This window comes from Castor canadensis, chromosome 5 (assembly GCF_047511655.1).
Source record: "Castor canadensis chromosome 5, mCasCan1.hap1v2, whole genome shotgun sequence".
In the NCBI taxonomy this organism is placed as follows: Eukaryota; Metazoa; Chordata; class Mammalia; order Rodentia; family Castoridae; genus Castor; species Castor canadensis.
This window is the reverse complement of record NC_133390.1, coordinates 3,637,163-3,707,891: the sequence shown is the minus strand read 5'-3', so window position 1 is coordinate 3,707,891 and position 70,729 is coordinate 3,637,163. Positions and strand designations below refer to the sequence as shown.

At 51.4% G+C, this 70,729-nt stretch overlaps 1 protein-coding gene across 1 annotated transcript; it reads left to right on the top strand.

Annotated features, from left to right (window-relative positions):
• Positions 1-19,314: 19,314 nt before the first annotated feature.
• Umodl1 (uromodulin like 1) lies at positions 19,315-63,208 on the top strand. The gene is made up of 18 exons (XM_074072343.1): positions 19,315-19,476; positions 20,989-21,129; positions 31,846-32,100; positions 34,954-35,066; positions 36,335-36,554; positions 39,267-39,404; positions 40,397-40,987; positions 42,178-42,435; positions 43,851-43,963; positions 47,497-47,710; positions 49,790-49,927; positions 50,985-51,292; positions 55,678-55,823; positions 56,303-56,539; positions 56,782-56,941; positions 58,547-58,631; positions 61,173-61,374; positions 62,297-63,208. The coding sequence occupies exons 1-17, from the start codon at positions 19,422-19,424 to the stop codon at positions 61,352-61,354; spliced, it is 3,354 nt and encodes a 1,117-aa protein (XP_073928444.1). The 5' UTR covers positions 19,315-19,421; the 3' UTR covers positions 61,355-61,374; positions 62,297-63,208.
• Positions 63,209-70,729: the final 7,521 nt, after the last annotated feature.

Below are 70,729 nucleotides of genomic sequence, written 5' to 3'. Positions count from 1 at the left end.
TGTCCTGAGTCCCAGGATCCCACGAGCTCCCTCAGCTGGGACCCCAGAGAGGAGTTCTCTGCAAGAGTCCCCATATCCCCCAGGACAGCGCCCTTGGGTGTGTATTTCTGTATCCCCTGCATCTCCCTGTCCATTCCTGCCCCTAGGTACTTGTCCCCCACTTTAGACCACGCAACTGGACAGGGTACGCCCCCCTCCGCCTCCAGCCAAAGCTACCTAGGGAAAGGACTCCTGAAGGACGCTGTGAGCAATCGTGATCCCTACTCGGCCTCTTCCTGGACCAGCATTGAGACCCCATGCTGGCTGCGCTCATCTGCCCCCAGACCCAGTCACCACCATCCAGGACAGCACTCAGGGTGGACATGTTTGGCCCCCAGCTAGCTAGACATGCCGTTTTGCAGTAGAGTGGGCTGAACCTCCTCGAAGCCACTCAGGGTCACAGCCCTTGGGCCTGAGATGAGAACAGTCACAGGGGCCACAGACTCAAACCTTTCCCTTATGGATGGAGCAACTTCAAGTAGCATCGGCTCAGGTGGGGAGCAGCTGAGAGACCACGTCCAGGGGCAGCAGGCTCTTCCTCAACGAGTGTGAGTGTGTGAGGCCGTGTAGTGTCTAGTGTGACCACGCATGGGGGACGTGCACCGGGAGGGTTCGCGTGTGCACGAGAGTGGGAGTGTGCCTGTGTGTACACGTGTGTGTGACTCCTTCCACGTGACATGGCACGCCACTGGCTGCTCCTCGGCCTCCAGTCCTTGGACTCCGTATTGGGCAGATGCTGGGCTTTCTGCATGGCACCTGCCTGGGGTGAGACCTTGGGACTCTGATGGATGGACTTGCAACTGGACCTCTTTGGGGTGCTGCCCTGAGTACTGGAAACGTCTCTCCCTGCTGGGTTATAAGGTGTGGCCATTTCCTCCCCAAAGTATTTACATGAAAAGGCAAACTGGAAAATCCCTTATGGGCATCATGCATAAAACCCTGCAAAGTACAAGTCGGAGAAATGCCTGTCTGTGACACACACACACACACACACAATCTTTTGTTGTGCTTGCATGGGAGGGAGAACCCGAGCCAGAAAGACACTGTTACTTTTTTCTTTCATCATAGAAGTTTAACAAAAGAGAAAACGTGTTACAGTGAGCTTCTGAACAATTCCAATGTACCGTGAAGTCCCTGGCTGTAAGATGCCTTGTGCTGCTCTCTCCTGGGGACCGTGGCAGGTACTGTCGTCATGGCCTCGTCATGGCCATGCAGTGGAGCAGGAGGAGCTCAGAACCTGGAGAAGCTGGGGTTCAATCGCCCTCCCTGCACCTTGGCATCCTCCCCCAGGGAACGAACATGGTGCGTGGTGAAGGGCCTGCATCTCAGGTGGTCATGAGTTGTACAGGGGAGATTTGGAGTTTTAAATTGTAATATCAGCTCAGATTTCACCTTCATGTTTTATAGAAACATTCATGTATTCTGGAAGCAAGTTTTTAGCAATGTTAAATACAGTGTAATACCTTGTATTTTTAAATGTGCAGATTTGCTTGAATTAGAAGTAACATTTTTCTGTCTACACTTTCATTGCTAATTGAATTTATTTTCTTGAATCTTATAGTGTAGTCTGAAGTCTCTCTGTCCTTTCTGTCTCTCCAGTCCTTCAGCTGATGTGGCCTAACAAGGGGCTTCCCCACCATCATTTTTCGCATGATGTTTTAAAATCTATTCTTTTCTGATTAAGGCTTTTTAAAACCTATGCTACAGCACAGTTTGAGACCCTCCTCACAAAGTTGGGGTATCCTACAGCTGGTACAGCCTTCCAGAGAAATCTGTTGTGCTGTGTGGGACCCCTTAACTGTGTGGTTATTTCCAGCTCCTCTTTGTGTTCTTGTCACTGGCATCTGTCATTTAGTCATTTGCCATACAAACACAGCAGCTAATCACTCAGGAGATTAATCTACAGAGTGGGAGTTGGAGAGACCTCAAGGCAGTGCTAGGCAGAGGCCTCCGGAAAGAACTTTCATGTTTAGAACAGGGAATTCTCCGAAGCCAGCCAGCTGACGGACCTGAAGCCTAGCTGAAGGTTTTCTTAGTGAAGCTAACCAGACCTTCAGCTCTCTACGTCAGACAACCAAAGGCCACCAACAAAGCATGATGGGAGGAAAGGGGTCCAATCTGGAATTTAAAAACCCATTCCCATGTGACATGACAGCTACTGAAATAAGACTTGCCACCTATAATCCCACCTCCCTCCAAATGCTTCCCTTCTCCCTGTGGCCCTTCCTGGATGTGTCCCTTCCATGTGACCTTCCAGAGTTGATACCTCCATGCATCAAAGTTGTGTGTTTTGTTTTGACGTCACATGGCTAAGCTTTTGTTTCTTTCTTTTGGGTGGTACTGGGCTTTGAACTCAGGTCGCATGCTTGCTAGGCAGGTGCTCAACTACTTGTACCACTCCATTTTTCTTTTTTTTTTTTTTTTGGCTTTAGTTATTTTTCAGTTAGGGTCTCACATTTTTGCCTGAGGCTACCTGGACTGCGATCCTCCAGAGTTCCTGTGATGACAGGAGTACCTGCTTATTGGTTGAGATGGAGTCTTGATAAATGTTTGCCTGAGTCAGTCTGTACCGTGATCCTTCTGATCTCTGACTCCTAAACTGGGATTACGGGTGGTAGCTACCACACCCAGACTAGGTTTTTTTTTTAATGCTGCTAAAACATTACAGTGAGCACTGTACAGTCCATGTGCTCTTACTCCGGGTGCTCCACGATAACCTACTTTCCCACGCCTCTGTGGTTGGTCCCTTATATAATTTTCCATTTTAGTTGAGGCTTTTTTTTTTTTGATGGGACTGGGGTTTGAACTCAGGGCTTCACAATTACAAAGCAGTCCTATAATTTTCCATTTTAAGTCACAGTAGGTAGTAAGCATCTCCATGGATACTGGCTTCTGTCCACGCCAGGAGGAGGCCCAGGCCCAGGCTGGTGAACACATTCGTGACTTCTGAACCGTATTGTTGAGCTGTATGAAGGCCCTTTTCTGAACCAGATGGACCACTTTGATTTGATCCTGTTTTCTCCTGCCAGTTTGGAACAACAGGGAAAGAATATACTTTGTCTTTGATGGGGGGAGTCAGATTTGAAATGCATTTTCTGTGTGACAAGTTGATGGGACCCAGCGATGTGGCCTGGGACGTCGGCTGCTCACCTTTCCTAAAAGATGCCATCTGCTCAAAGCAAGAATAGGCTGTGACACGCGGGCGCCCCCAGGGAACTGGCCGTGGCAGTGGCAGGCGTTAATGAGCCGGCATAAGGGACTGCTCCCAGCGAGCGCTCCCTCAGAAGCCATTGCTGTTGCCAGCAGTGCTGGGGACAAGAGGGCCCTTTCTGCAGGCCGGGGCAGCTCAGGCCTCTTTGTGTCCCTGCTTAGGATTCAGACTGCTGTGGTGGAGGCCCCGGGCCCTGTGCCGCCACCACCACCACTGGGCGATGTCCAGGACCCTGGCACTAGCCGTGCTGGTTTGGGCCAGCATTGTGAGGCTTAGCCAGGCCAGCGGCTTCACAGGTGAGGGGTCTGGGGGCAATCTTGGAGGAGTGGGCTCTCTGGGAGTGGGTCTGATGAGGATGGCACCTGCTGGGCCCCAGGCACGCCTGCATGCATCTGCTCTGAGAGTGGCACCTTGTCCTGGCTGGCCACCTCTTTGTAACTGGGGTAGAGGCAGGTCACGGAGGTGGGCAGGAGAACCTGGCAAGCTTCCAGAAAGAGGGTTCCTCCAATGTGAGTGTGTCTCTGGATCCCCCCTGGGGGGGGATAGGGTTAAATACAGATTCCCGGGCATCAGGGCTGGGGTGGGCCAGGAGCTCTGCATTTCTGCTGGTGCCAAGTCCTTGGATCACACCGAGACCAGCGGACTCCCTAAGATCCGAAATAAAGATCTCTAGAGTGAGTCACAGTGCATGAAGGTCCTCGGTTAAGATCAGGACAGGGAGAGAGAGTAGTTAGGACTTGTCTTCATCCACAACCCCCAAGTATGGAGTTACCACCATGGAGTGGGGCATGGTGAGGGCACTGGCTGAAGCATTAGGAAGTGCATGGTTAGCAAAGTTGCTGTTAGAAACATCGAGAGGCTTGGGGTGCATCTCTGTGGCCTAGCATGTGTGAGCCCTGGGTTCCATTCCCAGCACTGCAGAAACAAAACAAAGCAAAGCAAAACCAACCAAACCAAAACAGACCCTTGGATTTCTGGAAGCCCAGATTTCAAGGAATTGAGATTGCAAACTTTAAAAATCATTGTCCTCTTAAAATCTTCTCATTCACTTGAGAATTTAAAGAGATCTGTTCTGTTTCTAAAAATCGCCTTTATTTTTATACTTGTTCATTTGGGATTGCTTTTTTTTTTTTGAGCATCATGTTTTAAATTAGATGTGTGAAACACACAGCTAGCTCAGTCCCAAGAGGAATGGGATATGGGGAGTTTTGTGGAGGTCTTAGGATCTGTGAAGTCCTTGCTGTGCACAGGAGAATGGTGGGGGCAGAAGAGCTGTGTCCCCAGGCTCCTGCTGTGTGAGCCACAGAGTCTGTGTGGCTCTTCCCTGTGGGCCGGGAGCTCCCTCAAGGGCAGAATTTTGCTTACTCCTTCTACAACCACAGGGCATAGTGACTATTTTACAAACAACAGGGCCAGGGCATGGGGAGGGCACAGAGTGTCCCTGGGAGCTGCTGTAACCTAGTCACCCTTGTGGGGACAGCTGGGCATCTGGGACTTGGGGGAGAAGTGTTGTTCATCTTCACCAAAGGTCGCCACAGTACACTCTGGAGAGGAGTGGAGGCCCCCGGGACATGGGTGAGGCATTTGTGAAGTGGACATGAACGTGGGTGGGTCTGAGCCCAGGACACTGGCTCACTCCAGGGCCATTAGCCTTCCTACCTCAGAGCAGAGTCCAGGACCCCAGCACCTGTGCAACCATGTGTGTGAAGGCAGTTGTTGACTGTCAGGGTCTGCTGGAACGTTCCACCCTGGCTCTGCCAAGAAGCCAGGCTTGGAGCTGGCACGGCAGCCTCTGTAGAAGGTAAAAACAAAACAAGACAAACATCTTCAGGCTTCCCTGGAGGTGCTGTGTTTGTGTGTGTGTGTGTGTATGTGTGTGTGTGTGTGTGAGAGAGAGAGAGAGAGAGAGAGAGAGAGCGCACAAAAGGAGGCTCTACCGGTAATCAGCTGGAGTCCTATAATGATCAGATGGAGCCAGGTAGCTCTCTAGAGACTGGGGCTGTGACCTTCATTAACATGGGTGACATCTCCTCTGAGCAAAGTTGAAAAAAAAAAATCTAGATCCATCTCACTAGCTTCTTGCAGGACACTTTGAGCTTTGTTTTGCTCAGCACAGTCACAAAATCAGTGCCTGTTGTCATTCTGCCTCCTGCAGCCCCTCATTGAAGTCACATCTAAGCTCTTGGCCCCGCCCACCCATGTCGTGTGGGTCTCCATCATCCTCTTAAGAGAACACCATAACCACCTTTACAAGAGCCCGTTCCCCGCTGCAAACACTCGGGCAGAGGCCTAGCTGACTCCACAGGGTGGGGGGAGGGTAACTGGGATACACCTGTCCAGAGGGAGGTGACTGCTCAGGTGACTGTGGCTAGGAAGGGGCTCACTCTGGGGCAAGTGTGGGACTCAGCGCTGGTACTCCACCCAGAACAAGGCTGCAGCCCTTCCCAGCAGCCCAAGGTGGGGGGCTAGCTCTGTGTCATGCCATCTGAACACTTGTGGGCTGCTGTGGGGTCCCAGAAGGGATCTGCAGAGGTGCCATCCAGGTGAAGACAGCTTCTGTTCTTAGGATTATGAGTGCCCCTGTCTCTGAGTTACTCCCCAGACACCCACTTAGCTACTCACGGGAGAGAAGGGAAAGAAGATCTGACATTAGGCCCTGCCTGTGGAGAGCACTGCCTGCAAAGCATAGTGCGCAGATGCTGAGTATCTGGAAGTGCTGTCACTAAAGCCACAGAGCATCAACGCTAGTTGAGCCTGGCTAGATGCTGAGAGGGCTGAGAGAGGACACCCTGGGGACCCTGTATGACAGTCTCGGGACTGGCATAGAAGAGAAATGCTGGCCTGGCACTTAAACAGCGGACGTTCATTTTCCCACAGTGCTGGAACCCAGAAATCCAAGACCAGGGATTAGTGGGGAGGGATTAGCAGGGAGGTTCCTTCTGAGACTGAGCGGGAAGGCTGCGTTCCAGGCCACCACTTCGGTGGCTTTTAGCAATTTGGGGCATTTCTCGGCTGGTAGAAGAACTCCCCCTATCTCTGCCTTCATCTTTGCACAGCCCTGTGTGGTTGTGTCTGTCTCTGAATTTCCCTTTTCCATAAGGACACCATCATGTGGGGGGCCATCCCAGCACCTCACGTTAACTTGATGATCTCTGCAGACCCCATCTCCAGTTAGGGTCACATTCTGAGCTACTGGGGTTTGGACTCCAACATGTTTTGGAGGAACACAATTCCACCCCTTTGTCACCTGTGTGACAAAGGTGACAGAAGCTCCTTGGTGGCAGGGAATGAGAAAGAGGGAAGGGTTGGCAAATGTCACCAGTGCTTGAGTCTGTGCCCAGGGTCTGATGAGGCGAGCTTGGTGCTCAACCTGCAGCAGAGAACTGCCCTCCTTCAACAGTGACCATCAAGTATACACTTCTCTTGTGTGGTTCAAATCGTTATCTTCTACGTCATTGCAAAAACGCTGCATTGTCCCTGTACTGGCTCACGGAAGTGTTGGCTGAGGGATCCATGCATATTCATTTGCCATGTGGTCAATCTGAGGTTCGTGGAGCCTGAGATGCACATAAGCCTGAAGAATCAAGAGTTGTGGAGTAGAAAAGGGAGTTGATCTCTGGATCTTTGACTCCAACTCTTTAGTATCTTAGTCCCAGGGTTCTGGGCCGTGGGAGCATGAGTCCAGCCTGGTTGGCAGCTCTAGGCTCTGGACGGGATGCTTCTTAGCATGCAGGCCGATGTTGGCTTATCGCTTTGATTTTGTATAAATATAGTGACGTTCTCAGTGTGCTGAGGTGCAAAGGCCCATGCTGGGGCAGGCAGGCTGGTCCCAAGTTCCATCCAGGGGTAGGGACATGGTTCCCCTGGTTCTTGCAGAGGGGAACACCTCTATATTGACCTGACCCTGGTGCTTTCTTCTTCTGTCCCCCTGGCTCTTCCTCACCCACCTCCCTTTTAGAAAAAGGCCTCTCCTTGCTGAGTTACCAGTTGTGCAGCTACCGAGTGACCCAAAGTGTCCAGAAGGTGGAGGCCGTGCAGACTTCCCATGTGACCTACGTGTCCTGTGGTGGCTGGATTCCCTGGAGGCGGTGTCCCAAGACTGTGTATAAGACCCAGTACCTGGCAGTGGAGGTCCCTGAGTCCAGGAACGTGACTGACTGCTGCGAGGGCTATGAGCAGCTTGGCCTCTACTGTGTTCTGCGTGAGTTCAGGGGAGCGGGGTGGACTCCAGAGGGAGGAGTCATTGGGATAGTTGCTGTGCAGGCCTGCTAGCTCTGAATGTACTAGATCTTTGTAGAAAATGGATCCTTTGCCCTGACCGAGCATCAGGGTCATCCAGGTGCTTGTTGATGACTCACCCGAGGTTTCTGATTCTGAGTGAAATACAAGGATTCACCTTTCTAACAGGTTCCCTGTTAGAAGTTCTCACTTTGAGAACTTCTGTGGTTCTCACACTTGATTGCACATTGAGGCCCCTTTAACCATGCACTGCCTGGGCCTCACTCTCCGAAACTGTGACAGAGCTGGTCTGAGCTTAGCTTGTCCTCGGTGTCGTTTGAAAGTCCTTGAGCAGGTCTAACACGCATCTCCCTGTGAGAACTAGTTTCCCAACCTCCCCGGCAGTGGCAGTCACTTCTGCTTTTTAAAGGTTGCGATATGTCTTTCAGTTCAAATCCTAATCAGAACCCCAATCTGTGAAGGAGATGGAAGGACTTGGACCCCCCCACCTCACTGCCCACAGTCCCCCATGTCCTGTGCCTCCTCTGTGCAGTTTGGAGCTGCTACTGTGGGGGTGACGTGGTTACCAAGGTGACCAGTGTGGCTGCCCAGGGTACAAGGTGGGACTTGGGGCTCGGGGCTTGGGACTCGGGGCTGAGGCCTCTAGCTAGGAGAAGGAGGTCATGCAGATGACCTCCTCCAAGGAGATGTGTGTGTGTGTGTGTGTGTGTGTGTGTGTGGGCTTGCTCATTCTGAGTCAATACCAGATCAAAACGAGTTTCAGTACAGTCAGAAAGTCCTGCCTCTCACCCTGTGTGGGGAGAAATGGGAGGGGTTCTAGCTAAGTTATCAGCTGGGCCGCCCTAAGGTATAAGGGCTGCTTCCCTAGAGAGAAGAGCGTGCACCTGGAATGCCCGGATCCTGCGGCCCAGGCCCAGGGCTCCAGCAGGCTAGGGTTTCAGTGCATACCACATAAAAGTCCACCTCCTCCCCAAACTAGAGGCTGCAGAGCCTTCGGTCAGCACAGGCCTGCAGAAGGCCACCTTGGCTTGACCTCCCGAGGCCTCCCCAGTGTACCCTCCCACAGGTGCCCAAGGAGATATTACTGAGGATGGTGTGACTGACCCTCTCCAGCGCCCTGCTCTGACTTGAGTCGCTTATCAGGTATATGTAGTCCTGGTAAAAAAGGAGAGTGAAGATATCCTCCCGCCCCCATCACCTGTAGACACAGGCAGGGCCAGTGGTCATTGTGTGTTCCCACTGTCTGTCTCCATACAGGGGCAGGGTCTAAGGAGCCTCTTCCTGTCCTGACACTTGCCCTCTTTCCAACTTCCCTGTCCCCAAGGCTCACAGTCATCAAAGGCTGTACTGGGGTGGGTTGCTGGGATCTCACTTCCTGGGATGTGGCTGAGGTCATAGCCAGGGGCAGTGAAGGTCTCCAGGCCCCCAGCACTGCGGTAGGGAGCATATGAACTCTGCTCAAAGAAGCCTGACACCAGCCTGCCCCACCCATCTCACCTTGCCAGCCATACCTTCTTGTAACCTGCTGGCTCTGGTCAGCACTAGCCAGGCAGCACAGCTGGAGGAAGTCGGGGAGGAGACCCTGGGGAGCCCTCCCCATATCTAGCTTTGCATAACCACACCTCCCAGTCCAGGCCACCTGTGAGAAGACAAGCTGCTCACTGTGCTGCAAATTTCCACCATCTGCCCCTCATCTTTCTTCCCTTCAACAAACTGGCCACCAGGGAACACCTGTCTTGGGACTTCAGCCCACTTTTAATTAGGGAGGCAAGAGATAAGGAGGATGGTTTTAGAGAGTCCCAGAGGCAGGAAGAGAGGCCTGCTTTGGGAGTAGTGGTGCATTGTGGATGGGGCTATCAGGGAGAGTGGCCTGTGGGGTAGGACAGTGCCCAGTCTCTTAGATCATAGAAGGGCCACTCTAATAGCAGAGTGGAATGAGGCAGACAAGATCCCAAAGGAAAGAGGAAGAAAATGGAGGAAGTAGACATCTACTGTGTTCTGGTAACGGGATCGTCTTTCCCTTGCTCACTAAGGATAGGAGTGTCCTCAGCTCTACTGATGGTGACATAGCCTGGGAGAGGTCAGAGAGCTGACCAAAGTGGCGCTGCTAGTGAAGGCAGGCTGGGGCTCCCAGAACCCCAGTTAGATCGTTCCTTGGTACACCAAACTGCACCTTGGTATAGGGGAGTTTGTGCTATTTGAGGATGGTGGCCACAGTGAGGGTGGTAGGAGGGATTTTTGGGGGCATTATTGGACAGTGGGCTTCCCTCTTAGGAAGCCCCCTGCTGGTGCCAGGGCTTGGAACCTGGCATAAGCCACAGGGGCTGCTGGGGATTCCACCCTCTTTTTGTGTGATCACAATTACCGACCTCTTCCCAGCATCTGTTCAGAGACATCCCCTGGATGGCTTGAAACTGCCAGGGGGCAGCATTTACATTGTGTTGTGGGCAGCACAGCATTTTCATGTTCTTTCTCTCTCTCTCTCTTTTTTTTTTTTTCCCCTGTGGGACTGAGGTTTGAACTCAGGACTTTGCACTTGCAAAGCAGACTGTCTACTGTTTGAGCCACACCTCCAGTCCATTTTGGAAATGGGGGTCTCTTGAACTATGTGCCCTGGCTGGCCTTGAATCATGATCTTCTCGATCTCTGCCTCCCAAGTAGCTGGGATTACAGACATGAGCCACCGGCACCTGGCCCCGTGCTCTTTCAGTGAAAAGCAATATTTCATGAGTACTCATTAGAGATGCCTCGTGTCAAGTTGTCTACTTGGAGCTGGAAGTGAGACAGTCTCAGCAAGTGACCAGCTCAGAACCACAGCCCTAATTTTTATAGAATGAGGCTGGGCCAGCGCTGAACCAGCACATGTCGGGAGGGACAGAGAGAAGATGATGGGGCCCTCCTCCGTGGCAGGGCCTCTGGGTTGTCCAAGTGTGGGTGCTGTGCATCTCCACTGCCTCCTGTCTGATCTCAGCGTCTTGTCTCCAGAAGCATCCAAATGCCAGACTTTTCTTTCTTCTCCCACTCAACAAACAGTCATCCAAAAAAAGGAGAATCATGAGCACGTGCCGTACGACTTCCTGTGCAAGTGCTTCTTCCCACTCTGAGAGTCTGACACTTGGAACGTAATGATAAATCATGCACCAGTTTATTCAAATTTTAAAAACATTATTTCAGAAATGAGCTCACAAGCCATACAGAAAATTTGGAAGCACAGAAGAGAACAGAGGGAAATTACTGTGAAAGCTGCCATTCCCATTAACATTTTGTCCTAGTCCTTATCCAGGGCAGATGTCATGCAAGAGGACAGTGGCCCCAGTCAGGACTTGATGTAGCATGCGTTCACCACTTAGCAATCTAGCAGAACATCTTTCATGTCAGAAAATATGCACCACTTGACGGCCTCCGGCATTACCTCATAGGGATGTATTGTGCTTATGAAGCAATCCCCTTAACAGTCAGTTGTTTCTAATTTTTGATTATTATAAATAATACTGCATGCAATGAACACCATGGGGTGCAAAAACCTGCTGCACACAAGTTAGATTGTGTAGTCAGGATACATTCTGAGAAGTGGAGCACAGCTCCTTGCTATCACTCACTGTGCCCGTGACATCCTGGTTCTGCCCTGCTCTCTCCAGGGACTCAGTGTCTTGGCAAACTCTTCTTCCTTGGGTAAGCCCAGTGGACCAGAAAACCTCCCAGCCTCCTGTCCCTGTGCCAATGACCAGAGGCCCTTTGTTGAGAAAGGCCCATGTTGAGCAGGCTTGGATGGAAAGAAGGAAGGACGAGGTGGTGGGAGGGGAAACACCAGCAATGGCTGCCTTGGCTCCAGAGCCTCAGCTGCTGGGCCCCACACAGAAATCTCTGCTGTGTTGAGGCGCTAGGCAGCTCTTTCATTGTTTGCCTTGAGTTAGGGAAGGGGAAGGAAAGTCTGGACTCCCTACCAGGTTGGAAGGATTTACAGATCCCTTAGGACCCTCAGCAACCCTGAGTGACAGGGGTCGGGGAGTGTGTCTCAGCACCATCCAAACTGAAAGTCAGTTTTATGGGTGGCCTGCACCCTTTTTATTTAAATAAACCTTTTTGGTTAGAATTGTTTGTGGAAAAGGTATGAAGGTAATAAGATGGTTCCTGTGCACCCCCTTCCACTGAGTTTTGCCCAACGTCAGCATATTCTTTATCTTTTTTTTACTTTTTGGCGTTACTGGGGTTTGAACTCAGGGCCTCACACTGGTTTTCTACTACTTGAACCACATTCACAGTCCCTTTTGCTTTAATTTCTTTTCTGATAGGTTTTCAAATTTTAGCACAGGGTTGGCCTTAGACTGAAATACTCCTACCTCCATCTTCCTCATAGCTGGGATTACAGACGTGTACCACCACACCTGTCTTAATATCAACATCTTCTGTCACTAGGGTACATTTGAACTAACCCTGGGCCCTGACCAATAATTAAAACTCCATGTTTTATTCAGATTTTGCCACTTTCCCTCCATTCTTCTGCCTCAGGAGCCCACCTTTACTTCAACCTCATGTCCACTTGCCTCGAGGTTATTGGTGCTCAGGGGGAGATGAGCACACAGACAAGGTGCCCTAGGGATCCCACCCTCCCTCCCTCCCAGTCATGTCTGTGTAGACGTCCATTCCTCATGTCCCAGCACTGCCCTTTTCCTGGGACCTGGAGACATCAGAATAGCCACCTGGATGCCTGGGAAATGGAGGGCAAGCCAAAGACAACTTGGAAAGGTGAAGGTCACTGAGCACAACCTTTAACAACGAATCCAACGCAAGACGTTGGCCAAGATTCCTGAGAGCAGAGCGCTGGTGCAGCCCTCAGATCTTAAAAAGTTCTTTCTCCCCTTCTCTGCCTTGGCTGTCATGGCCGCCCTTGGCGATGGGCTCTCAACAGAAGCAAGGCCACCGCCCTCTTTCCTGCCTGTGCAATGTTCTGTGGAGACCCAAGAGGACCGTCGTCTGGACTGCAGCCCTTCGGGGCTTCCTTTCCACTGGTCATTTCCACAGCCCTCCCAGGTCCTCAGCAAACCTTCCCCGCTTTGTAGGGTGTCTTCAAAGTGTGGAAATCAGCCTTGTCGGAGGTTCCTGGCATTTGAGGGCCTGGAACTGCGCTTCCAACCCTCCTGTGGGTCCCTGGTGGATGCACAGCCCTTCAAATGCACCTAGCCAAATGTGTCTGAGTAACACCCATGGGTGGCATGGTGTCTGCTGCCAGGTGCAGGGCTTGGAGACTGTTGAGCCCCCTGGCCTTGCCTGGTGCTGACCTTGGGTCTCGCCTTCCTTCCCCTGCCCTCGCCACTGCCCTCAGCTACCTTGTACTCACATCTCAGCCTCCTTCACCCTGGGGAGTGAGACTGATGTCTGTCCTGAGCTGGCTCCACCTTGGTAGTCTGTCCTGCTGCCCACAAGCTCCTCCTGGGCTCTGCCTCAGCCAGTGCACTGTGCTGTCTCCTGGTCAGAGTGTCTGCCTGGAGCATGTCCCCAGAGGCCCATCTTCCCCTCTTCTCTCTCTTGTGCTTTCTAACTCAGAGCATTGGGCCCTAACTCCTGAGCAAGTGGGGTGTGTGTGTGTGTGTGTGTGTGTGTGTGTAGCAGTTTCACAGCATTGTCCTCAGTGGGAAGGTGGCTTGAGAAACCCCAGAGCCCTCAGCTTTCCTGGGTCCAGGCAACTCTAATGCCCAAAGCAACCTGAGAGTCACAGGACAGAGAGGCACATAGCTGGTCAGAGTATCTGAGACTCTGGGGGCACCGAGAGTGTCCCTGTCACCACAAGACTGCCCCAAACAACGAGGCCCCTGCTTCACACACAGGAAGGGTCTGTCTGTGGTTACTGTCCCCTTGCCCCCACACAGTCCCATGCCAGGCCCACAGGCTCACTGTTCCTTTCGGGGTCAGCGTGCCCTTGCCACATGGTCCAAGGGTTGAGGTCCGCAGGGCTACTACAACCTTCCCTGACCTAGGCACCATGGCCTCTGTAGGCAGCCTTCCCTGACCCTGCCCAGTCCTGCCTTATTTCTGGAGGCTCTGATCCTGCTGAAATCCTACAAGTTCATGTGCACATTTGTCCTCCGCTGGAATCCAGTTCCTAAAGGAAGGACTTTGTCTTTGCCCTGTAGATGGGACCCAGGCACCAAGCACTCACTACTGCCTGGCTGTAGTTAAGTGCTCAATAAACAGCAAATGATGAGCGAGTGAGTGAGTGAGCGAGCAAGTGCGTGAATGGACGAGCTATCAGGGCAGGAGCACACAGGTCCTGGAAGAGGTGGAGGAGCCCCTGCACCTGGACTCCTGAGGGCAGGGAAGACAAGGAGGCATCTAGAACAAGGAGGCTGGCCAGGCAATGTTAGAGCCAAAGCAAGTAAGTCTCTGTTACCAGAACTAGTGAGTCTCCAGGGAGGTCTCCAAAAGGGAGGAGGCCTCTACCTGGCCTTTGGGTACCAGGTTTGTGATGTTGTCACAGAAAAGAATTTTAGGACACATTGAGGTAGAAACCAGGAAAGTTTATGAGTAAAGCAATAAGATGAGTGTTCTTGCATCATAAATACATAAATACCCTCGAGTTTATGGTGAAAAAGTAGGTTAGTTTTGGGATAAATTTTCCTCAGGACAGTGATCCCCTTTGTTCTGGACACCTGTTACATTTTAATCATTCTTGATGTTACACTGCTTAGCCATTATCAACAGGGCACAGAGATATCAAGTCTGGGTGGTTTACTAAGTTTGGGTCACTGTGGCATGGATGTCTGTTTCCCTTGAGTGTCCCTTAAACAAAAGATTGCTTTCACCAAGTGTTCCTTTTAAGCCAGGTGTCCTTCCTTAAGGTAAATACTTTTCCTTTGCAAACATGTTTGTGATCAAAGGAGACATTTTAACAAAGGCTAAGTCTTTAAGATACTCTGGCTCAGTTCTCAGGGCTGAGTAACCCTTTGGTCCAGCGGGCAAGGTCAGAGGGAGAGAGCTGACTTTTTACTTTATGTTGCAGCTCAGGGAGGGAGCGTGAGCTTAAAGCAATGAAATTAGTGCCTGTGGGCTTTTGATCAAGCGTTCACATAGACAACATGCACCTCTGAACTCCTGGGTTCTGTTTCCCGTGCCTCACTTTCTCTGATCTATTCTGCATCACTTCCAACAGGGCCAGTGGCTGCCCAGGCCTGGAGATGCCCTGAGTGGGCTGCCTGGTGCCTCTGGGAACTGGAGGTGACCCCAACACTGGATGTGGTGCCTGCCTTCTTCCTTGAATGTCAGCTAATTGTCTTTTGTTCCCCAGCCATGAATCGGTCCAGGGAGTTTGCATCAAGACCTGGGGCCTGCCTGACGACAGGGCCAGAGCCATCCACCTCACTGTGCACCTGGGATACTGACTGCCCTGGACTTCAGAAGTGCTGCCCATGGTCAGGGGGCCACCACTGTGTGGCCCCTGCACCCCAAGGTAAGGCCACCACAAGGATGGTCTCAGGGAGACCTGGGCTGAGGGGAAGATGCAGGAAGGGTAGGTGTCTAGAAGCAGCAGCTCCAATTGCCCTGGGGGCACAGAAGGGTGCAGGGTGGGGGGCTGCTTTTCCCCAGATCTGGTCCCTGCATCTTTGGGACAGCTAAGGGCTAGCTAGCGCAGTGCTCAGAGTGGGAAGACGCTGCTGGTGGACTGAGATCCAGGTCCTGTGGGCTTGTGGAAGCCCTGGGAACTGTGAGTGGGCTTGTCAGAGCTGTGTCCCCTTTGGGATGTACAAAGTCACCGCTCCCAATATATCTCAGAGTCTGACATCCTTTCCCCAGAGCCCCATGTGCAGGTGCTGGATGCTTGGCGTGCATGCCTGTTGGTCTAGAAAACTCTCTGATCAGGGACTGTCCCCAGGATCAGGAGCATGCCAGTATTCAGAGCAAGGGAAATGTATAAAACACATATACACCACATATGATGAGTCGTACTCATTTAGTGTGTAGTCATAAAGGAACAGCACACATAATATCAAGTATTGTTAAAACACTGTGCATTAGCTGTGCTTTTAAGCTGCAGCTGACTCTTCATATCCATGGTTCTGTATCTGTGGATTCAGCCAACTGCATATAAAAATATTTGAAAGATGTTACGTTGTTGCTGACATGCACTATGCAGTTAGACCCACTGGATGCATCTGTACCAAACCCTGCACACACATTTTTTCTTGTCATTATTCCCTGAACAATTGGGGATCATCACTCCTTACATAGCATTTGCGGGTACTTCTAGAGGTGATATGAAGCATGTGGGAGGATGTATGTAGGTTGCACACACACACTTCACCATTTTATATGAGTGTTGCCGGGGGGCGGTGGCTCATGCCTGTAATCCTAGCCACTCAGGAGGCAGAGGTCAGGAGGAATGCAGTTGAAAGCCACCCTGGGCAAATAGTTTATGAGACCATATCTTCACAAAAATAGGGCTGATGGAGTGGCTGAACGTGAATGCCCTGAGTTCAAACCCCAGTACTGCAAAACAGAAGAGAGAGAGAGAGAGAGACTTGAGTGTCTGCGGGTTTTGGTATCTCCTTAGGGTCCTGGAATTAACTAGATGCCCACAGATACTGAGGGACAGCTGTATAGACTGTCTATGTGAATATTGTGGTTGTAATATGTATTATTGTATTAGTATCATATAGAGTCATAAAATAATAGTGTAAATAGTATCAAGGACTATTATGTTGTAAAACCATGGATTAACTAGACCGTACACTGTCCATTATAGCATATGTAATACGTGATATAAACAATATTCTCTTATGTAGCATATTACATATTATACTATTAGTATAAATTAAATAATGACATAGTGTATAGGAATCTTATGTCTCAATGTAACATTCCACTATAAAGAGGATTACAGAATACACCCGTACCCTAAGCGCATCTGTCAGGCACAGCCTCTGCTCTGGCTTCCAGGCCTTTGACCCATCCCAGGCTGGGGCCAGTGGTCTAAGGCCATGGAGAGAGCAAGAGGGTAGCAGGACGCTCTTAGCCACCTGTTGCAGGTGCTTCATGAACACAGATGCATGCAGAAGGGTGACCTGACCTCCTGCCTTACTGACCTGCTGCCCTGTTGCCCCTGGTGGCCCCGCTTTGTCCAGTAGTAACTCTTCAGAATCTGGCCTCCAGGTGCCGGTGCAGCTGCAGAGAGCAGCCTGTTGAGCTGGTACAATGTGACCGTGCTGGTGAAAATGGACTTGGAGGACTTGCGGCAAGTGGACCCTGGGCTCCGGAACCACACACGTCTCCTCTACTCCTTGGTGGGTGATACGATGAGTGTCTTTATCCCAGGGCAGGCTGCTGGGGGCTGAGAGCAGGGCCAGGAGGAGGGACAACCTGCATGTGGTCCCCAAATGAATGACCCTGGGCCAAACCTGAATTAGGAATTTTCAAAAGTCAGCTTCAAAGAGCTATAACTCATATGCACTCAATCAAACGTGATTGCAGCTCATCAGTTGATGAGTTCTGGGGCCCATAACCAAACCACTCCTGGCATGGTGTGGGTCACAGAACACCCCATCTTAGCATGGTCCATTTACACAAAAGGATATCTCAGCAGAGACGGCTCAGTGCCCCCACTCCCATCCCAAATCCCTGAAGTCCTGGCTCCTGCTTGTTGAAAACTGCTCCATCCTGGACGGCACTGTGAGGGAACTGTTGACCAGGCCTCCATGTCTGTTACTCCTGGGAGCATCACGGGATGTTCAGTCACATCCCTGGCCTCTATACACAGGAGCAAGAGCAACCCCCTGCTGTGACAACCAGACCTGTCTCCAACACTGTCTGTTGTCCCTCAGGGGCAAAGCCACCTGTGGCTGAGATGCCACACTTTCCGACATGGTAAAGTGTCCTCCCACACCAGGTCACCTTGGTGTTGGAATGCCCAACACAGACAGAGCGTTGCATCCCACTGGGGTGACCTCCCCAGGGGTGGTCTGCCCTGACAGCCAGCTGTTGACAGGGGTCAGCTCTCAGAGGGGCTCCTGCTAGGTTTCATGCTCTGCTGCTGGATCTCCAAATGCTCAGTGGGCTTTCAGCAAGGGACCCCAAGTGAAATCTGCACCGTCAGACCCCACGACACCAGTGTGTCCCAAGTCTGCCTGGGTGCCAAACCTGGTCTTTGGACCAGCCCACTGGGGCCAGCCTGGAAGAGATGGTACATGCTCACCTTGGCGTGGCCACTAAGACTGCCCAAGAGGTGTTCTGCAACCTCATCTCTTCCCAGAAGCTTGTGTTCATCACTGGTGTGATCTGTTTCCTCTCAGCTTGTTGACCAGGATGACAGTGATCTGACTGTGACACCTGTCACTCCATTGATTGCTGGGGTTAATTTGGCTGATCTGGCTGGCTAGGCGGGTGTCCCCTTCCTTCCTCATCAGTGCACGTGCACCCCTCCCAAAGCTGTGTGCTCGGTCAAAGAGGACGACCACCGTGATAGAGGACAACAGTTCTTTGGTTTAGGGTGTACGAATAGCTGCATTCCCCTGCTAGAACCTCCAAACAAGCTTTCAAGGAGTTGACCAACTGGCCAGTCAGAACACAGCTCTGGATCCAGGTTTAAATCCCATTGTTACTGCTTATCTGTTGTGAGAATCTGGGCACGTTACTTAACCTTTCCGTGCCTTAGAGACCCCACCCTTTAAAAATAACCACGTTTCTGCCTGACACAGTGGCTGTAACACTAAAATAGTACCCGTGAAGAGTTTAAAATGGTTCCTGACACATGTAGGTTCTGAGATGTGAGCTGTTGTGAGAATTTTAAGTATTGTCATGGGTCATCTTCATCCTGTGTTTCTGTAAGCAGGTTATTACCTCCCCATGGAAGTAAGTTGGACCAGACCAGGGTCCGGGCTATGACAGGCTCTGGGTCCACTGAGGGGCTTGGGTGAGGTGGGAGGGTGGGCTCTCCTGCCCACCAAATTACCAGCCATCTCCGTGGAGGGAAGAGGGGACCCAGCTCTCGCCAGGGACAGCTTTGGTCCCATCAGGGCTTCAGGATCTGTTTCCAAATCTGAGTTAGTGATGCTGGTTGTGCCAGGCAGTGGTTGACTTGCCTGGTTTCCCAAGGATTGAGATGTTGAGATGCCTGGCTGAAATCATATGAAATCTGGATAGCCACCAACTGGGGCTTAGCAGACATGATTTGCCCACAGTTCTGGGGGCTGCGGAGTCCAAATGAAGGGGTCAGGAGAGTTAGATCCTTCTGGGGCCACCAGGGATCCTAGTCTCTCTCCTCAGCTGGTATGGCTGTCTTCTCCCCCAGCTGTTTCAGATCGTCTTCCCTTTATCTCACATATGTCTACATCTATATCTATCTATAATCTATCTATCTATCTATCTGTCTGTCTATTTATGAGATGGGGTCTTGCTATGTTGCCCAGGCTGGTCTTGATCCCCTGGGCTCTAGGGATCTTCCTACTTCAGTTTCCCAAGCAGCCAAGACTGCAGGCACGTGCCACCACACGCGGTTCAATTTTTCCCTTTAAGTCACCAGTCCTGCTGCATCGGGTTCACCCTAAGGACCTCAGCTTAACTAATGCCATCTGCAGCCATCCTGTCTCCAAATGACATCACACTCTGAGAGGCTGGAGGTCAGAACTTTGCATAGGAATTTGGGTGGGTGCATAACCCACCCACAGCAACTGGTTGTTGCAGAAGTTTTGTGATTCTGGTTTACGGGACTTCTATTGGGATGATCACAGATGAAAAAGATACTGCTGCAGACTACTGTCCGACTGAAGGGGGCGCCTTTCCACTGTTTGACGCACTGATTCTGGTTTCACAGGTCACCAGTGCCCTGCGGCCACTGGATCCTGCTGTCTACTACCTGAACTCAGCTGGTGGAGACACGTTCACCACGGTATCATGGCTGCTGCTGGGGCTGCGGTGGCTGTTGCCTGTGGCCAGCGTTTCTGCCATGCTGGACGACATGGTCAAGCGGGTGTACGAAGTGGTCAGCATTGAGGTGCAAGGTTGGTCCCCTCTGTGGGAAGCTGCTGAGGGGGCCTGATAGCCCAGATGCAAAGTGTTCTCTGAGGCCAGACCCAGTCCAGTGACGTTAGGGGTCACTGGATCAAGTGTGTCCATCCTGCAGGGGATGGGGTGGCTTGGCCCATCTTGAGCTCCTTCTGGCTCAAATCAAGTGTAAACTCAAGTTTCCAAGCACAGATTTTGAGAACTGGTTTTGCTCCAATAGCACTTTCCCTCTCTTATCCCCCTCCACACCTTTCCCTCCTCCTTCGAAAGGGTTGTCCTTCTGTCTACGGTGGCACTGCACTGCAAACCCCCAGAGAACACACGAGAAACTGGCTTCTGCAGTTCCCTGTGCTCCTAAATTTCCCTCTTCCTTCCCACCCTTGCCCCAACACAGCCTTGCCCCAAGGAGGCTCATTCTGCAGAATTGTGCACCGTTGAATTTGTGCTCGCTAAAGCACGTGGATGGGGCCTTGTTCCTGGAAGAAATCCCCTGGTTTTTGTTTTGTTTTGTTTTGTTTATTGATCTGTGACAGGGGTTGGCAGACTTTTTCTGAAAACACAACATAGTCAATTTTTGGCTTTGTGGGCCACATGGTCTTTGTCTTAGCTACTCAGCTCTGCCGCTGTAGCATGAAGCAGCCACGTGGCATGTGAGCGAATGACTGCAGCCAATGGCACCCTTCATCCCAAAGCTCAAGGCAGGAGGGCTTGCTGTCCCTGGGCAGGGCTGCTCTTGTTCATTAAGCTTCTTTTAGGATGCTGAAGCTCACACGTGGCAATGCTTAGGTTTGGAGCCCAGGGAAAGCTCCAGGGATTTCACTTACCTTCCTTCAAAATTCACAGATGGTTGTGAAAACCAAGCTGGGTCATGGCAGCACCAGCAATCAAGGTTCATCTTGTTTGTTCTGCAGGATTCTTCAGCTAGTGGTCACAGGCATACAACCTGGAGGCCACAAGTGGTTTTGTTACTCAAGGTGGTGAACCCATTACAGGATGTGGGTTTTGATTGGGTAGTTTGGGGAGGTTTAAAGAAGTTATTGGTTGTTGTCATAACATTGGGGCAGTTCTGTGATTGTCTTGATAAATCTTATCTGTAGAAAGGAGATTACCTCTGTAAAGAGCTAATAATTTTGGCTAAGAGAAGGGGGTTGGTTCTTTGTGGGTGACATAGGAGTTTATCCTGGTGTGTGCTCAGGAATAGTTAGACGTGGCCTAGCTTTTCCTCACTTTCTCTTGGGCACAGACTGGCCTTGTTGGAGGTCAGTGTTCTGTGGGATGGTTTCTGCTGGAGTGTCCAGCTGGCTGGGAATGTCAGGTGGCTTCTCCAGCTTCTTTGTTACCTCAGGGAACTGCCCTGTTTGCTTGGTTTATCCCTGGGCCTATCATTTTGTGACCACTCAGATTCAATCCAGTTCCAACTTGACTTAGGACCCCACATGAGCTCGGGCGGTAGACCTGAGTGCAGTGAGGAGTGGTCTGATGGACTCTCACTGGTCTCCTTTTCATAGATGTGGATGAATGTTTGCACGATGAACTCCACACCTGCTCTGGAGGGGCGCTGTGTCGAAACGTGGAGGGCTCCTACCAGTGTGTCTATCCCCAGGAGTCTCCAGCCTCACATCCCCAGGAGCTGAACCACACAGGCGAAGGTAACTCTGGGGTTCCCCTGATGGTGCAGGAATGACGGAGGGGACTTTCCAATGCTACATGGCTTGCCACTCACACACTCCTATCTTTCCACGAGGGCCCTTGGTACCTGGGCACAGAGTGGTCCTTGGTTTTTTCAGCTGTCCCTGGTCTCCTGGTCATCCTCTCTTGCTTTCATACTTTGAAGTAGCCAAAGTTTGTTCATTGCATCCACCGTACCAGATGCTGGCTGTAGGAATGTCATGAATAGGAGCTCCCTGGAGAGCGGCACACATGGTGTCTAATAGATGGCTGTTAGTTTTGAGGTGCTGAAGAGAGGAAGAGATGTAATTAACATTTACACTGTGATGAGCTGGGATTGTCCCAGGTTTGTATGGGCGACCTAAAGGCAAAGAACATGTTGGGTGCCAGCAGAGATCCTGAGTAAGGAAAGCCTGACTCTCTTGTGGTTCCTGGTGCTGGGTGTGTGTGATTGGTTCCTGCCATCCAGGAGCTTTTTAGTAAGAAATAACTATCTAGTGGTTCCCCCCTTATCCCTGGTTTCACTTTCAGAGGTTTCAGTTACCCATAATCAACTGTGGTCAGAAAATATTAAATGGAAAATTCCAGAAATAAATGATCCCTAAGTTTTAAGTTACCAGCTGTTCTTAGTAGTGTGATGAAATCTCACACCATCCCACTTAGGATGTGAATCACCTCCTCGTCCTCTGTGTCCATGCTGTATACACTACCTTCCTGTTGTCACTTACTGACCAGCTCAGTTATCAGATGGACTGTTGAGGTAATGCAGTGCTTGTGTGCTAAAGCTGTGTCACAAAGCGTCTGTCACTCATCTCACTGCACCGTATCCTATGGCATTGTGCCATCAGAAGAAGGGTGAGTACAGCACAGATACCACATCCTACAGCTTTTATCACAGAAGAAGATCGGTATAATTGTTCTATTTCAGTATTAGATTTTGCTCTTCATCTCTCACGATGTCTAATTTGTGCATTAACCTTTATCACAGTGTGTACGCATGGGAAAAGACATAGTATATAGCTTGGGGCTGCCTGTGCTTTCAAGTATCCACTGGGAGTGTGGGTGCATCTTCCCCACTACAGTTTGAGGTTTAGGAAAGTGTTGGGAAGACCATGAGTGTAGAGCCTCAGGCGGAGTGGTGAAGTGAGGCAGATTCATGCCCACATTAGACGCCGCACCTCAAGACTCACCAGTGAAACCCATACAGGAGACGAAGAGGGACTGAGGTGGAACCAGATGGGTTCACCGGAGGAGCAGGAAGAGGAGCTTGTCCTTGTTACTGGACAGTCACTGGGAACCCGAGATGAAGTGGGACTGAGAGGGAATGCCAGGGTGCATCTGACTGAGTTGGATGTTTGATGGTGGGTTGCATGTGTCAATCTGGGGCCATCATCATCCAGGTGGCATTAATGGTGGGCATAGTGGCGAGAGGGAAGGGACCATAAGCCTGTGGCTGGGGAACCCCAATAGTTAATTCCAAGATGAGAAGCTTGGTAGGGCATGAATGGGGCCTGGAATAGCAGCCGGAACTAAGAGAAGGGGCTCAGGAGGTCTGAGCCCTCAAGCCAAGTGGAAAACTTGGGGGAGCAAGTGCCAGCAAAGGGAGTACAGAGAAGTGAAATGGAGCTCTCGGGGTCAGCAGCACCCTTGGGGAGGCTGGTGGGGAGAAGTCCTTTGCGTGACTGGAGGAAATGTAGGAAAAGGGAGCAGAGATAACTCTAACAGGAAGCAGTGGCTGCACTGGAGGAGGTGGCACCTGGCAGTCTGTTAAAGTCAGGACAAGGGGACCCTGGGGCAAATTTGCATGCAGACAGGAGGGATCCAGCTAACCCTGCAGCTCCTAAGCCCTGGCTTGAGCTCCAGAAAAGAGATGGCTGTCTTCGACCTTCTCTCCCTTCCCAATGGGCTTCTCTAGTCGATGGGGAGTCACCCACTAGAATCCTTGCACTGAATCCTTGCATGAGTGACCTATGACGGCACCTGTGGCCAGCTTATATGGCTCAGGGCCATCTGAAGCAGGCAAGGCTGCAGGTACAGCTGGGAGCTAGGGACTGCCTGGCCACTGGGGTATGAGCAGGAATGAGCAAACAGAAACTTCTGCTCCTTCCATCCCTGTGGATGGGCTGTTAACCTTCCAGAAGGTGAAGAGGGCCAAGTCAGCACCCACTCACTCACTCAAACACTTAGCACTTTTGAGTGAGTACCTACTATGTGCCAGGGAATGTCTCCACTGGGACTCTTGAGTGACCCAGGGCCCTCCTGCTAAGGAATTCATGCTTCCAAGACAGACAATGATGAAGACATGAACAAAAGTGAAATGCAGAGGTGGCAATGAGGCGAGGAAGCAAAACAATGTAGTAGAGGATGGGCATGCTGTCAGGCCAGCAGCCAGGGTGACCTGTACTTGGGACCCAAGTGGAGTGAGGGAGTGAGCTGTGAGGCTGTTAGGGGTGGGAGTGGGGACAAGCAGTCAAGGGAGAAGCAAGAGTGTGCTGGGCTGAATGATCACCCTAAAGGTGTCCACGTCCTGCTGCAGAACCTGAGAAAGTGTCGCCTCACATGACATCAGGGACTCACAGATGGAACTGAACTGAAGGCCTTAGATGATCCGAGAGACTGATGTCATCACAAAGGTCCTTAGAGGAGGGAGGCAGAGGCTCAGGATAGAGAGATGGGAGGAGCAGATCAGAGGTCTGAGGGGAAAGATGGACCCTGAGAGGCAGGATGCAGGGCCCTAGCAGGAGCCAGTGGTGGCACAGTGGGTGTGGTGGGTAGGTACATGAGTTAGGTAGATAAGTGGCCTCCCCAGGGTCGGCCATGACAGAATACCCATGAGAGCAGGGGAAATGGTTCTTTCCTTCCTGGAGCCTCTAGACAGAATGTAGCCTGCTCAACTTTGACAGCCATGACATCCAGAACTGGCAGACGATGTGTGCATCGTCTTAAGAAGTTCTGGTGATCTGTTAGAGCAGTCACCAATGCAAGGATTCAGGCATTCTGAAGATGCAAGGCCTCAGAAGTGGGGTTTGTGTGACCAGGACCAGGAGGTCAACAGGGCTGGAGCCCCCAGGAAAGAGGTGGAGGGAGTGTGCAGGCCATGGGAGCCCCAAGAGCACAGGAACCTACAGGAGGCTGATACATGACAGCTGTTACCTCTCAGATGGTCTCGCTTCATCTCAAGGCCTGCCCCCCTCCCCTCTCCTCCATTCCCTCCCTCTCTTTCTTCCCCTCTTCCCTCCCTTCTCTCCCCTCCCCTCCTGCCTAACACTCCATTGTGAAATCCCTCCGTCATTTCATTCCACTCTCACTATTTCTGAGTGTGCCTCTAAGAGATGAGACACTAAAAATCAAAACACATAGCACTTTTCTCACCCCTTAAGTAACCAAAGCAAGGATTCCTTAATATCATCAGATATCCAGTCTGTTAAAATGTCAAATGCCTCATCATTGGCACAATACTTAAAGTTTGTTAGAACTGAAATTTAAATGTGGTCCAATTAGTTACGACAGCCCTTCAGTTGCCTACTTTGTGTTCTGGAGGCTTCTCCTCTCTTTCGGCCCTGTGGCCTGGGTGAACTCCTGTGAGGCTGGATTTGTGGCTGCATCTTCAGGGCGTCCTTTGGATGTCCTGTAATGTGTGATCAGCTCTGGAGCAGGGAGCCCCTCTTTTGTTGTTCCTGGACCCCTCAGTACCTGGTAAAGTCATAGAACCCTTCACACATGGTTCCAAATGCTGAAATACATAGACGACAGAGCCAACCACAATGTGTCAGAATCTCACAACCTGAAGTCAACACAACACTCTGCAGCCTCACTGTCCTCCCATCCCCTGCAAAGAGCTGCCAGCTGCCTTTTGCCCATTGATGAACTTGGCACTCTGTCTCTTCCCTGAGGATTTGGGAGCTGAATTCTGGGCACCCCTGGTCCCCCGCCCTTCAGTAAGGTGCCCTATATCCTCCTTCAGTTTCCCTGAGAAATCAGGCTTCAGTGGTCCATCCATAGTGGCCCAAGGTGGACAGTCTTAGCAGCAGCCTTTCTCTACTTGTATCACCTCCTCTCTCCCCAAACCTCTCAAACCCAGGCCAGCACTGGAATTCCCATCCGAGATTATACTCTGACGGTGGGTGAGGAGCAGACCAGGATTTAGGACAGAGACCCCCAACTCCACCATCTTCCTTCTCAGCAACAGAACGCCCATTGAGTTTTGTGTGCATGTGCTCAGTCAAAACCATCACCCTTCCCTACAGACTGGGATCCTGTCCCTAAGCCCCAGCCATGGGGAGATGATAGAGCATTTCACGGAGTCTGCTTTAGGGTGACGACCCTGTGATCACATGCTGGGCGTTGCCGAGGCCCCGCTGCCCGTCTCAACCATGTGATTTTGAGATTGGGAGGAAGCAGAGATACAGCGAAGGGGCCTGGTTCAGAGAAAGGAGCCAGGGCCATGTGCCATGGATGATCTCTACACAAGGGCCACACCAAGTGGGCTTAGCGCCTGCTCTTTGGGGTTTCCTATTACATGTAGCAGCAATCCCAATTGACATGAGGCAGGTGGGAAGCTGGGAGATGCAGTGGGGGCTGGGGGTGGCACAGTGGGCATGGTGAAGAGGTGCAGACAAGAGTCCTTACAGGTGTGGCCAGCAAGGGTGCAGGTAACCCCTGAGGGACTGCACTCTGGTGCAAACTGTAGGTGGGTTGGCAGACAAAGAGCTGCAGGACTGGACCAGACACAGAGCTCACGGTTTCCCTGACAACCAGCAAGCAATGGAGCGGCCTCTCCAGGTTGCCATCTGATACGGGGATAGGACTTTGATGGACTAGCACCTCCTCTCTGGTATTTTAGCCTAGAGGGTAGATACAGCTTTTTATATTTAGCCCCTGCGTTGGTCATTCCAGAGTTTAATTTATCACTTAACGACATTCTGACTATAGTGAAATGTAAGTCCCCCTGGTCTTTGTGCACCAGCAAGCTGCTTTTATTTTCTCTGATCCAGGGTCTTCCCCATTGCATGCTGGGTTTTATCTTATCTGAGTCTTGCTGCAGATGTAACGCTGAATCCATTTTGCTCACTAGCCACAATGTCACATGAGAAGAAACCTGGTCCTGATAATGCTGGTTCATGGGGGTTGAACCACAGGGCTTGTCTATAGCTGTGACGTCAGAGTCTCAGCTGTTCCCCTCATGGGGACAGGTAGGATGAGAATGCTCACATAATGACCTGGTTCTAGAGAATGTTCTTATCACCAGGCTGAATTCATAATTTAATCAGTATGTTCTTCTTCCTTTACTGGACTTGCAGCGAGGACCCTCCCTCTGCTCATAGTCATCGCATAGCTGAGAGCCGCGTGGCCCCGGGCTCACTCTGTGCACACTGTGGGCATTGCTTCATTTAATTCTTAGCTCAGCCCCAGAAGGCAGCTTCTCTTAACACCTACATTTCAGAAGAAGGCATCAAGGCACTGAGGGTCACTTTGTTACACAAGTTCCCAAAACTGGCACTATGCAGATGGCCCCAGTCCAGGCTGATAGCAGCTCCCTTGCCACCGTCCTGGGACTGCCTTCCCTAGGGTTGCTCTGGCTGGAGGACATCCATGAGACTGTTGTCTGTATTTTCCTATTCTGGAGTCACCACTATGCAGTCCTTCAGGGGCTGCTAGTTGTCCCAGGTGCTCTAGGGAGTGGTGTCATGTCCTCCTCCACAGCCAGGTCCTTTCTTCCCTCTATTCATGCAAAGGATGGAGGTTTGCCAATGAGTTCCAGAGCCCCACTTGGAAACTGAATCTGAGGTTCTTGTTTTGTGATTGCTCCTATTGTCCTGTGGGCGAGGGTGAAGACTGTGGGCCAATGCTGGCCAGTGGGCTGGTTCCCAGAGCCACCTATGGCAGATTCCAGGGTCAGTCCTCTTTCTCTGGAATGTTCTACATCCCACCAGAATGAAGCTTTTTGTGGGGGAGGGGCCTTGTCTCCTGTTCACTGCCAAATGAGTCCCTAGGATTGGGCAAATGGTAGACACTCAACAAATACAGCTGTGTGTCACATTCTGAGAAATGTGTCTTTAGTCAATTTCTCATTGTGGGGCCATCATAGCACGTACCATACAAACCTAGATGGCATAGCCTACTGCACAGCTAGGCTTGTGGCACGGCTGTCATCGAAGGAAAGGTCATTATGCAAAGCCCGACTGTGTTTGATGGATCGATGAATGGTAGGAAGCTTGAGTGATGGCCATTACAGGTGTTAAAAAGAAGAAAAGGTGACCAGCAGCCCATTTCTGGCAACGAACCCCCCTCTACCACACAGTTCATGACCTTGACGGTTTTGCTCCACACAAGAGCATACCATGAAGCTTTGCATGGACTCCTGCAGACCACAGACTGTGGACTCCTGGGTGAAATGGCTGCAGTAGTGAGAACACAGGTTGGAACCCAGTTGTTTTTGCTTTGGTCAGAAATCTCAGAAAAGCTAGGCTTTTCCATAGTCATAGTCAGCAATGGTGCTAACTAAACTTGCCAGGCTCCCCTGCCCAATGAGCCATGAGATGCCATGGACAGACAGCTGACACAGACAGGGAAGCCACACAGCCCTGGCTGCATTTCTAACAGGGCAGAACAGAATGCAGTGTTTCCAGATCAGAGACGCAGGTTGAATTCCAATGATACATTGCTGAGGAAAACGGCATGAGTTTTAAATTTCGAAGCTAATATAAATGAGCAATGTGCTGGATGGCTTAGAGGTACAAGTCCTAGGAAAACCCAGCACAAATTTCAGATGCTTTTCTTATGAAATTAGTCATCCAATTAATAACACACAGGACAGCTAGATTCCTGCACAAACCCCAAACCATAAGAAATATTGCATGGCTCATTCCAGGAACATGGTCAGCTTTTAGGAAGGCCTGGAGCCCTCTGCCAAGGTCTCCACTCTCATCTGGAGCCTACCAGCTTCTCCACTCAGGAGAAGTCTCCTGGACTCACGGCCTGATGGGGCTGGGGTGCCAGCTGCAGAGGTGGCCAGGGCTGGCACGACCAAGTTTCCATGAGCAATCTTCTCAGCTCCCATCAGAGTTTCATTTGACTACTCAAAATCTTGGCTTGAACCTGGCCTCAATTTTTCTACCTCCACAGGGCTTGGGTATCAAGCTGGCAGGCGTGAGGGGAAAGAGGGAGAGAGTGTGACAGAGAGATAACAGGAAAGGTGGTGTCCCCAGTGACCTTCTCTCACTCAGCAGGAGATGGTTCAGGGGCACCTGGAAGAAACAAGATCCCAGACCACAGACCCAGAGAGGCCAACGTGCTTCACTGTCAAGTCCTGAGCTGATGTTCTCAACTGTAGGAAGGGGACACCAAGGAGCAAGGCTCTGTGCCTGGATTTCACGTCATGTCACTGCTGCCCTTTTGTATAAAGGCAAGAACTGAGAGTTAATTCTAGTTGCTGCATTTTAAAAGAGACACAGAAAAGATAAAGAGTAACTAGAGGAGGGTGGGTGTCCTGGCTAGTGAGGGACCCCAAACCAAGTTCCAGCAGCTTATCCTGGAAGAGACTGGGTGAGGGTGGAAAGAGTAGATCTAGTTTTAAAATATCTCCGGGTGTCTTACAGAAGTGGGTTTGGCCTCCGGAAGCTAGAAGTCAGTCAAGTTCACAGCAATACAATAAAGAACTCTCCTGCAAGCTGTGCTGGCCAGCCATGGGAAGGATCCTCAAACACTGGTTAAAGAGAAGTTTGGGAGATGTCTGAGTGTCCTGTGGCGCTGTAACAAGTGCCACACGCTGCATGTTTAAGCAACAGAAATGTGTCCTCTCGAAGTTTTGGAGGTCAAAAGTCCAAAATAGGTGTCACGGTGCCAAATCAAGGTTCTGACAGGGCCATACTCCCCCGGGACTCTGTGGGGACTCCCTCCTTGCCTCTTTCATCTTCTTGGGGGGAAGGGGGGTGCCAGCATTCTTTGGCTTGTCTTTGTCTGCTCCGTGTTCACATGGCCTCCTCAGTGTGTCACGTCTCTCTCTGATCCTCTCTTATAAGGACACTTGTAATTGTGTTTGGGGCCACCCTGGACAATCCAGGACAGCCTTCCCATATCAAGATCCTGATAAGAGCCCCAGGGTTTTGAAACCTGGTATCTTTTAAGGTCATTATTCAGCCTCCTACCAATGGTAGGATAGCTTAGAAGTAAAGCAAGTGAACTTTGTCATTAGTCATTACTATACCTTTTTGGGCCTCAGTTTTGTCTTCAGGGATCCTAGAAGAACCCCGCTCCTGGGACTGTGGAAAAGTCTAACTGGGAAAACATGCCTGTCACACAGGGCACGCAGACAATCAGAGCTGTAACTGTGCTGTTGACAGCTTGGGTGGAGTGTGACATGCATGTCGTCGAGGGAACTTCATGGGGTTCATAGCAGGTACTGAACACAGAGCTCCAAGGCACCCTGTCCCTACCACTGGTCTGTCTGGCATTGCTGCAGGTGTTAGTTCATTACTTCCTGGGTGTCTGTGGCAACACTGGATGCACAGTAGATGCTCAATGATCATCTAGTCATAGGAAATTGCTGCTGGCTGAATGTCAAGCACAAGTTCCTCAAGGCAATATGTTGGAGAAGGAGCCACACAAACCCTCAGAGGCAGCAATGCTTTCTGGGTGGCATTCTGAACCTGGAAGGGATTCTCTTCCTGCAAATGCTCGGGCTGAGCTGCAGAGAATGTAAGGACAGCTTCTGCAGACGCCTCCTGGATCTTACAGCACTTGAAACAGTAGATCTCATCCCATGATCCAGGAACCCATCGGCGTCTCATTTTAGAGTGGACGTAAGACACAAAAGAGGACATACATTGCAAGCCTGACACCCTCTTAGACTTCTTCCTAACATCTGTCTTCTGTGACATTTTCAAAGGGAGGCCCTTTCTATTTCAATTCCACCTGTCAGAGCCACTCTTGGTGGAATGAACTTGTCAGTGGCCCATAATATGGGTTGGCCATCTGCTGTTGCATTTTCTGACTGGCAGCCACAGCCCGGGTGGGGATGCAAGTTGCTATTCAGGCTTCCCGATGGGCTCTTTGTCCCCACTTTCCTGTTTACAGTGTCACACTGTCACATCATCCTCCATTGATGTGCATACAGAAATGTTGGTGTGGTGTGTCCTGACTTCACAAATAGAACAGCCAGCACTTCTAGCAGATTTTTTAAAGAAGCAATTATAGCTCTTCCTTCCTTTGTGAGTGAGACATATGCTCTTGAGGCACAGCCCAAAAAGCTGGGTGGGTGTTAAAATGCAGGGCAGAGTGGGGGTGTCTTGATTTCAGGGTTTTAGTGAGTGACTCTGGGGTTGAAGCCCATAGTCCCAGGCCTGAGCCCCAGGCTGCCCCTCTGTTGGAGCATGCTCTGCTTTTCCTGCTGCAAAGAGAAACCTCATCAAGAGTGGACAACTGAGTCCGTGTCTAGTTCTATGACCAATCTGCAGAAAATAATGGGCAATCCAGAAAACAGCTGAGACTTAAAAAGATATACTTCCGTTCTCCACCGCAGTGGGGTTATGAGAAGCAGAACTACTGAATGGATGCCACTGATCCTATCCCACTAAGGCAGGAAGGGGTGAGGGCTTCCAGTGACTTATACTCTTTGTCCCAAGGTGGGTCTGGGAGGGCTCTCCATGGGGAAGCAACAGGGGACTGGATTTATCTTTGATTGGAAGGAGGAGACAACAGGGCTATGTTGCAAGAGTATGATTGGGCACTAAGCTTGATTCTGAGCCTCTTGGCAGCCAAGACAAAAAGGAAAGTGGTTTGTATAAGTATATATCTTATGAGTTCTTACATAAGGGCTTTGGGAAACCACACAGTTTGAAATTATTTTTTTCTTTACTATGATGTCTGCAAAAGATTTTTGAAAGTTCCTCATTGCTTTTTTTTTTAATAGAACTAGAATTCTGATGCAAGAATGTTGGCGCCTTGTCTGAGAGCCACTTACGTGTTATGTAATTCCTACTCCCAGATGCTTGCTGGAGAGCCAGATTTTCTTCACCCAAAATAGAGCTTTGATTTTAGCCAAGCCCCAGAATAGATGTTGGTAGGGAAATGGGGGTTTTGCAACCTAAAGCTTGCTTGGATTTTCATAGGAAAACCTGAAAAAGGGCCATGAAGGACTCTGAGTCCACTTCCCGATAGGACCACATTCAGCAGGGTGAATCAGAGGAAGCAGAGGTCCCTGTGTGCGGAGGATCAGTGCAGCTCGGCTGTGAGTGAGTGTTGAGGCAGAATTTGCAAACCAACCCAGAAACGCCACCAGAATGCACCAGAATGCAAATAGTATTTTGAGGACCCCTGTTCTGATCACGATCAAAGCCACAGGACTCAGGACTATTGGAGACATGGATGGGGGGTATGCTTGGGTTGGCCACAACTCTAGCCTGGCTGAGGACTAGGATCTCAACCACAGGCTTCCTTTTCCTTTTTCCTTATGTCATCTCAAACACTCCATCCCCTGATGTAATCCTGAACTACCTTCCAAAATTACTCAAATCTTTCCAGAAGGACAGGGTGGATCCCTCTTTTGTGAACAAACGGGTTTAATTCATAATTGGGAGAAAAGCGAGTATTGTCCTGCGTTGGTTCATCCGATCGAGAAGCAGGTGAGACTGAAGGAGATCCAGAGCCGGGGATTCTGCCCTCTCTGAGGTCGGTGCTTTTCCTTCTGTGCTTCCCAGATTGTCCTCCAATTTGTGATTTCCTGGCCCTCAACGTCAGCAGCACTAGTTTCCACGTGTCCTGGAGTTTCAATTCCACGCAGAACCGCACTTTCCAGGTGCAGGTGTACAGGGGCGAGGAGCTGCTCAGAAGCACCTGGACCAATGGCCTGACCCTGGCAGTGGCCGGGCTGGAGGCCGGAGTGCTGTATGGGGTGAGGACCAGCTACCAGGGCTGCGGGGCCAACATGTCTGCCACACTGGCAGTCAAGACTGGTAAGACATGAGGATGAAATCCACACTAGTTTGAGTGGGTCTTTCTATCCCAATGCTCCAGGCCCTGTGCAGTGCTTGGCTCTTCCCATACTCAGGGCAGCAGAGGTCACTGCCCCACTGCAAGCGTTCTCCATCCCTCTGAGCTGCCTATGCTTGGTAGGGTATTGGCCAGGGCCCTCATGGGCTCCCCGCTTCCCTGGGTCTCTTGTCTAGTGCTCACTGTGACATCTGAGGTGATGACTCCTGGGCTTGGTGGGGACCCATCTTCCCATAGTCTGAAGCACACAGGAAGCCCTCGGTTAGAAGGAGGCAAGAAGAACAGTAACACAGGGTACAGTGGCCACCAGTATGCCACAGACCTTTAGCCATACTTTCACCCCCGGGTCTGTCCACATAACATCCCCCCATCAGGCACCAGGGTCAAGGATCTCTTTAGAAGCTTTGTGGAGTGTGCCCTGCTTCCCACGTGACTCATGTCCAACTGATGCAGTGCCCATCCTGCCTGTGGAAGGACAGCAGCTGGTGTGGCCACCCCATCTCTGCAGTGGCCCACCCGTCTCTGCCCTATTGACTCCTTCTCTCCTTGTCTGGTCAGGGGCAGCATACAGAACTCAGCCAGGCGAGCTCTTCTCCAGCTGGCCTCTGTGGCTGTAGTGTGAAGGGGATGGGGAAGGGGGCTCCAAGACATTCAGGTCCTGGGATCCCCATGCTTATGGGCATCCCAGGTTGGGGGGTCAGGCTTGGTATCATGCTGGAATCTGCAGAGTACAGACAAGGCTGCTTTTGGGGTCCGTCTCATGCAGAGATCCACACCAACGACCATTACCATGGTGGCAATGAACGAGGGAGTGAGTCTTCAATGACTCAGCCCCACACCCTTGATGATCAGATTTAGGAAAGTCCCATGCTAAGTCACCACAGTACCCAGGATGGGCCCAGACACAAAAGGCAAGCCCTGGATGTCCTAAGGTTTCTGACTTCCAAGGGCTCTACCTCCCCTGTCTCTCCAGGGACAGAGGGGTGGGGACACTGTTTTCCTTTGGAAAATCATGCTGTTTGGGGACAGACCTGAGTTCTTCCAATACCCTGTGTCACTGTCTCCTGCCCCATTAAGGCACCACACTCCTTCCCACCTCGTGTGGGACCACCACTCGTAGCCACCTCCATAGTGCAGAAGCTCTGCTATCTGGACGTACAATAGGAACTTGCAGCTCCACCCCACCCACAACCCAACGCCCTCAGGAATATACCTGTATTCCTGTTCCAGGGGTAGAGAATTTGGATGATTCTAGAATGCTTCTGCATGGCCAGCCTATTCTACTGTCCAGCCTCCATTTTCTTTCCTTTATGGTATTGTAAAAATGTCCTCTGTGGGCAGAACCCTTCTTGGTTGCTCTGTTTGCTTTAAAGGGTTTTTCCAACTTGACCTCACAGGCATCACCTTAGCAGCTGATGCCCAGAGCCTCATGGTGGAGAACTGGCTCCCAGGGCACGATGGACACCGTATGGTTCTGTGATTGCATCTTGTGATACTGACCATGAGCAGGCAGGAGGGGCTGAGGCAGGGGGACACAAGGGGCCTGGCCTGGAAACAAACAATAGACAGTGGGATCCCATACCTGGGGTTTCAGATGCCTGTGGTCAGCAATGGTCTGAAAGTAGTGAATGGAAAAATTCTAGAACAATTCATAAATTTTAAGTCATTTTTATTGCGGTGTATCATTATAAGTATTCTATTTTATTATTAGTTATTATTTGTCTCTTCCTCTGCCCGATTTGTGACTTAAACTTTATTATATTATAGGAAAACCATAGCACCCATAGGGTTTGGTACTGCCAGCATTTTCAGGTGTTCACTGGGCATTTTGAAATGTCTCCCTCTGGGATAAAGAGCCTACTGTACCACTTGGTGACATTTCTTTCTTTCTTTTTCTTTATTTGTGAAACTGGAGTTTGACTCAGTATTTGCTCTTGCTAGGCATGTGCTCTACAACTTGAGCCTTGCTCCCAGTCCTTTTTTGTTTTATTTGTTTTCCAATAGGGTCTTGTGTTTTTGCTTGGGGCTGGTCTGGACCGTGGTCCTCCTATCTGCGCCTACCAAGTAGCTAGGATTATAGGCATGCACCACCCACGCTCGGTCCCCTCTTGGTGACATTTATGTGAATTGAGTGTGGCATACATAAGTGACAGACTGTACAGAGCCAGGCTGGAGTCAGGCTGGGGGCTGCTAACCATCAGAATGCAGAGAGCTGCAGCAGGGCCTATTTCCCTGCCCACAGCCATTCACCTGGCATGTTACTTTTGCTCTCAGAATGAAAGAGACATATTGAGTCTCTTCCCAGTGTCTAGAGAAGGGACGACCATCCTTGTAGGGGACCAAACCCCACCAATTTGCCAGGAACAGAGAGGCAGGATTTTCCATGTTGAAACCTGGGAGGTTCCAGCAAACCGGGACAAGTTAGTCACCTGACAGTGGGGGCCTGGGTGGGGACTCAGCATTAGGATCTGGCCAGACCCATGATTGTAAATAGGACAAGGGGACAGCAATCCCCCAGGACAGAATAGCTGGAGAGGCCTCTGCACCCTACATGTGCCAGTTGAAGAGCCATTTCTGCTGCTGTGGACTTGGTGCGGTGACTGCACCTGCAACTCCACTGTCCTGGCTGTCGTAGTCTGGCTGTGCGTGGATTCTGTCATGGATTTTCAATTTGTCCAGTTCAGTTTGAAATTTATGCCTCAAGCTATTTTTTTTTTAAACTTCATCAAAGAGCTGGCTTTGTGGAAAATGTTGATGGCGGAGCATGTGACTTTGAGCTCTGGGTTTCAGTTGGTTTGTGTCACTGTCTGTCTCAGATGCTCGGGTTTTTGGAGTCACAATAAGGATCATAAACCACAACCTGACAGAGCAGTTGCTCAACTGCAGCAGTGTGGAATTCCAGGACTTCTCCCAACAGCTGCTGCTCGAGGTAAAGAAGATGTGGACTGGGGACGTTTTGTCGGTCCTCTGAGTGCACACACGCATATGCACACTGAACCTAGCTCTTCCCTGTGGTCACAGCAGTCACAAGTTACTATACCCGGGGGAGACCACACCCAAACCACACAGTCATTACTCAGCCCCCTTCCATGGGGTAATTAATCTAGATATTGGGTCAATCCTCTTTAAAACACGGCCTTTGTTTAAATGGTCCTCACCACTCGGTCATGCAGCTGGATTTGCTGTCGAAGCTTCTGTCTGGGTACTCGGCCTTCCTGTGTTGGTGAAGCTTCTCTAGAAAAGCATTTGCCAGCAGTCTGGGCATTCATTCCTCCCATGGCTAGCAGAAGATATCAGCACCAGCCTGGGGAACCGAACCAGTGTCCAATGCTTTCCATGCACAGGTGCTGGGGTGGAGGAAAAGGGAGCTTCCCTGTTCTGTAAAAACTCTGAGAATTACCTTCTTATACTAACAGGTTTACCTGCCACCAGAGTCCTGGGTCAGAGGACCCCTTACTCGTAGCACACAGGCAGCCTGTTGGGCCAGTTCTCCTCCTTCCGCTCCCGTGCACAGGTGGATGGTGCACATGAAGCTGTGTCACGGTTGAGAACACCAAGCTTAGGGAGCCCAAATCTTTTACACTAGACTGCAGGCAAAGCTTGTTCCGGAAAGGTGTTATGTCTGTTCTGGTGGACGGCAGCCAGAGCTGCCCTTCGCTCTGGCCATCTCTATGGCTGTTCATTATACAGCGTCCTTAGAAGACCATCTGGAACAAAGAAGTGGTCAGGGCTTTGACTTGTAAGACGTGGGTGAAATGCAAGACCCTCGGAGGAGTGTTGTCCTAGCATCCACCTGCAGGGGACCAGCTCGCCAGAGCTCTGAGAGACCTCTCTCTTCTCCAAAGTTAATTCCCTGGGCTCATGGGAATGAGTGTTAGGAGGGCGGGGGTAAGGAAGGGACAGATCCAAATAGCCATGGAGATCTTTCCTTGGTGCTTCCTCTCTGTCAGTCAGTATGTCCATCATTTCAGCAGTCTGTCTGTCCCTCGCCCACACATACAAACTTCTCACTGACTTTCAGCATGTCCAGGTGGACTGTATTTTGATGATTGGTGGGGGCAGTGATTACAGTAGTCACTGGTTTCTCCACCAGATCAGGCCCGGCCTGGCTGTTCTGGAGAAAGCCCACTAGTGGCTCCATGAATGGAAGGGTGTCTTGGCCACTGGTCTGAGTGACTGTGGCCTCTTCCTGGCTAGGTGGCACACTCCTTCCCGCCGGCCATCTCTGACCTGTACAGACGTGGGAAGCTGAGGATGCAGATCACATCTCTCCAGGCGGGGAGCGTGGTGGTGAGACTCCGACTCACAGTACAAGACCCTGAGTTTCCAGTAGGCGTCTCCACACTGTCCCCCATGCTCCAGATTCTGTCTGCAAGCACTGTTTTCCAGATTGACCAGCAGAGGACGCTAGTGCAAGGTATGAGTCCTCCGTCCAGGCTGCACCACGCTATGTCCCTCAGCTCACAAGTGGTCTAGGTGGCTTTATGAGTCCATCTTTCCCTTATCTGAAAGATGAGTGAAGTACAGGCAACGCAAACCCTTACTCTGTGTTCATCAGTGGGACCCGGGGCCCAGAGCTGCCCCAACCTCCATTGTTCACCACTTGCTGTTCCAGGTGGAGCAGATTCCCACAGCAGGTGCTTTTGGCAGTTGCAGGCACAGAACGTTGAGAAAAACAGGGGTTGAGATGGGAGAAGGTGACAAAGGCTCCCTGAGTCCTGTGCTCAGGGTCCCAGAGTTACCGGGTGCCACTGTGCATCCATTGGATTATCTCACACATTACTTCATTTCCTTTGGTGTTGTCTTGAAGCAGGAGGTCATAGAAGTGGAGAAAGAGACAGATGTATAGAGAGAAGCATCACAAAGAGAGAGAGACACACACAAAGACATAGAGACAAAGACAGAGACAGGGAGACAGGGACAGAGAAAGACAGATACAGACAGAGACAAAGAGTCCTAGAAGGAGATGAGAGAGATAGAAAGAGACAGAGATAATCTCATGGAGACAGAGACATAGAGACAAAAACAGAGATAAAGAGAGACAATGACAGAGACAAAGACAGAGATAGAAACAACAAGGCAGAGATAGAGATACAGAGAAACAGAGATGACACAGTGACGGGGGTGGGGGAGAGAGAGAGAGAGAGACAGGGACAGGGCAGGGACAGCATGCCTCTCTGAGGACAGTTTTAGTGCCTTGCAGCGGGGTAAAGCCCCTCCTCACAGTGGGGCACACACAGGATCTCATGCCTCAGTTTTGGGCTCTATTTGTGGGGTGGGCATCCCCTTGCAGGGTCCAAGAGTGAGTGACCTCCCTCCCTTTGAGCTCAGGGGGTACCGGCTGCAGTTCCAGCCTTCCTTGATGCAGCTTTACTGCCCACACACCTGCCTCTTCCTCTGAGCTGGGGGGCAGCGGACCTTGGCTTTAGGGCAAGGTGAAGTAAAATTGTTCATATGTGTCTGTGAGCTTGCTTGTGAACTGTCTGCTGTAGGGAGTGATTCCAGGTGCATGACAACACACGCAGAATAGATGCCAGGTGTTTTGGGGCTTGAGCTGCCACTGTGACGGAGCCTACACTCTCTTTGTGGCCTGCTGCCAGCCCACCTGTTCTCTGACCCTGGCCTGCCCCAGGACAGCTGCCTGCAAGAGGAGGTTGGGCAGTGCCAGGAAGAAATGCAGCCCGGCACCAGTACTATCATGATGGCAAAGCCACCCCGGGGCCACATTGAAATGGTGTGTAAGTGGTGCAGCAGGTGACCAGCCTGCTGGCCTCCATAGACACTGTGTGAGGACCGAATGACGTAGACCTGGGAAGCCAGAGTGGGCTCCAGAGCTCTGGGCTGCCAAAAACTGAGTCGTCCCTGGCCTTGGATTATTCGAGCTCTGCTGGAGCGCTCGGCATATTGGTCTGCGTCAGTGCACACCTGGGTACCTCACCTGCAGCTAGACAAGCAAGCATAGGAGGACTTGGGGTCAGCCTGACCTTCCTTGGCCTTGACTCAGCCCACCTCCCACCACCCCCCTGGAGCCACTTGGTTCCTGGCCCAGGTGCCCCTCTAGCAGAGGCAGCCTTGCTCTAAGTCCTCCCCAGCCAGCAGGCCCCACCCTAGGTGACATCTCAGCCCCAGAGCCCAGGGCTTCCCTGTGGGGTGGGGCAGACAGTGACCACAGGGATGGGTCTGGGCTGGGGGATTATATAAGGCTGTGAGAAAACTGCCCACAACACAGGCAGTCTTATTCCTAGCTCCTTCTGGCTGGAAATACAGCTTGAGGTCTGTAGTCATGTGTCAAAATACATGTGACCATCATTCTTAAGTGGAGCAGATGGAGGGATGGTATGCAGTCACCAGGGAGACCAGAAGGGGCTGAGAGGAGGAGGCAGGGAAAAGGGAAGGGAAGGGCAATCCTGGAGGATTTTTCTGTTTTGAAGTTTGGTCCAATACTCATCCTAGCTGATGGCAGATGAGAAAGTGTAGGGCTTGCCTGGGCTCAGGTTGGGGAGCAGGGATGGCAGATGAGTGAGGACCGGGGGCCTTGCCTGACACTCTTCCCTGACCAAGTCAGAAGAGTCGGGCTTCTCAGGGACATGATACCACATGGGGTCTTTGGGGCATGGTAGGAGGTGCTCATGGGCTGTCCCTATCCCTGGCCATACACCTGACTGCTCTCAAATGGCACTAAGTTTGTGGTGTTCTTAGCTGTACCCTCCTGGCTCAGTTAGTTTTCTGTATTAGGGGATGTTGGCATGTCAGAGGGAAAAGAAAGCCTCTCACTGCTCTGGGTAAGAACAATAAATAAAAGAAACACATTCATACCTGTGGGCTGAACACCACCCAAAGCCACCAAGAGTCCCCAACCTTTGCCTAATAAGCAAATGGTGGAGGTCAGCACAGGCTGACCAACCTTGTCACCTCCGTTCATGGTCAGATTTTGAGGGAGGTGCTTGTGCAGGACCTCACACCCGGGTGCTGGACACTATGGCTGTTTGATATACTCCCTGTTTATCCCCAACAGGGCCATCTGTGCCTGGTGGTTCACTGCATGGATGGCAGGAAGACCAGCCCAGTGTTCTGGTTTCTGACCATTTGGGGCTATTTTCTCACCTGCTGTCTCCTCTCTCCCCTGCAGACTGGGATGAGTGTGCACACAGCTCAGAGCACGACTGCTCACCAGCTGCCCGCTGCATCAACCTGGAGGGCTCTTACACCTGCCGGTGCCACACCGCCAGGGATGCCAACCCTTCCCGGGCTGGCCGCACCTGTGAGGGTATCTGTCCCTACTCTGATTTGGGACTGGGGATGGGGAGATCCAACCTCACCAAGTATAGAGCCCACAAGAGCCAATGGAAATGTTAACATTTTCTTTTAAAATCAGAAGAAAGAAATTAGTATAATGATACGTATATATAAAACAATAAATTTCACCAGGATTCTACTGATAGTTTCCTTAACATAATTGCATAAAATATAATTTTAATATCTTTTTAAAGGGGGAGTGCAGGGGTCCATAGAAGCTAAAAGTCATGAAGGGGAATTCCTCTCAGATGGCTCAAGCCTAGAAGGCTGTGGAAGCCCCTCAGAGGGGCTCATCTGAGCCCCAGTCCTGCCATGCTTCTGCCCCCAAGTGTTTTTGGGGGGCAGATCTGATTGGTAGATTGGGGTCACCAAGTGCTGAGTTGAGATGCAGGAGGAAGCCAGCAGCAGACTTTGGAAGCTGTGGTTGACTGGTCATGTCTGCCCTGGACATAGGCATAGGCAGAGGAGGTACTCAGCCACCTCCTGGCCATCCCCAGCTGTGTAGCAGCAAGGAGCAGTTCCTTGGGCAGGAAAACTATTCCTAAAGCATTCAGTGTTTCACCCTGCTTCCTGGTACCCCAACGGCTCATCTCTTCTTCCTTTTCCACACAATGTCCGGCAAGCCTATGAGAGCAGTCAGCACCAGGTTCCACGCTGAGGACAAATGTGGGGACCTTGTCCCACCTCCCAAAGCCCCAGTGGAGGCTTTGAGTGGAGGCCCTGGCTCCAAGCCTTCCCTGTCTGCAGCACCACGTGGTTTCAAGGGGGGTGTCAATTTCCCCTCTCCTCTGGAGAGGTTCACCTTGCTTTCCGGAAGCCTTAGGGGGTCAGTCGCCTTGGAGATGCTGTGCATCCTTTTGCATGGCCGTGTTTTCCCCCATGGAGGGCACTTGCTCGTGGGAGGAGTCCTGTGGGCTGTGCTCCAATATTTCTGACCTCTGACAGTGTGTGTGTGTCTTGCAGGTGACATGGTGAGCCCCACAAAAAGTGGGCTGTCTGCAGCAACAAGGGTCACGGTCCCAGTTCTCAGCATGGAAACAACAACACTTGGCCCAGAGATTTCTACCTTGTCACCCAACCCTACCAGGTCCCCACCAGGCACCCCAGTAACAGGTCAGGCCCAGACTCCAGGGCCTCCATCCAGGAGAGGCAGTGTTGGCATGGATGGACATGAAAGAAACACTACAGGGCAAGGCATGGAGGGGGAGGTGCCCAGTGTGGCCCCAAGCCTGGGGACAGGCCATGGCAGCACCAGCGGGGTGACCAGCACCACCTCCCCAACAGCTCCTGGGACAACCCATGACTCCTCTCAAGGGGACACAGATGGCCCTCTGGACCCTCCTAGACAGTTACTGGGAAACTCCACCATGGAGCCACCCTCCCAGCCTATCCCTACCCAGGGCCCCACAGACCATATTGTGTGGCACACCAGCATCCTCACTCAGGAGACAACTCTGAACTCCACAAGGCTGAGGAATGAAGACCTGGGACCTTCCCCCTTCCCAGATCTGCCGTTGATCCCCACACCTGTGTCCCTGAAGCCCCCTGACTGTGGTGAGTCATCCTGGGGGCACGGATCCTAATGGTAACCTCGTAGCCTGCGTGAGCCCAGGTGGCCCAGGCATAGAATTGTTGTGCTGGAGGCCTCTCTCACCTCTCCTGTCTGTGGAGCAGCACAAGGGGCAGGTACAGAGCACCTAGGGGGCAGTGTGGCCCTCAGCCGCTGGTATCTGGTCTAGTTGGGAAGACAGATGGCCCTCTCTTCGTCACCAGCCCTCTCTTCCCTTCCTCTGAAGGACCCCTGTTTGCAGCAGCTGAGGGAGATGCCAGATTGGGGGGAGGAGCTTTTGGGGTTAAGTGTCCCATCGGGTACTGGAGCCAACTCCCTGAGTGTTGGGACCTTGACTGTCTTAGAGCTGCACCGGGGTCCCCAAGAGTGTTTCCTCACCAGAGCTCCGTGCCCCAGTTTTCTCATGCCCTCTAGCTCTGTTGATCTCCAGCTCCTCTGCACTCACAGTTCTGCACCTCAGATGTCTGTACCCCAGGTGCTTGCCCCTCCCCCCATGGCCATGCTGCCCACAGCTGTACTGCTCCCCAGCAGATCCAGTGTGCACAGAGGGTTTAGCCATCACTGAGCCCTGGGGATACCCCAAAAGGTGAGTGCCCACCCTACGCAGCAAACGGGGCCAGGCCTGCAGAAGCCATCCTGGCATCCCCCTTGTGGGCTTGCAGACAGATCTGTCCCTGGGTTTCACCTGGTCTGAGCTAACAGTTGTATGAGCTCTCTCAGTGCCTTTCCTGTCACACATTTCAGTCCAGGACCCAGCTCCGCTGCCACGGGGCCCCGGACTGTGTTATGAGAAGTTGGGCCTCCCTGTCTGAGTGGCTCTGAGCCAGCACTGCCTCCCAGGCTGTCGTAGGGTTAGCGGTCTCCCTGAGGAGCTGCTCAGAGTCTGCAGAGGAGGCTCATTTGGGGTGGGCTGAGTTTGAATCACCCTCTGAAACCAAACACAGCCAGGTGCTGTTCCCTTTCATCTCAGGAAGCTAGGCTAGGAGACCCTACAAGGCTCCCACCCACGGAGTCATTAGGGGATGTCACGGGACTTTCCTTTGCTGGTGTCACCTGTGGCATCCCCTGCCTTCACTGTGGTGTATTTGATTTGGGCAGAAGTGGGCTTCTCTTTTCCTCTTCCTCAAAACAGCTGGATTGATTTTAATTTCACCCTTTCTGTTTCACTTCCCAGTTCTTGGCCCCATCAGAAGGGTCACGGTCTCCAATGTGACCAGCACTGGTTTCCACCTGGAGTGGATGGTGAATCTCACCCTGAGCCCCACCTTCCATCTCACTCTGGTCTCTCCTGGGAGCCCCGCTGTGGTCGTGGAGACCCAGGACACAAGTGTGACGTTGTCGGGGCTGGAGCCCGGTGTTCTACACCTGGTCGAGATCATAGTCAAAGCATGTGGGAAAGAAGGTGTCAGTGCACACCTGAAAGTGAGGACTGGTGAGTGGCTTCAGGAACACGTGTCATCATTTGTTCTTAGAAATGAGAGGATGAAAAGGTTTCTGGGCAGCTAAGGTAGAACATAGCTAGACCAGCTGGGCAGCTGGCTTTCTACTTTCTTGGGTCACATCATACTCAGCAAACGTGACAGCAGGACACGAGGTGGCTCTGTTTGGGAACAGGAGTTGCGTTGACTGACCGTAAACAGAGAGAGATGTGGTGTACAGAGCGCACCATCCACCCTCCTTAAATTCAGTGGACATGGCTTTCAGAAAGATAGCAGACAGTCAGCCACCTGCAGGTGGCCCACCAGAGCCTAGGGAGAACACATTAAATATGCAGACCTGCATGTCTGATGTTTCAGGGAGTCCTCATGTCTTGGGGGGCTGCCAAAACACTGACACTGTTGTCCAAGGTTGGGGGCACGGTCTGTGGGGGATGCCTCAGACAACCTGTTGGGGTGCAGTAAGAACTTAGAACTCTCATTTTTGTATTTTAAAGAGCTAATTAGTGTTGGACTGAGCAATCTGAGCACAAGATGGTGTGTGATGAGGTTAATTGTCCCAATTCATGGCCAGCTGGAGAAGAAGGAAGTTAGCGTCAGCTGGCCCGTCAGGCAGGAGGGTGGCCTCTGAGTCTAAAACAAAGCCGGGCTGCTAAAGGTCTTTCCCACTGTGGAAGGGACGAGATGCTTGTGAGCGTGTGACCCTATGCCTGAGCACAGGTCTACATCGCTCACCTGTGCATCCTTCTTCTGATGGCTTTTAGCTTAGGTTGCACGTGCCACTAGTCATGACTCTGACCTACAGATGCAGTGACAGCAATGACCCTAAGGACATGGGCTTTGGCGGCCATCTGGGAATGTGTAGTGGGGTGTCTTTGTGGTTAAGCTCTCAGGGAATGGACTCAAAGCCTGCCTTAGACCCCCGAGAGACAGGACAGTGGCCAGTGTCGGAAGAGCCATCCTGGCATGTACTCTGAGCAGGGCCCTAGCAGTGGCCCTGGGTTCTAGTTTGCCAGGTACGGCTGGCTCACCGTGACCCTGGCCTAATTACTTTATGGTGCCTCTGTTCCCCATTAGAGCTGCTCCTGCTTGCTGGTCTGTCACCTAAACACCTGTGCACAGGGAATGGCCTGAAGGGAGGCAAGCTGTGTGGTGGGGGATAGAATTTTGGGGTACAGTATGTTCTACAGTCTCCAGAAGGTTCTTGCCCTGGGCTCAGGCCTTTCTGGTGTCCTCTGGAGCCTGGTGGGCTGCCTGTGGGTGGTGGTTGCTGTTTCTTCTTTCTAGAGCACAGGTCAGCTGTGGCGTGGTGCTCTATGTTTCCAACATGGTAGTATAACCATGAGGATGGAAATGGTGGTTTGTGACCTGACACATAGCTTTTTAAGCATGAATGTTCTCCACCCTGCAGTGGCCCAGAAACTCAGTGGCAAAGTCAGAGTGGCAAACGTCAGGTACACGGAGTCCTTCCGCAACGCCAGCAGCCAGGAGTACCGGGATTTCGTGGAGCTCTTTGTTGGGATGGTGAGCTGGGCGATCGGGAGTAGAGGATGGAGGGTGGGTGGAATTCTAGATGCTTCTGATGAAGAGTTAGACTTGTGGGTGCCATGGGCTCCTGGTTTTTGAAGGAGCTGTACTAAGCTCTGGCCAGGCTGGGGCATCCTGAGCCTGCCACGGCACAGGCGCAACTGGAGGTGAGAGATAGACCTGCACACCTCGTCTCGTACTTTTTGCTGTCCACTGTGGGAATCCGTGAAGCAGAAAGCCTTCCCCTGCTTAAAACAAACAAACAAGCGAAAAAAAAAAAAAACTTTAGCCGGGCACCAGCAGCTCACGCCTGTAATCCTAGCTACTCAGGAGGCAGAGATCAGGAGGATTGTGGTTTGAAGCCAGCCCTGGGCAAACAGTTTGAGAGACCCTACCTCAAAAAAAAACACCTTTACAAAAAAAGGCTGGTGGAGTGGCTCAAGGCATAGGCCCTGAGTTCAAGCCCCAGTACTGAAACAAACAAACAAACAAACAAACAAAACCAAAAAAAACTTCAAAAGATTGAGCCCTATTTCAGACACCATAAAAATGTTATATGGTATCTGGTAGAATTGTGCAACCATTGCCACCATATAATTCCAGAACATTCTCATCTCAAAAGGAAACCCTACACCCATTAAAAGTCATCCCTACCTTTGTCCCTTCCCCCAGCTCTGGACACCACTGATCTACTTTCTGGAGACTCACAGAGATGGAATTATACACTCATGATGTTCTCGGGTGTGCCTCTTTCACTTAGTGTAATGTTTTCGAGGCGACTCCATGTTGTATGTATCTGAGCTCCATTCCATTTTGTGGGTGTGTAATATTCCATTGCATAAATAGACCACATTTTGTCCATTTCTTTCTTTCTTTTTTTTTTTGGTGGTACTGGGGATTGAACTCAGGGCCTCATGCATGCAAGGCAAACACTAAACCACTGAGTTATATCCCCATTTATTTCTTGATGGACGTTTGGGCTACTTCCAAACGTAATGCTGTGTGATGCTGTTGCAGTCATTTGCCTCAAAAATGCTTCTTCCCTGCTATCTTTGGGATAGTATGCTGTTACAAATTAGGGTAGCAATCTCAATATTCTTGGTGAAATTAGATAACTTTTTTGTAGACAGTGTGAGTGTCATAATCTACTGATCTTGTTTGCACTGTGGAAATGACACCATTTAGCTTTTCCTCATCCTGGCAGTTTGAGTTTTGCTACCCAGGGGGAGAGGGCTTGCCAGCGCCACCTAGTGTCAGGTGTGATAAAACGATGGCGGTCAGCAAGGCTGGGTTCCATTCAACCCCATGGCATTACTCCCTGATGAAATGGATCCAGCTGTCCAGAGGAGCTGTCCACAGGAGCACCTCAGCTCTGGGTCCTGCCTTATTCATTCTGGGATCCCAGCTCCTGCCAGCGTGTGCACTCAGACAGCACACAGAACAGGAGGAAGCCTTTGTCAGCTACCCACCCAACGGGGGATTAATATCCAGAATATATAAAGCACTCAAAAAATTAGGCACCAAAATATAGTTCAATCTATAAACAGGCAAATGAAGTGAACAGGCAGTTCTCAACAGAAGTACAAACGGTCAATAATACTTGAGAAAATGCCCAAGGACTTTCTTTAGCAGTTAGGGAAATGCAAGTCAAAACTACACTGAGGTTTCATGGCACCCCAGTCAGAGCAACAATCATGAAGAAAACCATGCTGTGTGGGAATGTAAATTAGTGCATCCACTGTGGAAATAAGTATGGAGGTTCCTCAAAACACTAAGTCAGAGCTGCTGTATGATCCAGCTGTGTCACTCCTGGGGGCGTACCTGAGGGGATGTAAGTTGACACATTGCAGAGACACCTGCTCGCCTTGTTTACAGCAGGGCTGTTCCCAATAGCCCAGCTACGGAATCAGCCTAGGTGCCCATCGACAGATGGATGGATAAAGAAAATGTGATATATTTATACACACACACACACACACACAATGGAGTTTTACTTGGCTATAAAAAAGGATGAAATATATCATTTTCAGGAGAATGGAGAGAACAGGAGATAATGATGTTAAGTGAAATAAGCCAGACCCAAAAAGACAAATTATCGGGTGTTCTCTCTCATATGTGGAGTCTAGATCTAAAACAAAGACAAGAACATAGAAGGGGGACCGTTTGGCATGAGGAGGGGGACAGGAGGAGGGGGAAGGAGATGGGAATAGAGGGGTGACTGTGAAGAAAATATACATGTACGAAATTATTTTATACAATTAATATGAGCTAATAATGAAATTTTAAAAAGACTGAAAGCGAGTCTTTGGTGGTTTCAATGACACCGTGCATCACCACTCTCTTGGGTGAAGCGGTTGTGACAGCAACAAACACAGGGACCCCTCCACAGGGCTCCGGTGTCAGAGAGTGGCTCCCATCTCAGGTTTCTAGATTAATCTTTCCTCTTTAAACCATCTCCTTCTTCACCTGTGGTTGTTTTTTTTCATCATCTAGAACCTCAGGAGAGCAGTTAATTGTGCAACTTAATACATATGTAGGGTGCTCAAGCAACCTTTGGGAAGTGGTGGGTGAATGCAGCACCTGGCTGGCCATCATCTCCTAGCGAGGGCCCTGGAGACTTAGCCATGGTGACATTAATCCAAGACTGTGACAGACCTCTCTGTGGCAGCTGGGGAAGGGAGAGAAGTGCAGCTTGCTAGGACAATAATGACAGCAGCTTTCTGACCGAGCCAACCAAAGGCAGCTGGGGCTGGGCTGGGGTGTTCAGATTTGTTCACCCTGAGTGGCCTGGGTCTTGAGCCGCTGTACCGCACAGGTTCCCCTGTGGGGACGGTCCCCGGAGGTGTCTTCTCTATGGGAGGTTTGCTCTGTACAAAATATTAAAGCTCACAGTGAGATCAGGTGCCTTTTTGAGGGTTTTTGACCATGATGGATTAATGCAGGGTGTGACCCGTGACTCTGTCCAAACGGAAAGGTGGTAAAAGCAAGCTGTTAGGACAGGAGCTGCCTGTCCTCACAGGGATGTCGGAGAGGCTCTTGTGGAAGTGGCCTGGGCACAGGCAGGGAGGAGGAATAGAAGGAATTGCTACTGCTCCACAGTACCAGGAGCAAAGGATTGTTCTAGGAAAAAATGAAGGGGGAGTTGCTCTTCCTCCCCATGACCACTCACTCAGCCCCTGTCCGCCACAGCTCTGAGCACGCCATGGCCTGACATGGGAGGGGTAGTGGTCATGTCTTGCCCCTCCCTTCTGCCCACTCAACCCACAGTCACTTCTGCAGCTGTCTGCTGATTATAGGGACAATAGGGACAGGGCCCCTCTCTGTGTCACAGACACGTCTAGGCGTCTGTGGGGCACTTTTGGGCTTGGGGACTCAACAGACAGGAAATAAGCCAAGAATCAGCCTGTGGCTTTGACCTTCTTGCCATGAGTCAGCTCTCCTGCTGGGCCCATCGCGGGGGGACCTGCCCTTAGGACAAATGGCCGGTGTCCTCAGTGGACAGCTCTCCTTACATGGTCTGTTTCTCAAAGGTGCGGGGCTCCCTGCCAGCCACGCTGTGTCAGCACATGGACGCGGGCGGGATCAGAGTGAATGTCACCAGCATCACCAACGGCAGCGTCCTGGTGGAGTTTACCTTGCTGATAACTGCAGACCTGGATGTTAGGGAGGCGTCTGCCATGCTCCTCACCGCCCTGCAGAACGCGTCTCTGCTGGAGGTTGTCAGAGACGACACCTCCATCCAGGGTACGTGGAGGCTGGCCCAGTGGTGACCTCCCCAAGTTCCAGAACCAGAGGCAGCTGCTGCCCTTCTTTTGGAAGGTGTCCCAGTCGACCTTCTCTTAGGGGCTTTCCTTGAATTAGCCAAAAATGTGGATCAGGCAGGACGTCCTCCCCTTTCTTACTGCTACTATGGTGGTTCTTTTTTTTTTTTTTTCTTTTTTTTTATTGTTTTATTATTCATATGTGCATACAAGGCTTGGGTCATTTCTCCCCCCTGCCCCCACCCCCTCCCTTACCACCCACTCCACCCCCTCCCGCTCCCCCCAACCTCCTCGATACCCGGCAGAAACTATTTTGCTCTTATTTCTAATTTTGTTGAAGAGAGAGTATAACTATAGTGGTTCTTAAGGTCGGAGGGTTGAAAACACCTTCAGGTGAACCTACCTTTCAGCAGCTGCTCTGTCCTTTCCATTTCCCCCATTTCCATGGGCTGAGGACAGCCAGACTTTCTCAGGCACGGTTCCTAAGGTGATCCTAGCAAAAGTAATAGAAAAGACCAGCAAGGAAAAAAAGACAATTTAGATTCTGTTCTCTTATAATACTTAAATAATAACCGGCATATAATTTCACATATGGAAAAATTGAAGACTCTAGAGTTGAGGACTGATATTTTCTGATCTTTGAGATGAAGTATTTCCCAAAGATGATCAGATTTTCAGAGGAAAGGCTGAAATATTTGACTACATAAAAATATAAATCTTCAATGTCAAGCAAAATAAAAGCACTATTGTCAAGTGAGCAATAAGAAAAAAAATTTCAATAATTTGATGAAAATTAATAGCCTAAATACATAGAGAGATCATACAAATAATAAATGCTAAGAACCAGATCGGTTAGTGTACAAAGGACCCAAGTCGACAATCTACAGACATTTCTATTAAAAGAACTTACTTTTTGTCCATCAAATTGGAAAAAAAAAAATCTGGGCCTGGTGGGGCACACCTGTAGTCTCAGCACTCAGGAGGATGAGGGGTATGTAGAAGTTTAGGAACAGACTGTCCTACTTAGCAGGACCCTGCCTCAAAAACACCAAACAAACAAAGCCTTTCTGATGCTTATACTAACCCTGCTGCAAGTTCAGTGAGGCAGGAGCTCAAGGAGCTCGAGGTGGGGACAGAATTTGCTCTCCCTTCCTGGGAATCAATTTAACCACAGCTGTCCAGAGCTTTCTACTTGGGGTTTAGAATATCGCTTCTGGACTTCAGCCTGAGGACAGGACCTCAGCTGGGACCATAGTTTATACCAAGATATTCATCCTTTGTGCTGCTTTTAAAGAATTGGAAATAACGAATGGTCCTGGGGTAGGAAACGAGCTAAGCTGTGCCCGTGCCCTGGGCTGTGGTCAGTTGTGAGCCACAAGGCTTGTTGTTGGGATGAAGACGCTGGTGAGACAGGGAAGGAAAGAGGCTTGGTTGCAGAGGAGCCTGGAGGGTGGCGATGTGTGCAGGTCTAGCTAGTGATCGAACCCAGGGCCTTGCTCTCACATGCTAGGCAAGGTCTCTACCACTGAGCTGCATCCCAGCCTGGAGCCTGTGTTCTTAAGACACAGAAGGAAAGGCATCAACACGCAGCACCCCGTCTTGGTGTTCTTCCCTCCGCTGTTCGGGTTATCCCTCTGTTCTGCAGTGGCCTTCAAATAGCTGAGCAGCTGGGTACGAAGATGAAAGGTGGGGGTGCAAGGGCCAGCCACGCCACGTGGTTCGAGGCCTGGTCTCTGCCCTGCTCATCTCCTGGCCATAACAGGAAACTGAAGGGATGACTTTGCTTTGCCAGGCCCCCTCCCTGCCCTGGGCCAGACTTCTCCTTGCAGAACAGCCCTACAGACACCACTATTACAGCTCCCACACCCAGCCCCAGCCCCAGCCCCAGCCCCAGTGGGGTCTCCAGAACCCTCCAGAACCTACCTGTCTACATGGCTTGCTCTCGCTGTGCAGTTTTCAGCTGTGCCTCCCAAGGGGCACGGTCCCTGCAAGGCTGTGCGTGAGCAATGCCACCTGCAGGCCCTTGTGACATCTCCTGTTCTGTTCTCTACATCTCTGGCAGATTATGACGAGTGTGAGAGGATGGAGGATGACTGTGTGCCAGGGACATCCTGCCGAAACACCTTGGGGTCCTTTACTTGCAGCTGTGAGGGAGGAGCCCCCGACTTCCATGTGGAATATTCTGGAAGACCCTGTGAAGGTAACTGTCTCAGCCTCTTTCTGGAATACCGTCCCTTAATCTGTTCTTTCAGGGATGCTAAAGAGGTTTTGTCCAAATGAAATTAGAGTGTTTTTGTCCCGGACAAGCTTCCTCTGCGTGTGTGTGCATGCATGCATGCGTGTGTGTGGTGTACACATATGCGAGTGCAGGTGGTGTGTGCGCCTGTGGCACATGTGGTCCTTTCTATTCTTGTCCGGTGGAGCAAGGCAGTCACTCACACATGTACACATGACCTCACAGGCCCTGTGGAATGCGCTCTGCTTGAGCAGGAGCAGGAGGTGCAGAGGAGACTAAGTTGGTTCAGTGCAATGAGTGTGGTCACGGAGGGCTTCCTGGCAGAGGTGTCTTGGAGCTGGTTCTCAGGGCTGGCCAAGGTGGCACCTGACAGGGTTGGCAGGGCAGGCAGGGGGTGGTGGTCATGGTAACTGGGCTGGGTCCAGGTATGCAGTTTGGGCTGGCTGAGATTTGGGAATCTTCAGGAGAGGACATCAGAGGGGGAACAGGCTGCCTGGGGTGTGGTCGAGGCAGTGGAGAAGCTATGAGGCACCGGCAGCAGTTTGTGTACATCTGGAGATGGGGACAGGGAGGCTGCTGAGCACTGGGGGCCCAACTCTGAGGCATAGGAAGGTGAGTCCCAGGACAGCAGGGGACAGGAAAGAGGGTGCAGGGTCTACTGAACCGGGTCTGGGGTCTGCGTCAGTGTGGACGGTTGGGGGCTGTAAGGATGGTGGACTGATCCTCACTCTCTGGAGCACCTGCCTCTTCTGGATGCTGAAATGAAACATGCTTGGGCAGGCAAGGAGCCAGGGTGGGAGTTAGGGGCCAGCCACCTTAGGGCCCCTCCAGGTCTCTGAGGACACACCCCCCAGCCCTTGGGGACCCTTGGAGGCCCAGCAGCCTAGTGTGACTAGTATGACTTGAGCAAGCGGGTGTGGCCGTTACATGGGTCAGCATGGTGTCCCCAGCTGTTTGACCTGTCCCTCCAGGGCCAGCCCCAGAGACCCACCCTGTGACTTTGTCACCTCTTACCCTGCAGGTGGCTCTCCTGGAAATGCGACCCTGGCCCCTGGTCCAGAGCATCCCCTAGTCCCAGCAGGAGCTGGGTCTACCCCCATGGCAGGTGCCAGCTCCGAGCCCCCTCGGCTGAACCTGACTGTGGCTGTCAGTGTGCTCTGCGAGATTGAGAAGGTGGGCGTCGCCATCCAGAAGCACTTTCTGCAGCAGGAGGCCATCCCCGAGTCCTCCCTGTACCTGGGGCAGCCTTCCTGCAACGTGAGCGACAGCAACAGCACCCACGTGTTCCTGGCGGCCAGCTGGAGTGAGTGCGGGACTCTTGTGCAGAGCGTAAGTCCTGGCTCAGGATGTACTTGGGCACAGGGGCCGGGACATGGGGGAACCCCAGTCAGAGTCAGTTCACTCTGACTGGGGGAGAGGGAAGGGCAGGCAGGACCTGCACTCCCAGGCCTCCGACTCCAAGCAGGGGACCCCAGGAAAGGAGCTCAGGACGGGTCCAAGTTCTTGTGGGGACCAGCCTGCACTCCAGAATCAGGAGGGAGATGCAGGTCCAGCCCTGCAGGATTCTGGGGTACGCCCAAGTCAGGGTTTGAGGAATCCTCCCTGTGCAGGTGGGGTAGAGAGGCGGGGGTTGGAATGGGTGGGGAAGCCAAGGAGCCATGAGGGAATGTGAGTGTACCTGAGTGTACATATGTGCGCCTGTGTGACCATGTGTCTGAACGCATCCATGTGTGTGTGTATACGCAGGCGCACTAGCTTCCTGCTGCTCTGATGTAAGTGGAGATAATCCACTGAAAGGAGGAAAGATTAATTTTGTCTTGCTTTTCAGAGGTTTCAGTCCATACTGGAGAGCTCCATTGCTTTGGGCCTGTGGCAAAGCAGAATATTCTTTTTTATTCTTTTTTTTTTTTTTTTTTGGTGAAGAGATTCTTTATTGCTGGGTGGGAGAGGGAGAGAGCAGAGAGAGCAGAGAGAGAGAGAGAGAGAGAGAGAGAGAGAGGGGCCGGGGCTTAAATACCCCTCAGTGGGACTCAGCATGATCTGATTGGTTAGGATCTTATGGTTCATGCTGATTGGAGGTTGGGGCAGAAGGAGGATTTAAGCTAGACTTGAGGCTGGACTGTGATCCTGGGAAACGGAGGCTTAAGGGTGCAGTAAGAACTGAAACCTATTGGCACCATTATTGCCAACATTCCTCCCTTTTTGTTTGATAAGGAAGGGGGGCGTTGTGTTCGCTCTGGCTGCTTCAAGCTGGCAAGGGGTGGCGTAGGGGAAGGGAGGGTCAGTTGGCAAACAATGTTGGGGTGGTGATCCTCATGCTGGCGTACACCCAGGCTCCGAAAATGAAGATTTCCTCTTCCCTGAAGTTGATGAAGGTCCCTTGTAGCCACAGGTCATAAAGAGTCTCGAGCCAATCCTCCAACCTCTGCATGGTGGGTATCAGCCAGCTATCCTGGCGTTTTGGAGAGGTTGGTGTCCCTGGAGGTACAACTGGTTAAATTTTTGATTAGCAGTAACAGAAATGCAGTATGATACAAGGGAGGGAGTTTAAGAATAGGAGAGTGAGAACACAGGCATTAGGATGGGTATTGGCCAGGAGAACCACTGTGAAATGTTCTTCCCTAGACAATTTCAAGAGTCCTCCAATTCCCTTCTCCATTTTCTAATTGTTTCTTGAGAGGTGCCACCATTGGGGGACCCATTGAGCTTGACAGTATTGGGTGTCATGAGAATGACCAGATGAGGGCTGGTCCACCGAAGTCCCAATGGAGAGGGTAGAAGATCCTTTTGAAAGCAGAACATTCTGGCGAGAGCACATGGTGGAGCAAAGCTGTTCACCTCATGTCAGTCAGAAAGCAGAGACAGACAGGAAGTGACTACAGTCCCAATACCCCTTCAATGACCTAACTTCCTCTCCCATAGCCCCACTCCTGAAGGCTCCACCACCTCCCAGTAGCACTGCGGTCTGATGACCAGGCCTTTAACACATGGTCCTTTGCGCATGTCTCACATCCACAGTGTAGCAATGTGTGTGAGCATGTGAGCACTCACATGTGTGCACGTGCCTGAGTACATCTATGCATGAGTGCATATTGCAAATGTATGTCCGCTTGTGAATGTGTGTGTGTGCAAATGTGTGTATGTGGGTGCAGGGGTGTTTGTATGTGTTAATGCGTGTGTGTGAATGAGTGTACATGCATGCATGGCTGTCTTACGTGAGTGTGAGTGAAAATGCATGTACTGTGTGCATGAGTCAAGCAAGGTACTGTGTTTGAGTGTGCACGCTGGGCTTCGTGTGTGTCTGTTGTGAGCATGTGTGTGTGCGAGTGTGAGCATGGGCAGGCGTGTTAGTGCGTGTGTGTATGTGTGTGTTGGTGGGGGTGAGAAGCATTAGTCAGAACTATTCTTCTGGAGGCATTGTGGTCCTGTCAGACGTGTTCCTGATTTCAGGGTCTGTGAGGGACCTTGAGGCCCAGGGGACCACGGGAGTCAGGGAATGGCAGGACTTTCCTGGCCTAGAGGCCATCTCACTCAGTGTGGAGGGCTCTGCACCCTGTCCTCAGGTGACTCCAGGTCTGTTGGTCTTGAGATCCATTTGAGCACCTTTGGGCTCCAGGTCCTAGTGAAGAAGGTTGTCTCTGTCACAGAAGCGTACCGCTCTGTCCCCCTTCCCTCCCTCTGCTTCCCAGCAGCCCCAGCAAAGAGCCTGGTTTCAGGACCCTGCTGAAGATGAGGGAGGAGGAGGCGAACCAGGCATTCTGCATAAATGCAGCCAGGGCCAGGCACTGCCTGTGTGGTTGCCACCTGGAGGAATGGGCCACCTTGTGATAGGACTCTTGATGATGGCATATTGACTCAGGGGAGGCATGGATCAGGTGCAGGGCTGGGCCAGGGGGGTCTGTGGAGGGCTTCCCTGGGCACCCGTGTCAGCTTTGGGTTGGCAGAGAGCCTTTCAGGAATGTGCTTGTCCTAGAAAGAAGGCCAAAGGGATCCATGGGGTGAGGGGAGAGGACTGTGGGTGGGCAGGCTAGTAGCATTTGGGAGGTCAGTGGCTGGGGAGGGAGTGAAGGTGCGGTCCAGGTCAGGTGGGCTGCTGGCCCTGGATCCGGCAGTCTGCAGGGGGCAGAAGGTGGGGGTGAACACACCTCAGGGATGGGGCTCAGCAGGGGTCCATATCAGGCAAGCTAAAAAAAAGATGGCCATTCCTGGCATCTGGCATCTGGGCAGCAGCTCAGGCACCCTGGACTTTGTCCCTGAGGGCCTTATGAGCAACTAAGGCCTTTTTTTTTTTTTTTCTAGAAGGGGATAAATAAGGAAGGACAGCATTCCCTGAGCCCTTTGGGCTGGGTGTTCCACCCGCGTGATGACACTTAGTCCATTAATACCTGGGGAACAGGTATCATTAGCACATTTAGGGCTGACAACTTGAGGCTCGGCAGGGTCTGAGGGGGTCAGGTCAAGGTGTGGAACCTTCTACTCTGCCTCTCAAGGTCCTTGGTGGGACCTTCACCACCGTGGCTCTGGTTGGGGTCCTGAGCATGCTCGTTTAGAGGGACTGGTGCATTGTAGATGAAACCACAGGCATGGGGAGCTTGCATCTGGAGGGACAAGGTGGGAACAGGGTGGGCATCCTGAGGAGGGGCTCAGACTCAGACCTTAGGGCTGAACAAGAGGCCTGCCCCAGGGAGTAAAGGCAGGGAGGCCCTGGAGGCTGGGAGGGCACAAAGATAGAAAGTAGATGGGGATGCCAAGGAAACCAGAGACTGGTGCTGTGGGTGTGTCAGGAAAGTGAGGGGCCCACGTGGACACTCAAAGGCCCCTGCAGAGCTGATGGCCTTTGGGCATCTGTCTTGTGTGACTTAGGCTCCCTCGGAAGGTCCTTTGGCCCTTCTGGTCGAAGGAGCGACCCGCACATTTTTGGCGACTATGAAACCTTCCTCACCCAATGCCGGACCTCAAACCCGCTCACCTTAAGACTAGTGTCTGGGGTTGGCTTTAGTTTCTGCAGCATGCTTGGTTGGAAGTGAGCCACAGTTTTAGCCTGAGGGCCACTGTGAGGGGCGTGCTCAGCTCTCAGGGCGCACAGGACACTGGTCCAACCCAATCATGATCCACTGCATCAGCATCCTGAGAGACAAGGTGGCCAGGGCAGGCCACTGTTGAAGAAAATACTTCAGAATGCTAAAAATTAGGAACCAGCATCCTCGATTGTGCTCAGGGCACCCACTGCCCGCTGGGCTGCTCACAGTGAGCCAACACCTCCTCAGGAGGACGGGCTTGAGGGCTGCCGATGGAGGCCCGTGAGTCTACTCTCTCCCTCTGGTTTCTGAGCCAAACACCCATTTTTGATAATCAAATTCAGCACTAAGAGCAAAGGGAACTCCATTGCTATGTGTCACCCAAGCTCTGGAATCCACAGGAGCTCTGGATGGCTTCTGACGTTTGTCAAATCTCAGGTTGCCCCAAATCTGTGTCTGCAACGTGCAACAGAGGGTGCACGCTTAGCGGGTCCCACCCCTTTTTCTTAAATAGGCCACAGGTTAGAAACAGGAGCCAAAACCTTTCCCTTTCTGTGGCCATTGCCGTTAGGGAAGCATTTGGTGTCTGGGTTTGCATGCTTTGGGGAATAATGCCAGGCACCCATTGCCTAACCCACAGCTGGGTCTGGGGATTATTGGGACTTGGTAGGTCACTCATGTTCTGTTTGTGCTCAGAACATGACAAGTACGCTGGTGAGGACCACGCTGAGGAATGACCTGTCCCCTAAGGACATCATACACCACCTGAAGATCGCGAGCCCCATCCATTGCGCCTTCCGAAACGACCTGCTGACATCCTCAGGCTACACCCCGCAGTGGGGGTGAGTGGGAAGGTGACCTGCCTCCTCCCCAGCCCCTTTATTTGGAGGGGAGTGTATCTTTAGGATTTCAACCACTTGAGACTCTTCTTTTAGCTCGAGGCCACAAACTGACAGTGACGAAGACGCCCGATTACTTTTTGTCCCATTCCAATGAACTAGAGCAGGCCAGATCTGCCCTCTCCCACCCCCCAGCCAATCAGCAAGAAGGCCCAGCTTCTAGGGAGCTCCAGGCCCAAGCCTCCTCCAGGGCACACCTGGGCCTCCCTCTTTCTATCATAAGTCCTCCTCCCTGCCTGCCTGCGAGTCTCCACCAGACAGGTGAGGTAGGCTGGCCCCTGGTGCAGCCACCAAACAGCCCCCATTCGCTCTCACCTGGGGGTCCTCACTGATTTCCACGGTTCCCAGGAGTTGCTCTGGGGGGAGGAACGGGAACGAGGGGCTGCAGAAACAAACCTCCTGACGGCTGCTCCCTCCTGCAGAGTTTACACCATCATTGAAGACCTGCACGGCGCTGGGATTTTTATCACTGAGATGCAGTTGTTCATTGGAGATTCTCCCATACCTCAAAATTGTAGTGTGTCTTCCAGTGACGACGTCAAGATTGAAGTGGGGCTCTACAGACAGAACAGCAACCTCAAGGTGGTCCTGACGGAGTGCTGGGCAACCCCCTCCAGCAATGCCAGGGATCCAGTCAGCTTTCGCTTCATCAACGACAGGTAGAGACTCCAGTGGTCCCTGTGCCTGCACCTCGCCTGGCCATGTCCTGCTGCCTGCTTTGGGCTCTTTGGAATTTCCAGGCAAACATTGGTCTGGACCTGGGTTTGGGGACTTGGTGAGGCAGTGGGTCCTCTGACTCCCATGGAGCCTTGTGAGGAGGCAGATGTGGCCATGAGCAAGTGCATCTGAGCACTGCCCAGCATGGCTAGTTCGCACTAAGTGGCCATGTTTCCCCTCTCAGCTGCCCCGTTCCCAACACCTACACCAGCGTGATCCAGAATGGCGACTCCAGCAAGGCCCAGTTCAAGCTGAGAATTTTCTCTTTCATCAACAACTCCATCGTGTACCTGCACTGCAAGCTTCGTGTCTGCATGGAGAGACCCGGGGCTCCGTGCAAGATAGTAAGTGTCTGGTGTCCTGGACTTCTGGCTGATGCATGTTCCTTGTTATTACATGGAAAGCCGCCCAGGCTTGAGGGACTTCTGGGCGGAGGCCCTGACCTTGCAGACTTGGTATGAGAAGTGATGTCTGACAGTGGCGGCCCAGGAAGAGGCTGCCAGAGAGCTGGTGGGCCATTTCATATGTGTTGATGGCTAAACAAGACCTTCTTGAGGCTACTGTTCACCTGACTGCCCTGCATCCCTGACTAAGCTCCCACAGTGTATCTCCCCTAGGTGACGGATTGAACCTTTAGGTCTAAAAATGTCACCCGAATTTAACATGGTTTTTGCACCATTGACAGAGCCTTACCAAACATCCCTGTGCTCAGCATCCACTCGGGATCATGAATAATGTCACATTCTTATTTCCCTGAGGTTTAAAAGCTGCTCCATGTACTGCAGACAAGTAGGCAAAGTGACCACATTTGGTCACATACTGTCTCAGACAGGGACTGGCTTTTCTCTCAGTGGCTGCTTGAGTCCCTTGTTTGGAGGATGCATCTGCTCCTGGTGCCCATCTGTGGGGGTGACACAGGCTTCAGTTTTTGCAGGTGACTAACCTCCCATCATTAGCAGGGTGTGAATGAGAGAAAAAACACAATGGTGGCTGATTTGGTTGATGTCCCCTTTCCCTGAACAACAGGGACAGGTGACTCCCCATGACAGCTGCTGAGGAGTACACTCAAACGTGCATCTGGACCCATCAGGTCCTCAGAAGTAGTAAGAGGACCAGCAGTCACAGAGCTGCTGGCTATCCTGCTGTTTGCACTCTGACCCTGGCCTAGGCCTCCCCGGTTTCCTTGAGAACAGGCATTGCATTTCTAGAGCTTTCGGAATAAGGAGCCACAAACGGGGGGTTGAAGGCACAGGAACTCACTGTCGCACAGTTCCAGGTGCTGGCAGGGCCAGTTCCTTCCGAGGCTGTGCAGGAGAATCTGGCCAGGGCCTGGACCAGTGTCTGGTGGCCTCAGCCCCCCTGGCCTCATGTGCCGTCTGTGCATGTCTGTCCTGTGTTGTTTGCCCCTCTTTGTAAGGATTACGATTAGATAAACCATGAGGGATCAGGGCCCACTCTAATGAGCTCATTTTAACCTGATCGCCTTTCCATATATGGCCACAGTCACAGGTACTGGGATTCAAATCCCAGCATTCTTTTGGGGGCCACAGTGCCACCCGTTGCAGGTGTTCAGTGAGCAGGGTACACAATGCCACTGTGCCAGGCATCCATTTATGAAAGACAAAGGCGTTTGGAGGAATAAATGACCTCAGTTGCCTTTGGACTGAGATTGAGGCATGGGCCAGACAAGAGGCCAAAGGGCCAGCACCTCATCTTGCTGCTCCATGTGTCCCCTCCTCCCCTCCCATCCCATGGGCAGCGTCCCACCTGGGTGGAGCCCACTGTCAAGGCCCTGTACTACTTGCCCTGTCTAGACTTATCCATCCAGTGACTTGATGCCCCCAGAGGACAGAATTGTCTTAATCAGGTGACAATCATCCCGGGTAACGAGTTCATTCCCCATAAACACCATTCAACTAATTTGAAGTTTCGCTCCTTTGAAAAAACAGAGCTGCAATGATTTTCGGTTGCTGAGAAGTGTTGAAGCTTCCGAGATACATCAGACGTCCTGGGGGCCCCTCATTCGGTCTGAAGGTGAGTCAGTGACTGGATTTAGAGAGTAGAGGACAGATCCCGTTTCCCCAGCTTGCAAACCTAAAAGAACTGCTTCAAAGCATGGACTTTAATGAGTTTCCTAGAAGACTCATGATGGTAAAAAGAACAGTGGCTAACGTACCCCCAGGGAAGCTCTTCATAGGTGGGGCAGAATTTGTTCCTCCAGAGACCCGGTGAAGAGCATGTACTGCCACCCCAATGCTGCTGAGCAAAAGCCAGGGCTTCCAGAAGTCAGGCACATGGCTGAGTAATGCAACGCGCTGAGCTGTGCTCTCAGAAGTCCGGGAACTTCCCTGACCCTGGGTGAGCACCTTGAGCTGTGTGAAGAGGAAGGGAGGGACCCACGCCGCAATCAGGCAGCATCACATTCTCTGTGTGTGCGTGCATGTGTGTGAGTGTGTGTGTGTGTGAATGTGCAGGCATGTGAGTGTGCGTGAGTGTACGTGCGCACGGAAATAGCTGCTTCATTTAGAAGATACAAACAAAACAACACTTCCGTTCTCCCTCAATGCAAGACATCCACCAGACAATTACATTCCAGGCATTTTCAAAATCAATTTACCAGGAAAACACATTCTTTCCAATGTGATCCATCTGATTATTTTGAGAAAAAAAATGGGGACTTCGTGTAAAATGTTTGGGGAATTTGGGTACTAAGACAGAACTGCTAAATGTCCCCCAATTCCTGTCCTCCTTCCCTCCCATAGAAAGGAAACCCCCAGGCTTCGGCTGGCACATGCTGTCAGGAATAAAAACAATGGCTCCCAACATCCCTGGCGGCTAAGCATGGCCATAGGAGCAAATTCTGGCCAATGAGAGGTACAGGGAAATGGTGACAACTTAAGGGACACCGTCCTTAAATCCATCTGATGCCCTCCTTTGTCCTTCTCACTTTTTCCACTATTGTGCAGCCTGGCACGTGCATGAGATAACCACAGCCATTCAAGACCATGAGGACCCTGGTGGGGACTCTGCCTCACTGTGACAGTGGATGTGGGCAGAAGCACTGTGGGAGCCTGCAGGGTCTCACCTCTGTCCCAGCACCACCATAATCTCCCTTCTAAGGGACCAGCCTTGAGAGTTTGGGGCATGGGTGAGCTCACACAGCTGGTGCTGGGTTGTACAGAGCAGGCTGCTTGTGATTCACCCTTTCTCTTTGTCCCCAAGGGATTGGGTCACCTTTGTTGAAGGGGTTCCCTTCACCCCAGTCCTCCACGTATGGAAGTAGCCTGGGCTGCTGTAACAAAACACCACAGACTGGGTGGCTTAGAACAACAGAAGTGTATTGTCTCGCAGTTGTGGGGCAGAAGTGAGAGGGAGCCAGGCCCTGCTCCCTCTAAGAGGAACATCCTTCCAGCCTCTTCCAGGTCCTGCTGGCTGTGGCTGGCCTTTGGGTTCCTTGGTGAGTTGCTGTACTGCTCTGGTCTCTGCCTGCATCTTCCTATGGCCTCCTCGCCTTTGGTCTTGACAATGTGCCACACTCAGCCATAGTACACTCATGGGCCCAGGCCACCATCATGGCAGGTGGACAGACTTCTCCCTCAGGGCACTGGGGGACAGGCCAGGGGCTGCTGGCTGGCAGTGTAATTTTTCTTCAATGTGTGTGTTTTTTTTTAATTGAGGCAAAGTTCCCATAACACCAAGTCACCATGTTGAAGTAACAATTTGGTGGCATGTTGACAATACGGTTTAATCCCTACCCTGGTATAACTTCAACACATTTCATCCCCCAAAAGCAACTCCGTACCCATTAACAGTTGCCTTCATCTCTCTTCCCCAGGCCGGGCACTGCCAGTCTTTCTGTCTCAGGGTCATGTTATAGGTGATTCTTTGCGATTGACTTCTTTCCCTCAGATGATGTTTTCCAGGCACATCTGTGTGACAGTGTGTGTCATTGGAGCTTTAATCCTTTTCATGGCTGGATAATATTCTACTTGGCTTATCTATTTGTGTGCTGATGGATGTTGGGGCTGTTTGTACCTTTAGGCTTCTGTGAACAATGCTGGATGAACTTGGGTGTAGGAGTAACTGAGTGCTTGTTTTCTGCCCTTTTTAGGGTCTATACTCTTCTGTACTTTTGTTGCTTCTCCAGGCCTGGGGAAGGCCACTCTTCTCTCTGACGTGGATTGTGTGCAGGCCCAGTCTGCCTCTCCCTGGGGGAACCTGGCAGGGCTGTCCTGTGAAGGGACCCACAGCTCTCCACAAGCCCTACCTCTTGGCCAAGTTCATACCAGTACACTAGGCAGCTGAGCTGTCCTCTCTGCCTGCTCTCCTGGGCTGTGGATCCCTGCCTCACCATCTTTGCTACCCCACAGGGACATGGGCACACATGCAGGGCCTTCCGGCCACCAAATCTAGATCACTCTGTTAAGACACAGTGGATGTGTGCAGAGCTCACTCTGTTCTGGTCCTGTTCTAATCACACCCTTCTCCTACCAGCTTCACAGGGCTGGGTTGGCAGTGCCAGTCATTCATGCTGTCTGGAGACGATCTCTCACCCTGTCCTGTGTCACCCTACAGGTGTGTCGTCACGTGCAAAGTCAGGCCTGGGGGTTGACTACATCCTCCTCATCGTGGTGGCTGTCTTGGCTGTGGTGGTGGGGGCAGCAGTCTTTCTGATTGTGCGTTATCACAGAATGTCGGGGAAATACAACCTCAAAATACCATCAAACAACTTCAGCTACCACGTGTTCTATGAATAGGAAGCTGGCTGACCTAGAGGGTAAGAAGCGAGGGCACCTGACACTGGATCCCTCCTCTATCACCCATGGCAAAGGGTAGAGCAGCAGGTCGTTTTTGTCCCCTAATTGTCATGCATGATCCCGCCTACTTCAAAGCAAGCACAGGTAGCCAGACAGGGGACTTGGTGACTGGTACCACTGTCCCCAGGGAGTCAGAAGCAGAGTGGCAGGAAGATTGAGGGGGAGGGGCATTGCAGCTGGATCCAGCAATCTTCTCCAAATCCTGGCTCTGCCACCCACTTGCTGGGTAGCGTTGGGTGAGTTCCTGAGCCCCTCAGAGCCTCAGTTTCCTCATCTGTGAAAGGTGTGTGACAACCGTCCCACTGCGTGGAGGGGGTCTGGGAATGAAAGGAGGGACTTCACAAAGCCTCTTATTTGGAGCCAGGCATACCCCAAATGCTGAATAATTCCAGCAATAGCTCTTGGTCGTATCCCCAAAGGCTGGTGCTGTCCTTCATGTCCTGGATGTGGTGCTCAGTCCACTGTGTCACCACCCTGCTCTCAAGACAGTGATGGATCTGAACATTCGGACGTTTCAGTATGAAGAGGGCGTTCTGATTTGTCACAGGACTTCTCTTTTGGGGGGGATCTGAGTATAGCTTACTTCTGCAGAGTGCAGCATGAGCACATGACCCACGCACAGCCTCCTGGCTACTTTAGGTCATCTGTACATAACTTGTAACGCCTAAGACAATGTGAACACCATGTAAGCAGTCACGCTGTGTGATTAGGGATAATGACCCAGAAAGTCAGTACACGTTCACGGCAGACCCGTTTTGTAAAGAATAGTTTTGATCCTCGGTTGGTGCCACCCATGGCTGTGGAGACTATGGACATGGAAGGCCACGGTGAACTTCTCCTTTCTCACTTGCAAACTCACCCTGGGCCCTCTTTTCTATGCAGGTCACCGTGAGTCAAACTTGGTTTTCAATTCATCAGGCATCAACAGGAGTCCATGCCACGCAGCGCTCTGTCAGCACCTGGAAGTCCGTCCCTGAGATGAGGACATTTGCCTCCATCTCCCCCAGGAGGCTGCTGTCCTGCAGGTCCCAGACCAGTGATGCCCATCAGGCAGGTGGCAGGATGGCTGGAGTTGTGGAGAGAGTGCTGACGGTGTCCCAAAAGCTCAAACCTAGCACAAACATGACTTCTCCCAAGTCACCTGCAGGACCCGGTCCTCCCGATGACCCCTGCCATCCAAGCTAGCCCACATGTCCCTTTTCCCATCAGTCAGAGCCCACACACTCTGTCAATCACGTAACACAACTCAGCTGCTGAGCTGAGTTGTCCAGGGCTCCCGAGCTCTTGAACAAATAGGTCTGTCTTGTAAGTCCATTGCTAATCTTAGATTCGGTGCCCTTCTCACCCAGCAGTGACTTTATTAATATGGAGATCTTCCTAATAAGTGAAAACCATGTGACATACAGACGTCTGTCTTTCCTGTTCCCAAGCAGGTTCGCACTTTCCATATAATTCCACTGCAGGGAAGGCATGATTTACCCACACACCCCGAGAAACCAGACAAGGGGTGGATGACTTATGTCCTTAGGGTCACAAAAGTAATTCATGAGGAAATGTAAGTATTTTACTCTAGAATTTCCTCTGTTGTACCATGCTAAGAGATACTGATTTTTACTTCATTTGGAACAAATTAAAATTGATTAGGGAGCTAACACCTAAAAGTCGATTTTGCTTGATGAACTTAGAAATGTAACAGGGCCTTAGTTTTTAATTCGTGAGATTAATTTTGTTGAATGTAATCGACTGTCACCTGTACACTTTGCCTTAAGAATGACGACAAGTAGTGTGTTGATAGCTGAGCTTGAGCAATAAACTTGTGCTCGTGGCACTTCGGCGTGCCCGGCTGTGCCGATTCTCCATGTGGTTGTCACATCACGGGATCTCTGAGCATCTTCCCAGGTCCCTTGCTCGGCTAGACGCCCTAGGGAGACAAAGAATGTGTCTCTTGTCCTTCCTGAGTCACAGCCATCAGCTTTCATTTGTTTTTCTTGGAAAAGAGGTGTGAAAGGTTGAGTAAACTCAGGTGTTCAGCCCTATGACCGGGGTTGGGGGGGGGTGTCTTTGGATTTCAGATAAGTAGTGGATGTGTATTTTAAAGCCCTCCCTTTCAAACTTCATCTTCATTCTCACATAACCTCAGTCAACATGTGTCATTCACTGTGTGAAAACAGCAGAGATGCACTGGTGCATTTGGTCTCCCCTCCTCTCACCAGACCCACCCTCATCTGGTCCTTGACAAATGCTTTCTAAGCAATCACAGAACAGCAGGCCCTGAACTCAGTGCCGTGGAGAAGATGGTGAGAGAGCAGACTGAGCTCGGCCCTCACAGAGCACACGGTCTCGTGTGTGTGGTGGCAGGGGAGAGGGGAAAGACACTCAGATCAGTGGAAGATGGGAGCCATGGCAAGGGCTGAGGGAGACATGAGGCATCCCTGATCTGGTCAGTCCATCCATCCATCCAGCTACTCCTTCACCCAACGTTCATGCACTCAATCATCCATTTATCCATCTTTCTACCCACCCACCCACCAACTTGTCCATCCATCCATCCATCCATCCACCACTTGCTCATCTTTCCATCCACCTACTCATCTATCCACCTATCCACCCACCTCACCCATCCAACCCAGAAATGTTTATGGGGTCCCAGTTCTTACGCTGCCGTGAAGAAGACAAGAACAATGAGAAAGAGTCCTTGTTCTCAATATTCACAACCCCTCTGAAGAACCTCCCCTGTAAGCACTATGTGCAGTAAAGCTGGGGAGGCCTCAGGTGCAGGGAGGGCGAGAAGAAGAACGATGTTGAAGTATGCTCACATACTTCAACGTGGGAAGGCTTTGGGAGCTGGAGTCCTGGCTCAAGAGGTAGAGCATTTGCCTAAGCATGGGTCATGACTTCAAACCCTAGTGACACCTCAAAAGGGGGGAAGGCTTTGTGGGAATATGTTCAGTCTCTGTATAGCTTATCAACACAACCTTCCAACCCAGGCGCTTCTTGCTGGCATGGTTCAAGGGATTCAATGTAAAGAGTGTGAAAGCAGAAGGAGGAAGGGATGGCTCTTGAGTGTCCCCAATGCAGATGTCATCCCCTGCAGCCGTGCAATGAAAACCCTGTGAGGCAGAACGTTGGGCCTTAGAGATACCACAGAAGGTCCCTTCACGCATGAAGGGGTCCTCAGGTCCTCCTGTCTGTGGAGGGGAGAGACTGAGAGCCATGCACATGGCAGGTGTTCTCTTACCCGGCTCTCATAGGAGACCTCCAGATATGAGATCCTCTCTTCAGAGCTGAGGATGTGGAGATGCTATGCAAATTTTCCAGAGTCACATAGTTGGGATGTGGAGGAACTGGAACTGGAACCAAACCCACCTGGTTGTAAAGCCTGTTCTGTCCCTCTGCCTCCTATGGGAAGGGGAAGGAGGACCAATGTGGACCTTAGGATGCTGAGTTCCTCTGAGACGTAGAGCTTGGGCTCCCGAGGCTGGTGGCCCTTGGCCTGCTGTGGTTCTGGGTTCCTGGCAGTCCTCACAGCCAGACACCACCTGAGCCCTGACCTTCCTGACCCAAGATCCCAGCCTGTGACTCACTCCACATTGGAGGGTCTTATGGCGGCTGGGAGGGGTTCTGATAGAGAAGGGTGTAATGGAACTGGGGGGTCTGATGGAGGGTCTGATGGCAGGAGGTCTGATGGAGGTGAGTGATGATGTAGAAGGGTCTGGTAGAGGAGGGTGTAGAGGAGGTGAAGGTGTGACAGATAATAAGGGTTGGATGGAGGAGGGTATATTGGGGTTGGGGGTCCCACAGAAGTGGAGAAATCCTGGCTTTTAACACACCGGCTGGCCTAGGCTGCAGCTCTCCACAATAACCACTAGATGGAACCCTAAACCAGGACCTGTGTCTGGCACTAAGAGGCTCCTTTTGTGTCCGCTACAATCATAGCTCTGACTTCTCTTGTTCTTTATCTGAAATTGATCTGAGGCCTGGAGCTGTGTCTCTCTGGTGTCACCACCTCAAACCCACCTCCATTAAACTCCCCTCCATCACACCCTCACCTCCATCAGACCCTCAACAGCTCAGAAAGGGATGCTGATCTCTCATGGTAGGATGGATCTGTCATCCTCAGAGTGATGAGTTACAGTGCAGGATGGTGCTGGAGTGGGTGTACTCTGAGGCCATCACATATGGAATTCCCAAGGGAGGGAGCTGCCGTCTCCCCTCACCCCTCCCATTTTTAGGAGGAAAGAGCAGCTGACTGAGAAGTCCCAGCTCCTCACCTACACGACCGACTGTGACCTCCATCCTGGGCCTGGCCACACTGTACCTTGACCTTCATTCTCCCTATCTAAAGAATTTTTTTTGGCAGTGCAGGGGCTTGAACTCAGGGCCTACATCTTGAGCCACTCCACTAGTGCTTTTTTGTGATGGGTATTTTTGAGATAGGGTCTCGCAAACTATTTGCCTAGGGTTGGCTTTGAACCACGATCCTCCTGAACTCTGCCTTCTGAGTAGCTGGGATTATAGGCGTGGGTCACCTCCTGACAAAAGCCCAGGTGTCTCTGCGGGGGCTGCCAGAGTCCAGCCCCGCTGGGAATTCAGCTTCTCATGACCAACAGCCTCCTGGCTGCCCTGGGAGCCCTGGCCGAGTATGTTACCATGGCAACCGGCATGGCAGCCGGTGTGGCCTCTAGCTCACAATGTCCACACACTGAGTTCAGGAGCTGCTTTGGGGAGAAACTGACCACCTGTCCTTCACTGGATGAGTTGGCCTGACCAGAGCGGGTTGGTTCCTCCCTGTGGGAAGGCCGTTCTGCTTTTTCCCCATCCTCTTTATCGAGGTCCTAGTGCTTTAACTTCCTCCCAACGATCTTCCCCACCCCAGGGGCTCCTGACACAGTGTTTCTTGGGACTGAGTCTTATTTCTAATGTAAGTCCTGTCCTCTGCAGGTGTGCTCTGGGCTCTTCTCTCTCCTATGAAGGCTCCTTTAATTCTTCATCCGGGCCACTTGTAGGCTCCCCTCCATTCAGGCAGATATACCTGCTGCCTCCCCCAATCCCTCCTCGGCCTGTGCACCTATGGGAACCGATGGTTGCTAAGCCAACTCTCATGGATCCTCCCCAGAGTAGCAGCCCTGGTGCTACTTCCGATTGCCACAGAGCTTCCCACTGGGTGCCAGCAAGGAGGCAGGTACCCGGCAGTTTTTGGGCCTAGAAACAAGAGTGGCTTCCTCTTGCCTGAAGTACCTTCCTCACCTCACCAGCCTGCAGCTGGGCCAACTCCTGCTGTGGGAAGGGCAGGAGACAGAGCAGGGTGGAGAGGTCTGGGAGCCAAGGCTGCCATTCCAAGCTGCCAACCAGGCTTTCCCTGGCCTCTGGTTCCCTGGCTTCTTGGCTCTGGCTACTGCTTGGTGCTGACTGCTGCTCCATCCGGGGGCTTTGTTGTTCCAGGAAGCTGCTGTGCACAGCAAACACCTTCACCTTTGAAAATTCAATATAGAATCCATCACGGTTAATTTGCCAAAGTGATTGAGTAAGTTCAGCTTATGAATCTCATTCATTTATTTTGCATACATCTGGGAACTTCAGTAATCATATCCAACAGGACCTTTGATTAGTGTGTGACCAACTCAAGTGATAAAACTCTTGTAAACAATTGATCCTGTTAATTACATTCCCCTTGGACATTTTAAACTGGATTTACAAATTTCATTTTTCTCGTTCGCTTTGTGAGGCACACCAGCTGCCTGACCCATGTACCATGAAGGGCTTCAGGAAATGTGATGACTCCATTGTTTCTCTTTCTGTCTTGGCGCTGGGGATTTGAACTCAGGGCTCTGTGCATGCTGGGCAAGTGCTGTACCACTGAGCCACACCCCCTGCAATGATTCCTCTCTACACAGGCAGCTGCCAGGCTCTAGCAAATATCCCCACCTGTTTACATATTTACTTTGTTCCTCTCACACCTGTTGTCTCAGAACTACTAGGCCCCAAGGAAGAGTGCCTTGTAAACTAGAATCACTGTGCGGTGGGCAGAAGCCAGAATGAGCCATGGGCGACAGCGTCTGCTGCACCCGGTTCTAGCAGATGTCACAAATGCTTTTAAGACACATGAGACCATCGCAGAACTTCCCAGGAAGTATCAGCATGGTGGTTCCATTTCCTCTTGTCTGCTGCAAAGCTAGATTGGCCGAGCCTCCTAGAGCACAGGGAACCATTATCTTGACAAGGTGGGGTTTAATCTCCAAAAATGTGAGTGAGCTTAGTCTGAATTGGAGACCTGTGATCACAGCTTCCAGGTGATTCCACAGTGCTATGGATGAAATCTCTGGGAACTGACCTGTCCCGGGCCTGTGCACCCTACAGAGGAGCTGGGCTCCCAGGTCTTCCCTGGCTCACGCACATCAATCCCCACCCTTCCAACTGACTAGTCTGATCTTCTCCCAAGGGTGGCTCCACTTTTCCCCTTCCTCCCCAGCTCTGTTCTGAATTATTTCCATGCTCTTCCCACCTGAGAGACCACGACAGGTAGCATCTCTGTGTCCTAGTGCTTTGCCAGGTCTGTGGTCCCTGCACGGAACCAGGTTACCTGTATCTCCTCCTGGTCCTACCCGTCTCTAGCTCTTCCCTAGTCACCCGGCCAACCTGTGCTTTGCAAAAAGCAATTGGTCTGTTCTATACTAAAGCCCCACCGCCAAGTGGGTGCAGGAAATGCGTACCGTGTAGCACCATTAGTTGACTGTGTAGGACCGTGAGCTTTCTAGACCTTCTCGATCCTTACAAAGACTGTGCAGTTCACGGGCATTTTCCAGTTTTGTAGCTCCTTAGGTGGGAAGGGAATTCTAAGGCACACTAAGGGGCAGAAGCAAAGCCACATACGGAGCACCTCAGGCGTTTGGACACTAGCAACTGGTATTTTTTGGTTTCTTATATTGGACTGGGGCCATGCTGAGAGTTTGCACACAGATCTCAGTTAAATCCCCAATGATGGGGGCTTAGGAGCTGGCACTGTCACTGTCTCATGGGTGGACCGCCAGGAGCTCACAGTGAGTCCTGATGCCAGCCCAGGCTGTTGACTTAGACCTGACCATGACCTTAAAAACTCTGCCATCCGTCTGATACCAGCTGGGCCTGTGCTCCCTTTGGCGGCTCAGGATGCAAGTGCCCTGCTTCCCTGCCCTGTAGGAGGCCGAATAGAGGGTCCTGGGTCAGGAAGCTCCTGAGGATGGTCCCCGCTGCAGTTGAGTGGCCACTCTGCAGAAGGCTATTGCCCCAAGTCAGAGGGCACACGGGCACTGCAGTGGAGGGTGGTTCCAAGGTGAAGCCTCCAGGTGAAGTCAACAGCAGAGCTCCCAGGCAGGCAGGCAGTGCGGATGGTCCAGAGGCAGCCCTTGTCAGTTGTCTGATCTGTGCTGGGATTCAGGTTCAAGACCCTACCTCCTGATAGGGTCTGGGCACAGCAAGATTTTTAACACTAACACCTGCTTAACTTTCATTGTGTGCAAGCTGAGCAGCGTGCACACACTCCACCCAGACGTCTGCTTTAAGCTGCTCTTTCACTATGCGGTGGGCCTGTTTCTTGACACGGCCTTGGGTCAATAGGTGGCTGCCACAGCAGCTTGAGTGTAGAAACTGGTTTGGGGGCAAGACACAAGAAGAGACAAGAGGACCAATCCTGTCCTTCTCGGGCGACTGGTCCCACACCTGGGGCTGGACTAAGTCTGCCTGACCTGGAATCTTAGAAACAAGAAGGAAGGCCATGAAGACTGGGACCCCATCAGTCACCTTCTTCCTCACCTATAGCCACCTGCCTGCTTGCTGCTGTGAGATGCCTTGGCAAGGCTGGAGGGTAAATTCCTTTGTCCCAGAATGGGGCAGAATCATCTTATTCCTGTCTCACTGAAAGCTTGGTCAGGGACACTACAAGAGAAAAGGACATGCAGAAGATCCTCGAGACCACCCTGAAGATCAGTAATCTCTAGAAAGACCCATGGGGCACAGAGGTGCAATTTGCTGTGAGATAAGCTGAGATTAAAGTTAGCAACTGGAAAAATGTACAGGGCAGAGCCCAGGACACACAGGTGGCTTACAGTTCTTTGCCCAGAGGCCCAGATAAAGTACTTGCTTCTTCCAGCAGCACTGGGTGAGAACACCATATCAGACCATGGCCACCAAGGAAGCCCACCTGATCCTCGGCATCCAGGGTCATTACCAGTGGTCAGATGTGTGGGCATGGAGCACCAGAGTGACTGTCCTCAGCTTCCAGACCCCAGGCCCCAAAGAGCAAATGGATGCAGCCTGGCCCACACCCTCAGATGTACGGGACCAGGAGATCACCATCAATCCCACTGTCAGGTACACCTTCTGGCAGTGCCAGGTCCAGGTAGACAAAGACATTCTTTTTTTTTTAAATTGTTTTCATTATTCGTATGCGCAAACAATGCTTGGGTTATTTCTCCCCCCTGCCCCCACCCCCTCCCTTACCACCCACCCCACTCCCTCCCTCCCCCCACAACCCCCTCGATACCCTGCAGAAACTATTCTGCCCTTATCTCTAATTTTGTTGTAGAGAGAGTATAAGCAATAATAGGAAGGAACAAGGGTTTTTGCTGGTTGAGATAAGGATAGCTATACAGGGAGTTGACTCACATTGATTTCCTGTGCGTGGGTGTTACCTTCTAGGTTAATTCTTTTTGATCTCACCTTTTCTCTAGTTCCTGGTCCCCTTCTCCTATTGGCCTCAGTTGCTTTTAAGGTATCTGCTTTAGTTTCTCTGCGTTAAGGACAACAAATGCTATCTAGTTTTTTAGGTGTCTTACCTATCCTCACCCCTCCCTTGTGTGCTCTCGCTTTTATCATGTGTTCAAAGTCCAATCCCCTTGTTGTGTTTGGCCTTGATCTAATGTCCACATATGAGGGAGAACATACGATTTTTGGTCTTTTGGGCCAGGCTAACCTCACTCAGAATGATGTTCTCCAATTCCATCCATTGACCAGCGAATGATGACATTTTGTTCTTCTTCATGGCTGCATAAAATTCCATTGTGTATAAATACCACATTTTCTTAATCCATTCATCAGTGCTGGGACATCTTGGCTGTTTCCATAACTTGGCTATTGTGAATAGTGCCGCAATAAACATGGGTGTGCAGGTGCCTCTGGAGTAACCTGTGTCACAGTCTTTTGGGTATATCCCCAAGAGTGGTATTGCTGGATCAAATGGTAGATCAATGTCTAGCTTTTTAAGTAGCCTCCAAATTTTTTTCCAGAGTGGTTGTACTAGTTTACATTCCCACCAACAGTGTAAGAGGGTTCCTTTTTCCT

Excerpts from the sequence above, each read along its gene's own strand:
- Umodl1 (XM_074072343.1), top strand. The coding sequence starts at position 19,422 with ATGCTGGACGACATGGTCAAGCGGGTGTACGAAGTGGTCAGCATTGAG. Across the intron at positions 40,988-42,177 it reads CCTGAAGCCCCCTGACTGTG|TTCTTGGCCCCATCAGAAGG; the intron begins GTGAGTCATCCT and ends TTCACTTCCCAG. Across the intron at positions 58,632-61,172 it reads GCCCCTCATTCGGTCTGAAG|GTGTGTCGTCACGTGCAAAG; the intron begins GTGAGTCAGTGA and ends GTCACCCTACAG.